The sequence below is a fragment of the Heterodontus francisci genome, chromosome 27 (assembly GCF_036365525.1).
Source record: "Heterodontus francisci isolate sHetFra1 chromosome 27, sHetFra1.hap1, whole genome shotgun sequence".
NCBI lineage: Eukaryota > Metazoa > Chordata > Chondrichthyes > Heterodontiformes > Heterodontidae > Heterodontus > Heterodontus francisci.
The window spans coordinates 57,412,835-57,467,614 of record NC_090397.1 but is presented as its reverse complement, the minus strand read 5'-3'; the positions used below and the strand labels follow the sequence as shown (position 1 = coordinate 57,467,614).

General features: G+C 44.3%; 1 protein-coding gene across 2 annotated transcripts; it reads left to right on the top strand.

Annotated features, from left to right (window-relative positions):
• The first annotated feature begins 21,593 nt into the window (after positions 1–21,593).
• On the top strand, positions 21,594–53,059 carry LOC137384852 (carboxypeptidase A1-like). Of its 2 annotated transcripts, none has more exons than XM_068059438.1 (12): positions 21,594–21,923; positions 29,032–29,102; positions 31,442–31,523; positions 32,945–33,079; positions 33,773–33,871; positions 36,614–36,715; positions 37,545–37,643; positions 38,648–38,758; positions 41,594–41,684; positions 44,657–44,856; positions 46,445–46,529; positions 51,220–53,059. In XM_068059438.1, exons 2-12 carry the CDS (start codon positions 29,035–29,037, stop codon positions 51,405–51,407), a joined length of 1,260 nt encoding a protein of 419 aa, XP_067915539.1. In that variant the 5' UTR covers positions 21,594–21,923; positions 29,032–29,034; the 3' UTR covers positions 51,408–53,059. The 2 variants fall into 2 exon arrangements, with proteins under 2 accessions (XP_067915539.1, XP_067915538.1); XM_068059437.1 differs by lacking the exon at positions 21,594–21,923 and adding an exon at positions 27,012–27,161.
• Positions 53,060–54,780: the final 1,721 nt, after the last annotated feature.

Genomic DNA, 54,780 nt, shown 5'->3' with positions numbered 1-54,780 from the left:
GAAATGTGGCTTAAAAATGGTGAGGACTGGGTGCTTAATATACAATGATACAGTGTTCAGAAAAGACAGAGAATGATAAAGAGGTGGGGTAGCAGTCCTGATTAGGAAAGGGAGGATGTCCTTGAAGGAACAAGAATCGAAACATTTGGTTAGAGTTGAGAAGCAAAAAGGGTATGATCACGCTTCTAGGGGTATTCTATAGGCCTCAAATAGTGAGAGAGAGATAGAGGAGCAAATCTGCAGGGAAATCACAGAGATGTGCAAGAACTGTTGAGTGGTGATATTGGAGGACTTTCATTACCCAAATATCGATTGGGATAATGTTAGAGTAAAAGGAAAGGAGGGGAGGAATTTCTAAAATGTGTTCAGGAGAACTTCCTTGATCAGTATGTTCTCAGCCCAATGAGAAAAGAGGCATTGCCGGAACTGGTGCTGGGAAATGAGGTGGACCAAGTGTCTGTGGGGGAGCACTTGGGTGAGTGACCATTGCCTTATAAGGTTTAGACAAGTAATGCAGAAAAGCAAGGAACAAAATAAGGTAGAATGTCTAGATTGGAAGAGGGCTAATTTGAACGTGATGAGAAGGGATCCAGCTGAGGTAGAATGAAACAAAAACTGACAGGAAAAACTGTAACAGAACCATGGGTTCTATTTAAAGAGATGCTTCAGGTAAAGGCTAGGAACATTCCAACAAGGGTGAAAGGTAGGGGAACCAAGAACAGGGCTCCTTGGTTGATGAGGGAGGTATAGATGAAACAAAAAAGAGGGTGTATGATACATGTCAGGTCAGGTGAACTCATCCATTAAGAACCAGGCCATATACAATAAAGTGCTGGTGTCACTGCATGAGGGATTGTTTGGCCTGTGGGATAAGCAGCTGCAAAAACTTAGTCACATCTTAAATCTGGTCATCCCACAGAATATGCCAAGTTTGGACAAACCAGAGCCTTGCTGAAACTTACTGAAGTCTTCTTAATTTATACTTCATTGATCCAGCAAGAGCCATATTTGCTTTCCCTAAAGTGATTTCACATTCCTTGTGAACACTTAGTAACTGGTTAATAACTGCTTCAAGTCAAAGAAAATTCTCTGACCACCAAAGATAGTCAAACAAAATCACTAAAGGACTATTGTAGCATTCCAATCTACATTAAATATACCAATGCAGGGTTAAAATAACTAGTTTCAGCTTATAATCAAATGCCCTTGAAATATTTCCAGCACGATGAATCTTGTTGATAACAGATTCAACTACGTGCTTTGAGAAGGTCCAACACGTGTTCAATATATTAGTAATGTTGCTTTAAGAATGTTCTCAGATTATTACCCAGTCTGGCCTACATTTGGCTCCAGTCCTACTCTACAGGTCAAATCCTGATACTCACAACTTGTGTGTCTTTAAGTCAGTTAGATGTATTTCCAGGTCACTGCAGCAAGAGTGTGAAGGGACTCCAAAACTGAACTAAGAATTCCAGAGAAATTTGTCGATTCCCTGCTTCCATTTCAAGCACCGCTGGGACCCCAGGGAACCCCAAAGGAAAGATTTAGGGAGCAGGTACAACCTGGGGAAGCAGCAAGATCCCAACAATGACAATGTCAGTTACCACTCCCTCTCTGTAATCCCCTTCCCTCCTCTGTCAGGAGGGCCTGTGGCTCAAAGGACAGAGACAAAAAAATGTATTTCCAGTGCACAGTGGTGCAGTGGTTAGCACAGCAGCCTCACAGCTCCAGCGACCCGGGTTCGGTTCTGGGTACTGCCTGTGTGGAGTTTGCAAGTTCTCCCTGTGACAGTGCGGGTTTCTGCCGAGTACTCCAGTTTCCTCCCACAGCCAAAGACTTGCAGGTTGATAGGTAAATTGGCCATTGTAAATTGCCCCTAGTATAGGTAGGTGGTAGGGGAATTAAGGGAAGGTAGGAACATGAGATTAATGTAGGACTAGTATAAATGGGTGGTTGATGGTTGGCACAGACTTGGTGGGCCAAAGGGCCTGTTTCAGTGCTGTATCTCTAAAATAAAATAAACCAGTTTCCTGCTCCAACTGGGGCTTCCAGATGTCCCCCCACCCCTTACTCATGCTGGTGGATTCCATCTGGACACCATTCCTACATGAGGCAGTGCAGTGGTTAGCACCGCAGCCTCACAGCTCCAGCGACCCGGGTTCAGTTCTAGGTACTGCCTGTTGGAGCACAAGTGTTTGAGTACAATGTTGGAATGCCAGTGCAGGAGTGCCAATGCAAGAATTCCAGTGCAGGAATGCCAGTGTTGAAATGCCAGTGCAGAAGTGCCAATGTTTGAAGGCCAGTGGAGTAGTGCCAGTATTGGCGTACAATGTTACAGTGCCAGTGTTGCAGTGTCACTGCTGGAGTGCCAGTGCAAGAGTGCCTGTGTTGGTGTCAGTGTTGGAGTTTCATAAAGCCTCCACTTCAGTTGCAATTTCTCTATAAGAGTTTTGTTTCTCTCATAAGGTTAACCCAGCCAAATGATTCTGACTATTAACGGCTCCAAGAATGATGTGGAAGTTTTTGGGCTGGTGCTGGCCTTGTTCAGTGGGAAGCTTAAACACTAGTTTCCTGCCTGAGATCCTATCAGTAATAAGACAAATTATTGCCTAAAGATCACTCATTTCTTGGCTGTAGTCTGGCTTCTTGCTGTAAAATTCACACAATGCTGGCACAAAAAAGAATCTGACCAACAGTGCCCAGATCCAACCCTACTCTAACATGTCTGGGGTATCACACACATCTAATTTCACTGACTGTACTTTACTCTGGCTCTTACTAACAAAACAGCAGATGAGGCTAAACCAGTGAGCAAAAGATAGGAATGGGCTTCCCTTATCAGCTCAATCTTCTTTTTACTCCTAGAAAGAGATATTGGGAAAGAAAATTTGGCCCAGAAATCCATGGAGCTGCTTTGCCAAAGACAGTGTGGCTTTTTCTGGCTTTCCAGTCTGCTCTCCCCTCGACAGATGACTGATCCAAACAAGTAGCATCCTTTGATTTCTAGGGATCTTTCAGGTCTCTCCCCTTCACTGCCCGCCACCGACCCCCGACACCTCCCGCCCTGGGCCTACCTGGAGCCTGGCTTGCTTGCCCAATATTGAGGCAGCCTGCAGCCAGTTTCTAACATCGGACCTGATGCCAATGGGGCTGGGCCCTATAAATGGACCAGGGGCCTATTTGAGACACCATGACTCTCTTCACCAATCCGCTGCCTGATAGTTGAAATCTACCCCACTGTCTCTAGAACCGGAAGGCAAAAAGCAACAGCAACTTGCATTTATGTAAGAGTGGGAATAAACAACAACAACTCGTGTTGTACAGCAAATGTATGGGTTTTGAGAAAATTTTAAAAGGTGGGAGGGAAAAATGGGGGTGGAGCTGGGGGGAGGTCAAAATACAAGTTACATCTGAGTTAGATTGAAAAATGGCTTGGTATCACTCAACTGTGACTAAGAACAGAATGGACCTCCCTATAAAATTGTCTCGGTGGGCTTTTTCAGGAGGCAGCAAGACCCAGCAAGTCCCAACTGAACAGAAGATACCCTGATATAATATACCCTAATAGAACATACCCTAAAATCAATATTGAAATTCCACACCATGATTACTTTCGGAGTGCAGTGACTGGCGTTACATGGGCAAATGCAGCAGCAAATTCTGCATCATTGACAACCCGCAGAAGGTAATGAGATCATAGAATCATACAGCACAGGAGGAGGCATTCAGCCCATCTTGCCTGTGCTAGCTCTCTGAAAGAGCTATCAAATAACCCCACTCCCTTGCTCTTTCTCCATAGATGAGTGACCAGTTATCTACCTGGTCATAGATAGATGACCAGGTCCATCTAGTCATCTAGATAGTAGGTTGTGGGAGGAATGTTGGCCAGGACACCAGGTTCTTCTTCAAGTAAAGCCAGAGGATCTTTAACATCCAACTGAACCACTGGAAGCGGCAGACAGACTCTCCGTTCAGTGTTTCATTCACCCAGTAAATCTTTGGGCACTCAGTGAAAAGCAGAAACAGGTTGAGGAAATGCTTTTCTTGGATGTTAGTAGGTTGCACAAGCATTTATCAGGTGTAAGAGTAAGAACAAAATGGGATCAAGTGACACCCATCAACAGGATGGGTCCTTGTGTGCTCCACACCTTTCTTTAGACCAAAAGGGACTGCTGTTGAGAGAATCTGATTGTTCTGCCCCAGCACAGAGAGAGAGGGTGGCTCTGACCCAAGGGGGACCACCTTTAGAACTTCACCTATGCATGCTGGAATGGCCAGTGTAGAGGAGATTTATATTATACATTTAATCTGCACCTTATCATTGCTAGGATTGCTTTTTGGGACAGTATAGCAGGAATTCTATTCTGTACCTTGGGGCATTTTACTAGATTAAAGATGCTATATATATGCGAAGTTCTTGTTGTATCTAGCTCCAGCTACTACATTAGGTTGTTTCACCCTCAAATTAGACAATTCAGAGGCTACACTTTGCGAAACAGTGAGGGAGCTCGGAGAAACACTGATGAATCTTTAAGAAAGAAAGACTTGCATTTATATAGCACCCACCATGACATCAGGACATCCCAAAGCACTTCACAGTCAATGAAGTACTTTTGAAGTGTAGTAACTGTTGTAATGTAGGAAAGACGGCGGCCAATTTGCACACAGCAAGCTCCCAAAAACAGCAATGTGATAGGTACCAGGAAACCTGTTTTTGTGATGTTGATTGAGGGATGAATATTAGCCAGGACACCAGGGATTATTTCCCTGCTCCTCCTCAAATAGTGGTTGTGGATCTTCTACTTTCACCTGAGAGGGCAGACAGGGCCTCGGTTTCACATTTCATCCAAGTGACAGCACCTCTGACAGTGCAGCACTCTCTCAGCACTGCACTGGCGTGTCAACCTAGATTTTTGTGCTCAAGTCTCTGGACTGGGGCTCAGAACGGAACCTAGTGGCTGACAATGGTCCCATTAGTACCATTGAATTGAAGGGTGGATGTTCTGATGGGAGCCAAGAACCTCCAGCTACCCAGTTAGAATCTGTAAGGAAAAGCTGCAAATGCTTGAAGACACAAGCTGAGTGAGGATTAGTGCAATGCTTCAGGTGGCACAGTGACCTTTGGTCAGGATAACCTCAGTACCAACACTCTGGAAAGCAGCAAACCCTTGTTGTAACCGCACTGCACTGAAAGATCACTTCTTGCCACATTCCAATCCAATATGACCGTGAATGCAGCTTTTGTGTAAGTGCTTTGTACCGATAAGCTGAAACCACACCACATTTAATGAATGCCTCGTCAGCTCTTGCTGCTGAGAAAATATCTAAACTTACAGTCAGCAAATTAAAGAAAACCTTGCACCTTGCCACCTCACTAGTGCTGCAGCCCTAGTTTAACACAGGGTTTAAACCATTTCACCTGCTATATGTGCATATATTAAAGCTGAAAACTGTAATTTAAAGGCTTATTATCATGTTAGGAGATGTGCTGCCATATCGCCATGGACGATCTGGGATGGCGCGTTGAAAATTGGGGATGTGCGAAGGGCAAGAATTGGAGGAGCGCAGTGATCATGATGTTTGGATCTGTTGTAGACTATTCTTAGAGATTGATTGCTGTGATTAGTCAAGAGCTCCATTATTGCTGTATCATGTGACCACCAGGACTGTAAAAGGCGAACTCGGTGAACTTTGGTATTTTTTTATCTGTCAATTCATATATTCCTATAATTGCATAACCTTTAAGTTACAGTGGGTTCATAAAGGGTTAAAATTCACTTTGCAACTGGGGGTATAGGTGGGGCAGCTTGGTGGATGGGGAGGGGTGGTGGTGGTGTGTAATGGGGGGGCGGTGAAGTGAGGAGGGGAGTTGTATATTCAACAGAAGCTGAGCGAACAGGTCTGCAGCATGTTGTCGGTACACACATCAGACACTGGGAGTTCATCCAGACCCATTAGGTTGAAATGGCTTTATTCACTTTCAGAAACAACAGAGTAGTTGCATGGGGTCTCTAGCCATTAGGGGAGAGATAGTCAGTTTAATTGGCAGCTATACAATCCATCCCCAGACAGAGAAGGTTAAAGGTCACTGCCTAACCTCTTGTCCAGCGACCAGACAAAAGAGCAGAGGAATTAATATGCGGGTTATCAGGTAGTATCTAATGAAACAGGCAGATTAGCGCTTAGACAAAATATTGCAAATGCTGGAAATCAGAAATAAAAACAGAAAATGCTGGGAAAACTCAGCAGGTCAGGCAGCATCTGTGCCAAGAGAAACAGAGTTGAGGGCTGGATTTTATGCTCTCCCCCATGGCGAGTTTGGAGGTAGAAAGAGCATTTAATTGGGTGGGACAGTGGCAGATGGGGACCCTGCCACCTTCCCGCCTACACCCCAATTAAGTCCATGGCCAGACGTACCGCGGATGGCCTTCCCATCCCGTGGACGGCCTTCACGTCCAGCCACCAATCGAGGTCTTAAGGGACAATTAATGCCCAATTAATGGCCCCTGCCTGCTGCCCTGGTATTAACCCAGCGGCAGGCAGGCCTGTCGCCACATGGGGAGCATGACATGCACACCTGTGCGGAGTTGCTTGGCGGCTCACAGGAAGGGTCGCTCGTTCAAAAGTACAGTGCTGAATCGAGGGACCTACCATCGGAAAGAGGGCCAGTGCCCTGCCCTTGCTGCCGACCCCCTAAAACTGCTCTCCCCGTGACCCCCACCCCGCAAAACCCCTCCTGCCATCACTTATCTGAGTCTGGGATCCAGCGCCAACCCGGGCCTCAGATCAGTGTCTTTCTGACAGCAGCCACCACCTCCTTGGTGGCGCTGCTGAGAAAAAGAGCTCTTATTGGCTGGCAGCTTTTGGTGGGCGGGACTTCCCTTCCACCCCCGGGGGCCTTGATTGCGGAGAAGGCCCACTGCTGTCCACTTAAGTGCCTGATTAGCACTTAATTTGGCGGGCCTTCCTGAAAGGAGGGGCATGGAACTCTCACCGGGGGTCAAGTCCCTCATTGCCTACATTAAATACCGTCCAATGTTGCAGGTTGATGACGTCTCTTCAGAACTCCAGTTTTGAAACATTAAATCTGTTTCTCTCTCCACAGATGCTGCCTGACCTGCTGAGTATTTCCAGCACTTTCTGTTTATATTTTATCTAAGGGCATAGGTCAGACTACCTTGAGAAAAATGCCAACCAGGCTCACAGTAAGCCTTAGTCCGAAACAGCGAAAGGATTGACTTAAGGAGCATGCCACTTAGCCCAGTAATAGGGCCGGCCATGTTTTATTATTTTCTTAGTTTTGACAAGGGACTTTAATTTTTATTTGTTCTCGGGATGTGGGCATTGTTAGCAAGACTGCATTGATTGCCCAGCCCGAGCTGCTGTGAGAAGATGGTGGTGGGCATTATCCTTGAGCCATTGCAGGCTGTGGAGTCATGGTGCTCACATAAAAATGTTAGATAGAGAGTGAAATTAAGTTAAAGGCCAGGTGGAACTTTACTCTGTATTTTCACTTGCTGACTACAAAATAAAGCATCTTAACAATTCATGTCTGGCTCACTTCTGCACTATGTTAATCCACCTTTCGAAAGATTGGAGAAGCACACGTGTGAAATTCAAGATACCTGATTTATATAACATGGGAATCTCATTGCTTAAGACTGGGCAGGATTGACAAACTCCAGATCATAAAGGACACAGGTTCCACTTATGGGAATGACCTTTGACAATGAATCCACAAGAATATCCAGGACTGACCCAAACTTTGTGGCACTTATTCTGAGTTGCATTTATATGGGAACTGGTTCCAAAATGGGAACTGTACTAGGACAGAAAGGCTTTACATCAAACACTCCCTTCTAGCCAGTTAGAAGATGAGCAGAGGGCCGGCTGAGAAGAGCTTTTTTTTCGCTGAGTATTTTAAAAGTATTGTGTTTGTTCTTTCTCCACTATCTGTACAGTTTTTATTGATTGTGAATTAGGTGCCAATAATAACAGGGACAGACAACTACAACTGTTCTGTCCAATTAAACACTCATATTGGTGTGGCAATACCTAACCACTTTTATATCTGGACTTTCTCGAATATTCTGTTGGAGAATAACAAACTAATTCAAGACCTTGGAGTGTAGTTGCTGCAATGTGCTCACTTGCATTAGGGGGCCCTCTTCTTTGGCCTCCTTATCTCGAGAGACAATGGATAAGCGCCTGGAGGTGGTCAGTGGTTTGTGAAGCAGCGCCTGGAGTTTCTATAAAGGCCAATTCTAGAGTGACAGGCTCTTCCACAGGTGCTGCAGAGAAATTTGTTTGTCGGGGCTGTTGCACAGTTGGCTCTCCCCTTGCGCCTCTGTCTTTTTCCTGCCAACTACTAAGTCTCTTCGACTCGCCACACTTTAGCCCCGCCTTTATGGCTGCCCGCCAGCTCTGGCGAACGCTGGCAACTGACTCCCACGACTTGTGATCAATGTCACAGGATTTCATGTCACGTTTGCAGACGTCTTTAAAGCGGAGACATGGACGGCCGGTGGGTCTGATACCAGTGGCGAGCTCGCTGTACAATGTGTCTTTGGGGATCCTGCCATCTTCCATGCGGCTCACATGGCCAAGCCATCTCAAACGCCGCTGACTCAGTAGTGTGTATAAGCTGGGGATGTTGGCCGCCTCGAGGACTTCTGTGTTGGAGATACGGTCCTGCCACCTGATGCCAAGTATTCTCCGGAGGCAGCGAAGATGGAATGAATTGAGACGTCGCTCTTGGCTGACATACGTTGTCCAGGCCTCGCTGCCATAGAGCAAGGTACTGAGGACACAGGCCTGATACACTCGGACTTTTGTGTTCCGTGTCAGTGCGCCATTTTCCCACACTCTCTTGGCCAGTGTTCCAATAACAATATGCAAGTGCCATACATATCAGCAACAAGGACAAATGCCTCTTAGTGGTTAGGAGCACAGGAAGCACTGACCCAAGAGATTAGTGAGAGACGCTGCATGGCTCAAAGCATTGTCCAGAAACTCAAAGGGCAGAGTTCTAGGTGTTCACATTACGGCTGGAGAGCTCCTATTAAAAGAACTTCTGCTGCTGGTTTTGTGACATCACCACAGGTAAAAAGAGAAAAAGGGACATTGAGGTATTTTTGTGCTCATTAATGTGAGGAATGTTAGTCCTAGGAAACCGACTCTATTTTGGGTATTTCAAGCACTCCAACATCAGGAATAGTAAAGATAGACCCAGAGTAAATCCTTACCCTACCCCAACACTAAACCTCAAAATAGTTTCTCTCACTGTACAAGTATTTTTTCCATTTTCCACTTCAACCATCCTTAGTGCAAATAATTAGCAGGAACTGGATAGATGTTGCCCAATTCATTTCATGTAGGACCCTTACAGCCAGCAGATAGAGACTTTCACCCTATTAATCTGGAGAGGACTTGACTCCAGGCCCCGGAGGTGACAGGTCAGTAATGAACCCAGCTCCAGGAATTGGCCTATGCTTTTAGATAGTCTTTGTCTTCCGGTCTCCCAATGCCTCAATTTTAAAGTTCTCATCCTTATGTTTAAATGTCTTCATGGCCTTGCCCCCACTATCTCTGTTACCTCCTCCCGTCCAGACCAAATTCTACATTTCGCTGACTTTGGCCTATTGTGTATCCTCCCCTCACACACGCCTCCCTCTATTACTCCACCATTGGTGGCCAAAGCTTCTTCAGTCTAGGTTTCATGCTCTGAAATTCCCTCCTTAAACTCCACTGCCTCCCCACCTCCATCTCCTCTGTTAGGACACTCTTTAAAACTCAACTTCTTGACAAAAGGTGTGGGCAGGTACATGCCAATGATGTTAAACTAAGGAAAATAAAGGCTTCACTCAGTTTCCCTTTGCTGGCTTTTATTTAATTATTTTTTATTCATTTCATAGGCTGTGGGCATCGCTGGCAAGGCTAGTATTTGTTGCCCATCCTGAATCTCCCTTAATGGTCTCAGGGCTGCCTGTTAGGCCCTAGCATGTAACATTTGAAGGTTGGGGATTTTGGCAGAAAAGCAGCTTGTGTAAGCGATCCTAGAACAAGCCTGTGCACAGACAAAATGAGCAGAAGAAAAACTTAGCCCAAAAAATATGCTTTCTTCCAGGCTTGCCTCTTGTTGCTACTGCGGGGCCCTCTGCAGTAAATCCCGACTCCTCCCCCCCCCCCCCCCAGACTAAAGGGACTCCCCAGTGCAGGCTGCGGAGCCAACCACCTGTCTGGAAACTACCTTAGGCTGGAAATGTTGGTTGCAGGGTTGCCTGTTGGATGAAATGCTGTCTACTTCTCAGATGAAAGCTACAGTTTGACAGATTCTACTTGAAGAAGAGCCGGGGGTTTTCCCAGTGCCCAATGTTCCTCCCTCAACTAACAAAATAGAACAGCAGCCCATTCATCCCATGTGCTGTTTGTGGGATCTTTCTGGGCATAAAATGGTGACTACATTTACACGCATCACAAGAGTCACTATATTCCAATGCACTTCATTGACTGCTTTGAGCCATTTCCGATATGCACAAAGGGGTTATATAAAAAGATTTCCTTTTTTTATTTAACATAAATTGTGATCAAAGAGTTAGAAAGAAATCATGCACAATTCCAAGCCTCGGGGAACTAGGTATTGAATGGGCTTTTTTGTCCAGGTAGTGGATATGTGAAATAGACAGTCATTAGAAACAGTTCATTCTGTTTTACACTGTCAAAAAGTAACAGGCCGAATTTAACAAAGGCCTTTAGGTTAAACCTGGAGAAGAATTATCAAAGTTTCAATTCTGCTATGGAATTACAATTGAATAACAGATTGTTCATAGAGTCTTATAGCACAGAAGGAGGCTATTCAGCCGATCATGACTATGCCGTCTCTTCAAAAGTGCGATCCATTTAGTCCACTCCTTCCCATTCTTTCCCCACAGCTCTGCACATTTTTTCTTTTCAATTTAATATCCAATTCCCTGATTCTGCTAAATGAATATTCTGGATTATCTGTTTAATTCCTTTTGGAGGTTTCTCTGGATTTTTCACCTCTCTCAGGAGATTCCTTACATTGACATGGGTCAATACAGTGTAAATAGTGCCTGTTCTGTCAGAAGTAATGGGCTCAATGAACAAAATGGTTTATCCTTTTACTTTGAGCTCTTGTTGTCTAGTGATTTCTCATGGGATTGGAACAAAAAGCAGGGTCAACACTGACACATGATGGAAGAATTTCTAGGAACAGAAGGAACCCATTAGACCCCAAATAAACCCACCCCTTTTGTGAGGCGTGTCAGGAGTCTCCCACCAGCAGTCTGCACAGAACCAATCATTATGTTATCTCGGCCTTTAATAAACAACTTTAATCTAGTGAAATGAATCAACTTGCCTGTCTGCAAATGTTCCACATCCTCTAAGCTTCTTGACTATATCAATCTGCTCTTCAATACAGACATTGGAACAAAGATCCTGATCATTGAGGCGGAGGGGGGGGGCGGTGGTGGAAGACAGTTGATTGAAATCTTTCAGTTCATTGAGGAATGCTTTCACTCTTTGTAAACAAAATCATAAACATTTAACTAAGAAAATCTTTTCTGATTTTTGCTGCAGATATCAGATTATCGAGTCTCCCACAAAGATTTGGCTGCAATCTTCATCATCAAGGTTGTCACCTTGGAGCTAGCTTGACCCAACCTCAGGAGACCGTGTCTATCTATCCGTTGTGGTGGATAGTCATTAGACTACTGACAAGCACAGATTTGAGTCCTCACTAGGTGCTCGCCGCATACTAGAAGGATATGTTAGATGAAGTAGGGCGGGAGGAGGCTCGTATGGAGCATGGACCAGTGGGACCAAATAGCCTACTTCTGTGCTGTTTATTCTATGTAATCTTATGGACCAAGAGATTCTCAAGACAAGAACTGTTGGCTGACAACTCACCATAAACCATGCAGAGGTTAGGAAGCGAATTTGGAGATTTTGGCAGAATGCAATAATACGACGCACTGAAGAAAATGTCCACGCCAGTTCTTTGCTTTGCTTGTAACTGTGACAAACCCAATGAGGCACAGCAAAATGCACAGGTGCAAGTTGCCAAGAAGTCCTTTTTTTAAAATAAAAAGATGTAAGGGTTATTTTATAGCCAAAACTGGAGTGAATTGTTAATATCCTTGGCACAGATTTTATCTGTTATCTTCAGCAACCTTCAACACAGTTTGAGGTAGAATGTTTTAGAAAAAGAACATTTAGTAAGAGAATTATCAATACCATATGTTAATTATATGAAGAATTCCCATAAAAACATCAAGCCCGTAACTCTTAAAGTGCTGGTGTCACTGCATGAGGGATTGTTTGGCCTGTGGGATAAGCAGCTGCAAAAACTTAGTCACATCTTAAATCTGGTCATCCCACAGAATATGCCAAGTTTGGACAAACCAGAGCCTTGCTGAAACTTACTGAAGTCTTCTTAATTTATACTTCGTTGATCCAACAAGAGCCATATTTGCTTTCCCTAAAGTGATTTCACATTCCTTGTGAACACTTAGTAACTGGTTAATAACTGCTTCCAGTCAAAGAAAATTCTCTGACCACCAAAGATAGTCAAACAAAATCACTAAAGGACTATTGTAGCATTCCAATCTACATTAAATATACCAATGCAGGGTTAAAATAACTAGTTTCAGCTTATAATCAAATGCCCTTGAAATATTTCCAGCACGATGAATCTTGTTGATAACAGATTCAACTACGTGCTTTGAGAAGGTCCAACATGTGTTCAATATATTAGTAATGTTGCTTTAAGAATGTTCTCAGATTATTACCCAGTCTGGCCCACATGTGGCTCCAGTCCTACTCTACAGGTCAAACCCTGATACTCACAACTTGTGTGTCTTTAAGTCAGTTAGATGTATTTCCAGGTCACTGCAGCAAGAGTGTGAAGGGACTCCAAAACTGAACTAAGAATTCCAGAGAAATTGGTCGATTCCCTGTTTCCATTTCAAGCACCGCTGGGACCGCAGGGAACCCCAAAGGAAGGATTTAGGGAGCAGGTACAACCTGGAGAAGCAGCAAGATTATGTAGATAGTCCAACTAGGGATGGGGCCGTACTGGACCTGGTATTGGGGAATGAGCCCAGCCAAGTGGTCGAAGTCTCAGTAGGGGAGCATTTCGGGAACAGTGACCATAATTCTGTAAGTTTTAAGGCACTTGTGGATAAGAATACGAGTAGTCCTCGGGTGAAGGTGCTAAATTAGGGGAAGGCTAATTATAACAATATTAGGCAGGAACTGAAGAATTTAGATTGGGGGCGGCTGTTTGAGGGTAAATCAACATCTGACATGTGGGAGTCTTTCAAACGTCAGCTGATTAGAATCCAGGACCAGCATGTTCCTGTGAGGAAGAAGGATAAGTTTGGCAAGAAGGCTGGGAACAGACGAAGCCCTTGAGGAATATAAAGAAAGTCGGAAGGAACTTAAGCAAGGAGTCAGGAGGGCTAAAAGGGGTCATGAAAAGTCATTGGCAGACAGGATTAAGGAGAATCCCAAGGCTTTTTATACATATATAAAGAGCAAGAGGGTAACTAGGGAAAGGGTTGGCCCACTCAAGGAGTGGAGCCAGAGGAAATGGGCGAGGTACTAAATGAGTACTTTGCATCAGTATTCACCAAAGAGAAGGACTTGGTGGATGATGAATCTAGGGAAGGGAGTGCAGATAGTCTGGGTCATGTCATTATCAAAAAGGAGGAGGTGTTGGGCGTCTTGCAAAGCATTAAGGTAGATAAGTCCCCAGGGCCTGATGGGATCTATCCCAGAATACTGAGGGAGGGAAGGGAAGAAATTGCTGGGGCCTTGACAGAGATCTTTGTGTCCTCATTGGCTACAGGTGAGGTCCCAGAGGACCGGAGAATAGCCAATGTTGTTCCTTTGTTTTAGAAGGGTAGCAAGGATAATCCAGGAAATTATAGGCCAGTGAGCCTTACGTCAGTGGTAGGGAAATTAGTAGAGAGGATTCTTCGGGACAGGATTTACTCCCATTTGGAAACAAACGATCTTATTAGCGAGAGGCAGCATGGTTTTGTGAAGGGGAGGTCGTGTCTCACTAACTTTGATTGAGTTCTTTGAGGAAGTCTCGAAGATGATTGATGAAGGAAGGGCAGTGGATGTTGTCTATATGGACTTCAGTAAAGCCTTTGACAAGATCCCTCATGGCAGACTGGTACAAAAGATGAAGTCACACGGGATCAGAGGTGAGCTGGCAAGATGGATACAGAACTGGCTCGGTCATAGAAGACAGAGGGTATCAGTGGAAGGGTGCTTTTCTGAATGGAGGGATGTGACTAGTGGTGTTCCGCAGGGATCAGTGCTGGGACCTTTGCTCTTTGTAGTATATATAAATGATTTGGAGGAAAATGTAGCTGGTCTGATTAGTAAGTTTGCGGACAACACAAAGGTTGGTGGAGTTGCGGATAGTGATGAGGATTGTCAGAGGATACAGCAGGATATAGATCGGTTGGAGACTTGGGCGGAGAAATGGCAGATGGAGTTTAATCCGGACAAATGTGAGGTAATGCATTTTGGATGATCTAATACAGATGGGAAGTATACAGTAAATGGCAGAACCCTTAGGAGTATTGACAGGCAGAGAGATCTGGGTGTATAGGTCCACAGGTCATTGAAAGTGGCAACGCAGGTGGATAAGGTAGTCAAGAAGGCATACGGCATGCTTGCCTTCATCAGTCGGGGCATAGAGTATAAAAATTGGCAAGTCATGCTGCAGCTGTACAGAACCTTAGTTAGGCCACACTTAGAATATTGCGTGCAATTCTGGTCGCCACACTACCAGAAGGACGTGGAGGCTTTGGAGAGGGTACAGAAGAGGTTTACCAGGATGTTGCTTGGTCTGGAGGGCATTAGCTATGAGGAGAGGTTGGATAAACTTGGATTGTTTTCACTGGAACGACAGAGGTGGAGGGCGACATGATCAAGGTTTACAAAGTTATGAGCAGCATGGACAGATTGGATAGTCAGAAGCTTTTTCCCAGGGTGGAAGAGTCAGTTACTAGGGGACATAGGTTTAAGGTGTGAGGGGCAAAGTTTAGAAGGGATGTGCGAGGCAAGTTCTTTACACAGAGGGTGGTTAGTGCCTGGAACTTGCTGCCGGGGGAGGTGGTGGAAGCAGGTACGATAGCGACGTTTAAGAGGCATCTTGACAAATACATGAATAGGATGGGAATAGAGGGATATGGACCCCGGAAGTGCAGAAGGTTTTAGTTTAGGCAGGCATCAAGATCGGCGCAGGCTTGGAGGGCCGAATGGTCTGTTCCTGTGCTGTACTGTTCTTTGTTCTTTGTTCTTTGTATCCCAACAATGACAATGTTAGGTACCCTCTCCCTCTCTGTATTCTCCTTCCCTCCTCCTTTAGGAGGGCCTGTGGCGCAAAGGACAGAAAAAAAAATATTTCCCCTTTAAACCAGTTTCCTGCTCCAACTGGGGCTTCCAGATGTCCCCCCACCCTTACTCATGCTGGTGGATTCTATCTGGAAAACATTCCTACATGAAGTGGCACAGTGGTTAGCACCACAGCCTCACAGCTCCAACGACCCGGGTTCGGTTCTGGGTACTGCCTGTGCGGAGTTTGCAAGTTCTCCCTGCAACTGTGTGGGTTTCTGCTGGGTGCTCCAGTTTCCTCCCACAGCCAAAGACTTGCAGGTCGATAGGTAAATTGGCCATTGTAAATTGCTCCTAGTGTAGGTAGGTGGTAGGAGAATTGAGGTAGGGAATATGGGATTGATGTAGGATTAGTATAAATGGGTGGTTGATGGTCAGCACAGACTCGGTGGGCCGAAGGGCCTGTTTCAGTGCTGTATCTCTCTATGAGGAATCAGGCCCAACTCAGGAAAATGGCTTGGAGACAGGGTGGCAGGTATAGGTCCTGTCCCACCCATTCTGAGGATGAAGTTGCCCCAGAGGAAAATAGGGCCATTAGAGTGGCCATAGGGTATGGGATCAAAGGGTCACATATTCCAAACAGAGTCAGTGCATCATGGAAAAGGGAGGGAAAATGGGTGCTGAGAGATGAAATGGCTTATAAGAGAAATCAAATGAATGATGTTGGTTCTGTAGTTATTCTTCTGTGAATTTCCCTTATCTTCTTACTATTACAAAACATTGCCATCTCACCCCACAATCCTAAATCTCTTTGTCAATTTTGACTACACATGTTGAAAGTACCGTGGCTGCAACCAACGGAAAAAACATCCAGTGACCAGAAAAGAGGAAATTGGTAGTTGTGCAAAGGGCCTCTTAGTCTTTTCACAATTTTATTCTGTGTTTTTGGACAAAGTGCCATAATATTTGAAGAAATGTTTGACCCTAACAGTGTAATGGATGAGCTAGACTCCTATCAAGAGTAATGGGTGGGTTAGACTCCCATGAATCATGGTACAAAGTAATGCTAGATTCCTATCAATAGTGATTTATAGTGGTACCGAAATCTCCAGACCAGGAGTGGAATTCCTGAACAGCCACATTCACACTCACCCATGCACCTTCCACAAAGTCGCCCTTCCTTCCTCTTCAGACAATCAATTTCTAACACTCATAACTCTCTGCTTTCTCTCCTTGCAGGAGAAGAGAGTGTAGAACTCCAGGGAGAGGCACTGGAGGGCGGCCCTCCAGTGGAAGCTGCAGATGTCACCAATGACCTGCTGTGAAAACCTGAGCCTCCTGAGACACTGGTGCTCACTCATCTTGAGAGAGCTGATCCTCTGCCTGTAGACTGTGTATTTGGGGTCCCGCCTCCTTCAAGCTGAATCTCTGTGTCCATCCCCTCTGCCCTGTGGAACATCATGTGGCTGAGGAGAAGGCAGCTGCTGCTGTTCCTTGTGCTTGTGTTGTTGCTGCTCCACTTGTTCCTCATCAGAGGTGCAAGGTAGAGCTGCATAAGCTGCTGCCTTGCTGTAGCGAAGGCTGACAGCAGGGAAGTGCAGATCAAGGTGAGTGAAGTCCAAGTTTAGTTGAACCAAGAATTTGGATATCACCTATCAAGCAGTAAGAGCACAATCTCAGAAGAAGCACGGTGAACAGCAGCCTCTCACCTGGCCATGGCTGGAGATCTTCAGCTTCATTGTTTGAAGGTTTCCCAGCCTATCAGTTTCACTGTAGTAGCATTCTCTACTGTGCTGATGCCTGGTTGACCCGAGTAAGTTCCACACTGCTTGAGAAACCCATGTGCTGGCTGTTAAAATCAAAATGCTGGGTTAAATCTTTAGTTAATTACCATTTTGAATATTTTAATTATTTACACAACAACTCCACAGGCGTTCCCCACTCGTCTGCAAACTTGCCCGGGGTTAAACCCATAAGTGGGCAGATCATATCAATTTCCCAACCTGCTGCCATTTTTCAACTTTTCAGGGCTTTAACCACTCCTCCCCACCCCACCACCCACCCCCCTCCCCACCCCAGCAACTGGACCCCCTCCCCTTGGCTGTTAAAATTCTGCCCCAGGACAGGATTTTCCACCCATTGACTTTGAATCCATGGTAAATTAGCCTGCAGACACCTGGGATGAGTTTGTAATGTTGTAGTCGCAGAGGTTAAGTTAGGTTACGTCATTTCATTACATTTTTGAGTTGTACTGTGTTAAGATGCATTTGTTAGGAAACATCGCTCGGAAATAGACTCCAAGCAGTAACCAACCTACCAAGACTGCACTCTCAGCATCTTCCAGACCTGGGGAGACCTCTCCAGGTTTTGCACAATTTCCCCCTTTTTAGGGCGCCATGGAGAGGTCACTCCATAGTTGCCTCACAGCGACTGAAACAACACGGAAGGCAGCAGTTACGGGTTATAAGTCCAGATAAATTGGCGTAGAAACTGGGCGCCACGGGTTGCCTTTGTCGGTGGGAGAGGTCATTGCACCTCACTGGACAGCTACCGCCCGTCTCAAACCGGGCAGCCCCCGGTCAATAAGGTTCTGTCCCGCCATAGTCTGCCTGCTTCAATGGGTGCTTGGAGCTCAGGGTCATTGCCCGAAAGGTGGACTGATACACCGCACCAAACAACATGAAAAAAGGAAAGAAGGTACCAGCCCTTCGCTTTGCAAGCTGGAACGTCAGAACTATGTGTCCTGGCCTGTCGGAAGACCTTACACAAATCAACGATTCTCGGAAGACCGCCATCATTAACAACGAGCTCAGTAGACTCAATGTGGACATTGCAGCACTTCAGGAGACTCGCCTCCCCGCGAGTGGCTCTCTAGCAGAGCAAGACTACACCTTCTTCTGGCAGGGCAGGGATCCTGAAGAACCAAGACAGCATGGAGTGGGCTTCGCCATCAGAAACTCCTTGCTCAGCATGATAGAGCCTCCCTCAAATGGCTCGGAACGCATACTGTCCATCCGACTGCTCACCACCTCTGGTCCAGTACACCTACTCAGCATCTATGCTCCAACACTCTGTTCCGCACCTGAAGCTAAAGACCAGTTCTATGAACAACTCCATAACATCATTAGCAGCATCCCCAACACCGAACACCTATTCCTGCTGGGGGACTTTAATGCCAGGGTTGGGGCCGACCATGACTCATGGCCCTCCTGCCTTGGGCGCTATGGCGTTGGAAGGATGAATGAGAACGGGCAGAGACTGCTTGAGTTGTGTACCTATCATAACCTCTGCATCACCAACTCGTTCTTTCACACTAAACCCTGTCACCAGGTTTCATGGAGGCACCCAAGATCACGTCGTTGGCACCAGCTAGACCTCATTGTCACAAGGCGAGCCGCCTTAAACAGTGTTCAAATCACACGCAGCTTCCACAGTGCGGACTGCGACACCGACCACTCCCTGGTGTGCAGCAAGGTTAGACTCAGACCAAAGAAGTTGCATCATTCCAAGCAGAAGGGCCACCCGCGCATCAACACGAGCAGAATTTCTCACCCACAGCTGTTACAAAAATTTCTAAATTCACTTGTAACAGCCCTTCAAAACACTCCCACAGGGGATGCTGAGACCAAGTGGGCCCACATCAGAGACGCCATCTATGAGTCAGCTTTGACCACCTACGGCAAAAGTGCGAAGAGAAATGCAGACTGGTTTCAATCTCATAATGAAGAGCTGGAACCTGTCATAGCCGCTAAGCGCATTGCACTTTTGAACTACAAGAAAGCCCCCAGCGATTTAACATCCGCAGCACTTAAAGCAGCCAGAAGTACTGCACAAAGAACAGCTAGGCGTTGCGCAAACGACTACTGGCAACACCTATGCAGTCATATTCAGCTGGCCTCAGACACCGGAAACATCAGAGGAATGTATGATGGCATGAAGAGAGCTCTTGGGCCAACCATCAAGAAGATCACCCCCCTCAAATCTAAATCGGGGGACATAATCACTGACCAACGCAAACAGATGGACCGCTGGGTTGAGCACTACCTAGAACTGTACTCCAGGGAGAATGCTGTCACTGAGACTGCCCTCAATGTAGCCCAGCCTCTACCAGTCATGGATGAGCTGGACATACAGCCAACCAAATCGGAACTCAGTGATGCCATTGATTCCCTAGCCAGCGGAAAAGCCCCTGGGAAGGACAGCATTACCCCTGAAATAATCAAGAGTGCCAAGCCTGCTATACTCTCAGCACTACATGAACTGCTATGCCTGTGCTGGGACGAGGGAGCAGTACCCCAGGACATGCGCGATGCCAACATCATCACCCTCTATAAAAACAAAGGTGACCGCGGTGACTGCAACAACTACCGTGGAATCTCCCTGCTCAGCATAGTGGGGAAAGTCTTTGCTCGAGTCGCTCTGAACAGGCTCCAGAAGCTGGCCGAGCGCGTCTACCCTGAGGCACAGTGTGGCTTTCGTGCAGAGAGATCGACTATTGACATGCTGTTCTCCCTTCGTCAGATACAGGAGAAATGCCGTGAACAACAGATGCCCCTCTACATTGCTTTCATTGATCTCACCAAAGCCTTTGACCTCGTCAGCAGACATGGTCTCTTCAGACTACTAGAAAAGATCGGATGTCCACCAAAGCTACTAAGTATCATCACCTCATTCCATGACAATATGAAAGGCACAATTCAACATGGTGGCTCCTCATCAGAGCCCTTTCCTATCCTGAGTGGTGTGAAACAGGGCTGTGTTCTCGCACCCACACTTTTTGGGATTTTCTTCTCCCTGCTGCTTTCACATGTGTTCAAATCCTCTGAAGAAGGAATTTTCCTCCACACAAGATCAGGGGGCAGGTTGTTCAACCTTGCCCGTCTAAGAGCGAAGTCCAAAGTACGGAAAGTCCTCATCAGAGAACTCCTCTTTGCTGACGATGCTGCTTTAACATCTCACACTGAAGAATGCCTGCAGAGTCTCATCGACAGGTTTGCGTCTGCCTGCAATGAATTTGGCCTAACCATCAGCCTCAAGAAAACGAACATCATGGGGCAGGATGTCAGAAATGCTCCATCCATCAATATTGGCGACCACGCTCTGGAAGTGGTTCAAGAGTTCACCTACCTAGGCTCAACTATCACCAGTAACCTGTCTCTAGATGCAGAAATCAACAAGCGCATGGGTAAGGCTTCCACTGCTATGTCCAGACTGGCCAAGAGAGTGTGGGAAAATGGCGCACTGACACGGAACACAAAAGTCCGAGTGTATCAGGCCTGTGTCCTCAGTACCTTGCTCTACGGCAGCGAGGCCTGGACAACATATGCCAGCCAAGAGCGACGTCTCAATTCATTCCATCTTCGCTGCCTTCGGAGAATACTTGGCATCAGGTGGCAGGACTATCTCTCCAACACAGAAGTCCTTGAAGCGGCCAACACCCCCAGCTTATACACACTACTGAGTCAGCGGCGCTTGAGATGGCTTGGCCATGTGAGCCGCATGGAAGATGGCAGGATCCCCAAAGACACATTGTACAGCGAGCTCGCCACTGGTATCAGACCCACCGGCCGTCCATGTCTCCGTTATAAAGACGTCTGCAAACGCGACATGAAATCGTGTGACATTGATCACAAGTCGTGGGAGTCAGTTGCCAGCATTCGCCAGAGCTGGCGGGCAGCCATAAAGACAGGGCTAAATTGTGGCGAGTCGAAGAGACTTAGTAGTTGGCAGGAAAAAAGACAGAGGCGCAAGGGGAGAGCCAACTGTGCAACAGCCCCAACAAACAAATTTCTCTGCAGCACCTGTGGAAGAGCCTGTCACTCCAGAATTGGCCTTTATAGCCACTCCAGGCGCTGCTTCACAAACCACTGACCACCTCCAGGCGCGTATCCATTGTCTCTCGAGATAAGGAGGCCCAAAGAAAGAAAGAAGCAAATCAGTGAAATGTTTGAAGTTAAAAGAACAACCTGCAGGATGAAAAAGACAATCACAAAGTTTGCCACAATATGTGAGTCTCTGCCTATCCATTTACAGTGGATTGCAATAGCAGATATGCAATACTGGCACTGGAGTGCTGACTTGGGTTGCATTAGAGTACTACAATGGAAGTTTGGTAACTGAGGATAATTAAAGGTTAATTTTATCTTAAATCTAATCTGTTTTTTATTTAGCAGATTAACTTAACAGTTTTTTTTTATGTTAGGGTTGGAGAAGGTGAGTTTTAGACCAGCTTTAAACAGGGTTCACTCAGGCTCTGCTTGCAGCTGCACTTTGTTAATTTGAGAAGTGGCTTAAAACAGTTTTCAGGGGGCTAGAGTCAGTCAGTATAAAAGTGAGCCATCTTACAGTGCTGACTTTGTTTGCACTGGAGTGATGACTTGGGTTGCAATAGAGTGCAACAGTGGATGTTTGGTAACTGAGGAAGTTCGGTAAGGAGGGAGAGAGGAGCTCCTTTCATTTCCTCCCTGTCCTCATTGAGGGGAGCCGAGAGCTTCCAAAGAGCACAGCTGACTGGGAGAAGACTCGGAGGGCAGAGTTCCGGACCGGTAAGTATAAAACACTTACCTCTGGTAAAAAAAAACTGAAAGTGACGCCACAGAAAGCTGTGACCTGATTGGCTGGTAGGGAATTTTTTTTAACTGAATTTGAAAATAAAACATTGATAAAAATTGATTAAAACCCTAATGAACTAATTAATAAGTAGAGTAACTAAACCAGAGGGAGGAGATTACTGTATTTAGATAGCATTTTATATTTATAGTAGGAATCTAGCACCAGGGACCATATAGTTATTATAACAATTTAGTAAGGATTTAATTATTTATTTATCTTAAATTAATTTATTAATTAGTGCTAGAAATGTCAGTTAGAGGGGTGAAATGCTTCACCTGTGAGATGTGGGAAGTCCGTGATGCTTCCAGCGTTCCGGATGACTACATCTGCAGGAAGTGTACCCAGTTGCAGCTCCTCACAGACCGCATGGATTGGTTGGAGCGGCAACTGGATGCACTTAGGAGCATGCAGGTGGCAGAAAGCGTCATAGACAGGAGTTTTAGAGAAGTGGTTACACCCAAGGTGCAGGCAGATAGATGGGTGACCGCTAGAAGGGGCAGGCAGTCAGTGCAGGAATCCCCTGTGGCTATCCCCCTCTCTAACAAGTATACCGTTTTGGATACTGTTGGGGGGGATGGCCTATCAGGGGAAAACAGCAGCTGCCAGAGCAGTGGCACCACGGCTGGCACTGTTGTTCAGCAGAGAGGGACAAAGCGCAGAAGAGCAATAGTTATAGGGGACTCTATAGTCAGGGGCACAGATAGGCACTTCTGTGGACGTGAAAGAGACTCCAGGATGGTATGTTGCCTCCCTGGTGCCAGGGTCAAGGATGTCTCTGAACGGACAGGGGGCATTCTGAAGGGGGAGGGTGAACAGCCAGAGGTTGTGGTACACATCGGTACCAACGACATAGGCAGGAAGAGTGACGAGGTCCTGCAGGGAGAGTTTAGGGGGTTAGGTAGAAAGTTAAAAGACAGGACCTCTAGGGTTGTAATCTCAGGATTACTCCCTGTGCCACGTGCCAGTGAGGCTAGAAATAGGAAGATAGTGCAGCTAACCACGTGGCTGAACAGCTGGTGTAGAAGGGAGGGTTTCAGATATCTGGACCATTGGGATCTCTTCAGGGACAAATGGGACCTGTACAAGAAGGACGGGTTGCATCTAAACTGGAGGGGCACAAATATCCTGGCTGCGAGGTTTGCTAGTGTCACTCGGGAGGGTTTAAACTAGTGTGGCAGGGGGGTGGGATCCAGAGCAGTAGGACAGCAAGTGAAATAAATGAGGGGGAACTAGTAAATCAGGCCAGTAAGACTAAGAGGAAGAGCAGGCAGGGAGCTGTTGCGGAGCACAGCGGGACTGGTGGTCTGAAGTGCATTTGTTTCAATGCGAGAAGTATAACAGGTAAGGCAGATGAACCAGAGCTTGGATTAGTACTTGGAACTATGATGTTGTTGCTATTACAGAGACTTGGTTGAGGGAAGGGCAGGATTGGCAGCTAAATGTTCCAGGATTTAGAAGCTTCAGGCGGGATAGAGGGGGATGTAAAAGGGGTGGGGGAGTTGCATTACTAGTTAAGGAGAATATCACAGCTGTACTGCGGGAGGACACCTCGGAGGGGTCGTGCAGTGAAGCAATATGGGTGGAGCTCAGGAATAGGAAGGGTGCAGTCACGATGTTGGGGGTTTCCTACAGGCCTCCCAACAGCCAGCGGGAGGTAGAGGAGCAGATATGTGGACAGATTTTGGAAAGATGTAAAGGTAACAGGGTTGTAGTGGTGGGTGATTTTAACTTCCCCTATATTGACTGGGACTCACTTAGTGCTAAGGGCTTGGATGGGGCAGAATTTGTAAGGAGCATCCAGGAGGGCTTCTTGAAACAATATGTAGATAGTCCAATGGGGGGTGGGGCCATACTGGACCTGGTATTGGGGAATGAGCCCGGCCAGGTGGTCGAAGTTTCAGTAGGGGAGCATTTCGGGAACAGTGACCATAATTCCATACGTTTTAAGGTACTTGTGAATAAGGATAAGAGTAGTCCTCAGGTGAAGGTGCTAAATTGGGGGAAGGCTAATTATAACAATATTCGGCAGGAACTGAAGAATTTAGATTGGGGGCGGCTGTTTGAGGGTAAATCAACATCTGACATGTGGGAGTCTTTCAAATGTCAGTTGATTAGAATCCAGGACCAGCATGTTCCTGTGAGGAAGAAGGATAAGTTTGGCAAGTTTCAGGAACCTTGGATAACGAGGGATATTGTGAGCCTAGTCAAAAAGAAAAAGGAGGCATTCGTAAGGGCTGGAAGGCTAGGAACAGACGAATCCCTTGAGGAATATAAAGACAGTAGGAAGGAACTTAAGCAAGGAGTCAGGAGGGCTAAAAGGGGTCATGAAAAGTCATTGGCAAACAGGATTAAGGATAATCCCAATGCTTTTTATACGTATATAAAAAGCAAGAGAGTAACTAGGGAAAGGGTTGGCCCACTCAAGGACAGAAAAGGGAATCTATGTGTGGAGCTAGAGGAAATAGGCGAGGTACTAAATGAGTACTTTGCATCAGTATTCACCAAAGAGAAGGACTTAGTGGATGATGAGCCTAGGGAAGGGAGTGTAGATAGTCTCAGTCATCTCATTATCAAAAAGGAGGAGGTGTTGGGTGTCTTGCAAAGCATTAAGGTAGATAAGTCCCCAGGGCCTGATGGGATCTACCCCAGAATACTAAGGGAGGCAAGGGAAGAAATTGCTGGGGCCTTGACAGAAATCTTTGCATCCTCATTGGCTACAGGTGAGGTCCCAGAGGGTGGAGAATAGTCAATGTTGTTCCTTTGTTTAAGAAGGGTAGCAAGGATAATCCAGGAAATTATAGGCCGGTGAGCCTTACGTCAGTGGTAGGGAAATTATTAGAGAGGATTCTTCGGGACAGGATTTACTCCCATTTGGAAACAAACGATCTTATTAGCGAGAGGCAGCATGGTTTTGTGAAGGGGAGGTCGTGTCTCACTAATTTGATTGAGTTTTTTGAGGAAGTGACAAAGATGATTGATGAAGGAAGGGCAGTGGATGTTATCTATATGGACTTCAGTAAAGCCTTTGACAAGATCCCTCATGGCAGACTGGTACAAAAGGTGAAGTCACACGAGATCAGAGGTGAGCTGGCAAGATGGATACAGAACTGGCTCAGTCATAGAAGACAGAGGGTATCAGTGGAAGGGTGCTTTTCTGAGTGGAGGGATGTGACTAGTGGTGTTCCGCAGGGATCAGTGCTGGGACCTTTGCTCTTTTGTAGTATATATAAATGATTTGGAGGAAAATGTAGCTGGTCTGATTAGTAAGTTTGCGGACAACACAAAGGTTGGTGGAGTTGCGGATAGTGATGAGGATTGTCAGAGGATACAGCAGGATATAGATCGGTTGGAGACTTGGGCGAAGAAATGGCAGATGGAGTTTAATCCGGACAAATGTGAGGTAATGCACTTTGGAAGATCTAATACAGATGGGAAGTATACAGTAAATGGCAGAACCCTTAGGAGTATTGACAGGCAGAGAGATCTGGGCGTACAGGTCCACAGGTCACTGAAAGTGGCAACGCAAGTTGATAAGGTAGTCAAGAAGGCATATGGCATGCTTGCCTTCATTGGTCGGGGCACAGAGTATAAAAATTGGCAAGTCATGCTGCAGCTGTATAGAACTTTAGTTAGGCCACACTTAGAATATTGCGTGCAATTCTGGTCGCCACACTACCAAAAGGACGTGGAGGCTCTGGAGAGGGTACAGAAGAGGTTTACCAGGATGTTGCCTGGTCTGGAGGGCATTAGCTATGAGGAGAGGTTGGATAAACTCGGATTGTTTTCACTGGCGCGATGGAGGTGGAGGGGCAACATGATAGAGGTTTACAAAGTTATGAGCGGCATGGACAGATTGGATAGTCAGAAGCTTTTTCCCAGGGTGGAAGAATCAGTTACTAGGGGACATAGGTTTAAGGTGAGAGGGGCAAAGTTTAGAAGGGATGTGCGAGGCAAGTTCTTTACACAGAGGGTGGTGAGTGCCTGGAACTTGATGTCGGGGCAGGTGGTGGAAGCAGGTACCATAGAGACGTTTAAGAGGCATCTTGACAAATACATGAATAGGATGGGAATAGAGGGATACGGACCCCGGAAGTGCAAAAGGTTTTAGTTTAGGCAGGCATCAAGATCGGCACAGGCTTGGAGGATTGAATGGCCTGTTCCTGTGCTGTACTGTTCTTTGTTCTTTGTTCATACTAAGACACAAGGTCAAGATGCTCTCCTGATGTGTGGGAGCTTGCTGTGCTCAAATTGGCTGTCACATTTCCTACATTACGATAGTCGAATACAAGTTACTCATTGGCTCTTTGGGACATCTTGAGGTTGTAATAGGCAAGACTTTTTTGAACAGTCTTTTTGAATGTCGGGAAGAATTTACAGTTAAGCCCAAGGGACACTGAGGGAATTGAGGGATATGTGGATAGGGCAAGAAAGTGGAGTTAAGGTAGATCAGCCATGATCTTATTGAATGGCAGCGCAGGCTTGAGGGGCCAAATGGCCTCTTGCTGCTCCTATTTCTGGTGTTTTTACATCCCAGTGTAGGTGGTCCAACAATGGTGGAACCATGCAGCTTACAGTGGATTATGTCAAATCCCATAACTTTCCAGGCCAAGTTCTTCTGAAGCTGTGTGCACTCTCAGTAAGCATCGGGATTAGATCTGTGAGACAGCTGGTCAGCATACACTTGTCTCCAACCCCACAATATTCCTAACAATGCACAGTAAATATTTTTTTTGAAAACAAACTGATCAGAGGCTTACTTCATCATCAAAATGTCACCTGTGAGTGAATTTATTGCAGAATTTTCAAAAGCTCTATAAATCAGATTTATTGCCCTTGGGCAAAAACAACCCCCACACAGGATTCGTGAAGGTTCCTGTAACCATCAGGTTCTCGTGTTTCATTTGGAGAACAGTTGCAAATTTTTTAGGAAGCACAAACTACAAGCTTCTCATGACGCTTTGTGTCTGCCTCCCAATATTGTGGCAAGATAGCTGTGGAATTACACAAACGCTCATACCTCAGTCACCAGCAACAGCACTGCAGCTGCCGTCCTCCACTGACGATGAGAATCTCTTGCTGCTTTAACACCTCCCCTTTATAAATTGCCTCGGCTGACAGACTTTTCTTTGCTAAGGAAGATCTTCTGAGACTGAAAGTTTCGTGAGATTGGGGTGAGTAACTCAGCACAGTAGGGTAGGCACTGGAGTGTTTTTCATGGGGGAACTTGCTGATCTCCTGTGGCAATGTGCATGGGTCTGGGGACATGGTTATGATGTTCAGCTACAAAGATGGAGCTAAGTTTCATGACCCATCCCTATGCAAGTACTCTCCATGAGTAGTGATCTAAGAGAGTGGTGGGAATGTTAAGGCAAATAAAATAGATATATTTAAGAAAAGCTAGATAAACACATGCGGGAGAAAGGAATAGAAGGACATGTTGATCGGGTTGGATGAAGAAGAGTGGGAGGAAGATCATGTGGAGCATGCACTTTTGGGCTGAATGGCCTGTTTCTTTGTTGTAAATACTTAGTCAGAAAAAAAACTTTTAGATATTACTGAGATATGGGCATTGTAACGCCAACACTTATTGCCCATTCCTAGTTATCCTTGAGAAGGTGGTGGTGAGCCTTCTTCTTGAACCGTTGCAGTATGTGTCGTAAGGTTCTTCCACAGTGCTGTTAGATAGGAGAACCAGGATTTTGGCCCAGCAACGATGAAGGAATGGCCACTATATGTCCCAAGTCTGGATGGTGTGTGACTTGCAGGGGAACTTGGAGGTAGTGGTGTTCCCGTGCGCCTGCTGCCCTTGTTGTTTCAGGTGGAGATTACGGGTTTGGGAAGTGCTGTCAAATAAGCCTTGACGAATTGCTGCAATGCATCTTGTAGATTGTGCACACTCCTGCCACTGTGTGTCAGTGGTGCATGTTTACAGTGATGGAGGGGTTGCTGATTAAAAAGATTGCTTTGTCCTGGATGATATCACGATTCTTGAGTGCTGTTGCAGGTACACCCATCCAAGCAAGTGGAGAGTATTCATGAGTTCAATTCGAGTCTAATTGATAGGAAAGGTCTTTTATAGATTGACAGCTCCTTGTGACTCCTGTCTTTGGAAGAGACCAGGAAAATGGCTGTTTTACTTTCTCAGCTGAAGTTAAACAGTCACTCAATGATAGGGAAAATTGTGAGCACTAGGGCACATCCTACCATAGTGTGGTACTGAGCATTAGTATAACAGCAAATTGCACTGTCATCTCACTCCTAAACAATAATAGTATTTATCAAAACTGATGTGAATAGTACAGGACCTGGGAGTGGGAGAAATGATCTTAATGGGACATAATAAGTCTCACCCAGCTGTATTGCAGTTGCAGAATAGTACATTCCATGCTGCATGGTTTTGTCTTTATGAAACGACACAAGGAAGAAATTCGTCTGGGCCTGTTTCCAGACCCAGACCTGGTGCTGCGCAGGCTACACCCACCCCAACCGAGAGGCCTTAGGGCCTGCCGCAATTGGGCCTGCTCTACATAATCCATGCCATCGGGAATGTCATGGAGCTGAGAAAAAAAACCCTTCTATCTCTTTTTGGTGCTGGCCATTCACTAGGCTGGATCGACGCCAGCAAAATCTAGGTATTCTACGTCTCATGAACAAGTAGAATACAATAAATTGCAATGGAACGACAAGTCCATTCTTCCCTCATATACTGTTGAATAGCAGTGTTGAGCCTCAAACACTGGTCAGAAGCTGATCTATCTGAAGGAGCCCTGCCCAATCTCTAATGTTGGATCGACATTACAGCCATGAGCTTTAATATTTTCCACTGTACTCTTAAGGAAGGCTGTCAGGACCCAAGAACAGGTTAGAATTATATATTCTGCTCGCTGAAAAACCAATGGAGATCTCTCTGCTTTTGAAGAAACCCAGATATAGGAAAATGGCCCAATGACAAGTAGTGCCGCCAGTGCCCGAGTTACCATCAAAAAATATATTTAAATGAAAATGTGAGTAACACTTGTTTTATGTTCTTTATTTCCACAGAAAATGAGGGCACTTTGGCTATTTTTCAGCATGGTCCTTGTGGCTGCTCGAAGACAGGTAACTTTCATTGGGTGAGTAACTCTCTTGGGTCATCAAGCTTTCCTGAGTTATGACGGTTGGCAGTTAATCTGTTCCTAGTGCTTCCTCCGAGGCTTCTCCTAGGGCTTCCATCGAAGACTTTTTCCAAGTAATGTTTGAGCATACTACCTACTGAGCCACACCTGACACCTAACAGTTGGTGGGAAGGTGGAATGAGAGTTAGAGAGACATAAAATAAAAGAAAGACTTGCATTTATATAGCGCTTTTCAAAACCACCGGTAATCTCAACGTGGTTTGCAGCCAATGAAGTGCTTTTTGAAGAGTAGCCACTGTTGTAATGTAGGAAAAGCATTAACAACAGTGTTTGATTTCTTTCATCTGGGAGAGGTGGGGAATGAGTCTAGTGTCCCTAAATTGGGGGTCGACATTACAATGGTGGGAGAGATGGAACGATCAGACATCGACTCTGGATAAAGCGGCGTTGAATCCCTGAATGATACTTACTGATAAATGTTTCAAAATGGCCTTCAGAACCCAATTCCATATTCCTGTTACTTTCCCAAACTAATAAATAGTGTTAATGGCTTGAAAAGTCACAAACCTCTTTAGTTTTCCCATTTTTTATCTTTACTGATTTTTGCTCCAAGTTTGGGCCATAGATGAGGTAGCAGACATTCTTTTCTGTAAGCGTCTTCTGGAAGGTTCCAAGCTCATGTCAGTTGCCTGTCAGGACCTGTCTGCCAAATTTCCCGCACTGTGGAGACATTTGATCTCCCTCGCAACACCATCCCTCACCCACCCACACTATAATCTGCCAAGGGGACTGTCAAGGCATGACTTAAAATCAGTTTAGAATAATCTGATCCTATCAAAAATGTAACATTTTGTAACATTAGGTAAAAAGAAAAACATAGAGCTGAAATATGAAGAAAAAATGCGGGAAATGTCCGGAACATCAATTCGTGCCATAAAAGAGATGAGTTAATGTTTTATGGTGTAAATTTCATTGGAATTGTTTACTAAGCAGTCATTATGTAAACTGGGCATGTTCTCACTGGAAGAGAGAGAATTGAGCAGGGATATGATTACTGTTTTTTAGAATGTTAAAGGGACTAGGTAATGTTGATCATGGCAAGCTGTCTCACCTTGTCCAGAACAGTGGAAGCAGAGGACATTGTCTGCGCTTGTGGAGTGGGTTAAATTTAAAATTGTGAATGAGTGGTCAATCTATGGAACAGGTTCCCTAGGGAGACAGCGGGAGCAGTTAGAATTCATTCATTAAAGTGCAATTTCGATTGATTCCTTTCGGTGAATACAACAGTGGTTCAAGATGAGACATCACCACCTTCTTAGGGCAGCTAGGTATATGCAATAAATCCTGAATAAGAAGAGCGCAAAGTATTCAGTGAGATGCTTATTATGGCTGCTGGGCTAGTCCACACATCAGCACTTTTAGCATTAAAGAGTAGGGTTGCCAACTCTAGTTGGACATATTCTGCCACCAATCTCCCTGCCCCTGCAATCCCACCATTGCTCGCCCAACATGTCAATTTTCACGAGACACTACCTCCCCAAACCAATTAGAAAGTGGATAGTCTCTTCATTATCCAGTTGAGGGATTCTTGACTGTCAGTCAAACAGCCTGTTTCTCCTTATGTTCAACATTTTTATAAGTAGTGAACAACACTGTTCAAAGAATATTCTTTTAAAACATTTTTACTAATGCCCCTATGAATTTTTTTCCCGGGTTTAACTCACAGCAGATTAGTCTTTAATCCGTGGAAATTAGTATTTAATTCTTGGAAATGTCAGGACAATCCCGAATGATTGGCAATCTTAGTAAAGTGCAACTCTTTTTGTTTAATTTTTTTTCCCCTGGTCTTAATGTAGGCTCTGACACTCACTATATCTCTCAATCTTTCTCCAAATAGTCTTTCGGTAACACCTAAGCCAATTATATCATTTGCTCCCAAGACCTGACATGTTCTGGCAGTTCTTCCTCTCCCAGAAACTAAGACAGTGTCTGGTTAAATCTCTTCAGTGTTTAGAGAAGAGGGCACTTGCAGTTTCAGAGGGTAAGCTGCTAACTGGCTGTGATCATGTGGTGTGGCGGATTACAGACTCTTCTGTTTGCCTTCAGGAGGCAGGGAGGGATTTCCCAACTTTTCCAGAATAAGCCACAGTTTTACCCCTTATGGCTTGTGATTGCGAGATTAGGGGTTGAGTCGATATGCACGTAGCTGTAATGTTGTGTAAATGGAACATATTCGGCCTCGTCATCTCTCCTCGTTCTTTTCATTTGTATGTTCGTGTATGTTGTCATTTGAATTTTAAATAACCTGTAACTCCGTTTTTTTTTTAATCCCCTAGTGACCAGGTGCTGCGGATCCATGTTAGCAATCAGGAGCAGCTGGCTATGGTGAAGTCGCTGGAGGAATTGGAGCATCTGAAGGTAATTGTCCCTATTAAACTGTGGCATTTCTCTGCGTCAAAGGCATTGGGTCATTTGAAGGAACTGGGACCTTAAGCCAGGAATTCATATTTACAGACATGTACAGGTTGTAGAACCCCAAAACTGTAGATCTCCGATCTCACCCAATCTTCCATCCCTCTACAACCTTTGAAAATCCAACCTTGGTGTCAAATTTCCAATGTGTCTTGTTATACTTTATCTTCTCTGCTACCCTTGGCAGTTTCTTGCAGTATGGGCATAGGCCCTTCACTTAGGTTTCTCAAAGAATTATGCTCTCTGTGCTCGAGGACCAGGCTGCACGCTAACAGAAAAAGTGGATATGAGCTTTCAGTGTTTAGTATCGTTGCTGGAACATGTTGCCAGGAAGGGCAGTCAAGGTAACGACAATGGACTACTCAGTGAAATGACCTGTGGTAAAAAAAAACTTGCATTTATTTAGCGCCTTTCACAACCTCAGGACATCCCAAAGCATTTTTACAGCCAATAAATCACTTTTGAAGTGTAGTCACTGCTGTAATGTAGGAAATGTGGAAGTCAATCTGCGGACAGCAAGCTCCATGAACAGAACTGAGGTAATGGCCAGATAATCTGTTTTTAGCGATGTTGGCTGAGGGCTCAATATTGGTCAGGACACGAGGGCTAACTACCCTGCTTTTCTTTAAAGTAGAGCTGTGGGAGCTTTTACTTCCAGCTGAGAGAGCAAATAGGGCCTCAGTTTAATATCTCACATGAAACAGCACCTCCGACAGTGCAACACACCCTCAGTACTGCACTGGATTGTCAGCCTAGGTTATGTGCAGTTCCGACAACACTCAAGAAGCTTGACACCATCCAGGACAAAGCTGTCTGATGGATCAACACCCCATCCACCACCTTAAACATTCACTCCCTCCACCACCAACCCACAGTGGCAGCAGTTTGTACCATCTACAAGATGCGCTGTAGCAACTCACTAAACCTCCTTCGACAGCACCTTCCAAACCCATGACCTCTCGAAGGACAAGGGCAGCAGGCACATGGGAACACCATCACCTGCATGTTCCCCTCCAAGTCACACACCATCCCATCTTGGAAGTATATTTCTGTTACTTCACTGTCGCTGGGTCAAAATCCTGGAACTCCCTCCCCAGCAGCACTTTGGGTGTACCTACATCAGATGGACTGTAACGGTTCAAGAAGGCAGCTCAACACCACCTTCTCAAGGGCAATTAGGGAAATGCTGGCCTAGCCAGAAATGCTCACATCCCATGAATGAATAAAACAATGTTCCCAGGTTTCTGAATTGGGATTTGAATTCACAACTTTCTGACTATAAGACAAGTATGTTACCAACTGAGCCATGGTTGCCACTTCATACGTTAATGACAGCTCTGAAATTTTCCTTTCTCTCTCCTTTGTAGCTTGATTTCTGGAAAGAACCTGTATGGACTTCCCTCCCGATTGACCTACGAGTTCCTGGCAAGCATGTCCACACTGTCAAAGCCTTTCTGGACTCTAACGGCATTACATATTCTGTCATGATCAAGAACCTACAGGTAAATCTCGGAATATTTCAGACTCCTGGCCCATGCTATCCTAGTTGCCAGTTTGCAACTGAGTGGGGAAGTGAGCTGATGCAGTATAGCTGTTTAATGGGTCTCCTCAGCTTGCGGTAAGTAGTGAAACTCCGAGTGAGTGCGGCTGCAAAGATGGGTCACTAAACATCAGCACAATGTTACAGAGCTCTTAAAACATCAAGCAGAATAACACCATGCATGGTACCAAAGAGGCCATTTTAAAACTGTATTTGCCCTTAGTGAGACCACATCTAGTATCGTTTGGTGTCCCTATTTTGGTATGGTTCTCCTTAGAGCAGAGAAGATTAAGGGGAGATTTAATAGAGCTGCTCAAAGTTATATGGAGTTTTGATATGGTAAATAGGAAGAAACTGTTCCCATTGGCAGGAGGGTTGATAACCAGAAGACACAGATTTAATATAATTGACAAAAGAACCAGAGGGGAGGATGAGGAGAATTTTTTTACACAGTGATTCTTTGATATGAAATGCACTGCTTAAAAGGAGGGTGGAAGCAGATTCAATAGTAACTTTCAAAAGAGAATTGGATAACTACTTGGGGGAAAATGGAGCCAAGAGTTCATGTGTGGTCAAAAATTTGAATGTTATTAATCAGATGTTTCTCCAGCTTGCTGCTTCTGAAACTGAATTCCTCTCTAACCTTGTTTTACAGTCTTTGGTGGATGAAGAGCATGTAAGCATGTTGGTTTCTGAGCTGAGACAAAACGGCACCTACAGCTTTAATTATAAATCCTACCACACACTGAAGGAGGTGAGATACTGTATAGCTTGCAGTGTTACCCTCAAGGGTCTCTATCATGTTACTAAGCCTGTCCTGGTTATTGTACCATAGTGTTGCTAACTGGTTCAGTGCCAACAATAACTTGCATTTGTATAGCGCCTTTAAAAAATCCGAAGTCATTTCATAGGAGTGTTATCAAACAAAGTCTGACACCAAGCCAGATGAGATATTAGGACAGGTGGCCAAAAACCTGGGGAAAATAGATGGATTTTTAAGGAGCATCTTTAAGGTGAAGAGTGAGGTGGAGAAGTGGAGAGGTTTAGGGAAGGAATTTCCGAGCTCAGGGAAATTGAAGAAGCACAAGAGGCTAGAATTGGAGGAATGCAGAGATCTCAGAGGGTTGTAGGGCTGGAGGAGGTTATGGAGCTCGTGAGGGGCACGGACAGGTTTGAACACAAGGCTGAGAATTTTAAAATGAAGGTGTTGCTAGACAGGGAGCCAACACAGCTCAGCAAGCATAGGAGTGATGGGTGAACGGGACTTGATGTGAGTTAGGATACAGGTAGGAGAGTTTTGGATGAGCTCAAGTTTATGGAAGGTGGTAGGTGAGAGACCCACCAGAAGACTATTGGAATAATCGAGTCTGAAAGTAACTATGGCATGGAGGAGGGTTTCAGCAGCAGATGAGCTGAGGCAGGGGTGGAGACAGATGTTGTTGCACAGGTGGAAGTAGGTGGTCTTGATGATGGAGAGAATATGGGGTCATAAGCTAGCTCGGGGTCAAGTTGGACACCTTGTTTTTGAACAGTCTGGTTCTGCCTCAGGCAATGACCCGTAAGAGGGATGGAGGTGGTGGCTAGGAAACAGAGTTTGTGGTGCATCATAGGAAACTGATACAAATGTGTACTTCATTTGGATCTATCGGGTTAATTCAGTGATCTCACATTCCCACAAGTGTCTCACTCAATGGAACCACGAATGGGAAAATGGGGGGTGATGATGTCTCTGTCTTTAACTTGTGCTCTCTTCAATCGCAGCTCTCCTGCTGAGAGCACAGGATGATTGAATTTATTCTTTATAGATGCTCTTTTGTTTAGAGGAGTGCAGCTGACTACATGCACACTTTTATCCATCATCAGTTGCACCCCTAAATGTGAACAGCAGGACCTGTAGGTACCTGACTGCAGCCAAGACCCACGAGCGTGTGGGTCTATGAATCTGCGTCAGGTTAAGGCAACATGAATGTAAACCCATGGATTTTGCACTCTGGGTCCCCATATTCCACAATGGAGTCGAGTGTACAGGGAAGTATTGGGGAATTATTCATCTGGGTGCCAGGAAAGATGTACCTACCCTCAATTACGGGGAAATGGCCCAATTGAAGGCCAGGAAAGAGGTCTTTTATGTTGCACCATGGCAAACACTTCACTCATGCAGGAACCCATCCAGGGAATGTGCAAGAATCATCTAATTTTAAGAACAGAAAGTGGTGGAAATCCTCAGCAGGTCAGGCAGCACCTGTGGAGAGAGAAAAACAGAGTTAACATTTCAGCTCTGTGACCTTTCATCAGAACTGGCAAAAGTTAGAAATGTAACAGGTTTTGAGCAAGTGAAAGGGGGGAGGGGGAAGAAGAACAAAAGGGAAGGTCTGTGATAGGTCGGAGGGCAGGAGAGATTAAATGACAAAGATATCATGGAATAAAAGTAGAGGAAGTGGTAATAGTTGTAGTAAAAACCATTGCATTTGTCCAGAGAGTGTTAATGGCAGAATAATGAAAAGCTCTGTCCAAAAGCAAAAACATGAAAAACAAGTTTAAGACTGGCACATGGTAAAAAATAATCAAATTAGAGGTCATGGTCTGAAATTGTTGAACTCAATGTTGAGTCCAGAAGGCTGTAGAGTGCCTAATTGGAAGATGAGGCGCTGTTCCTCCAGCTTCACGGGAACACTGCAGCAGGCTGCGGACAGAAATGAGGCATTCCACAAAGCGGTCACCCAATCTCCTCTACATTAAGGAGACCAAACGCAGATTGGGTGACCGCTTTGTGGGACACCTCCAATCAGACCGCAAGCATGACCCCGAGCTTCTGGTTGCTTGCCATTTTAATTCACCATCTTGCTGTCACGTCCACATTTCTGTCCTCAGTCTGCTGCAGTGTTCCAGTGAAGCTCAAGAAACAGCATCTCATCTTCCGATTAGGCACTCTACAGCCTTCTGGACTCAACATTGAGTTCAACAACTTAAGACACTGAATGCCATTTTGATTTTGTTTTTACCATGTGCTGGTCTTGAACTTGTTTTTCATGTTTTTGCTTTTGATTCGTTATTGCTGTTCATTATTCTGTCATTCACACTTTCTCTGAACAAATGCTTTGTCTTTTACTACAACTATTACCACTCCCTTTGCCTTTGATTCCATGTCATCTTTGTCATATAATCTTTCCTGCCCTCCACCCTATCACAGACCTTCCCTTTTGTTCTTCTTCCCCCTCCCCCTTTCACTTGCTCAAAACCTGTTACATTTCTAACTTTTGCCAGTTCTGATGAAAGGTTATCAACCTGAAATGTTAACTCTGCTTCTCTCTCCACAGATGTTGCCAGACCTACTGAGTATTTCCAGCACTTCCTGTTTTTATTTCAGATTTCCAGCATCTGCAGTACTTTGCTTTTACCTTTAAGAACACCTCTTTTTGCATGGTTCCCATTGACAATATTATACAGGGATGTATTGGTGTGACTCACGCAGTCTCTATTATTGCTTTCACCTCAGATTTATAAATGGGTGAAGAATCTTGCAGCTGAAAACCCGCAAATAGTCAGAAGAATCAGGATCGGTAGAAGTTTCCAAGGGCGGGCAATTCATGTCCTGAAGGTTGGTCAAGAAATGGCAACATTTAATGTCTCATCATCACATAGGTACCTTGTTGTATCTTCTGGTGCTCAATCAATAAATAAATGGTGTTCAATCACATGAAATATCAGCCTCCACCCTATATTTAGTCATGTGAATGCAGACAGAAAACAGCTTGATGAAGCCTACCCAACAGCACTGTGAGGTTCAAGAAAGTGACTCACCACTACTTTCTCAAGGACAATTAGGGATGAGTAATAAATGCTGGCCTTACCAGCAACGCTCACATCCCATGAGCGAATTTTAAAAAACACATGGACAGGATGTAATGGGGTAACTGATGTGGAAACTGGAAAATCCCACCTTGATGGAGAAGGTGGTGGGGATTTATCTTCTGAGCTTGGGAGTTGATGCATATTGGTGGGATAGAGGAAGCTGTGCTTTGCGTCTACTCCATGCTACAGCTGACCTGGGAGCATTCTATGCTGACGGGGAAGGGAAATCTAGCTTCGGGTGAGAACTGCTGCAAGAGGCATTGTCAGTTAATTTTTCCCCCTTCTCTGTTGTTACATGATCCAATTTCAAGCAGGAGAAAGCGGAGGAAGATCTGGCTCTCAAACTCAGCAAAAACTGGCCGGAATGTTCTCACTCAGTCTGTATGTGATGGACAGTTCCTGGTGGTTTGGATAGTCTACTTGTGGATCTACTTGGTACATCTATAAATATACCTAGCATTGTCCACTTCTCTAATAGTACTGGTGTATCATTAAACATGGACTGAACGTACACTCACTCTGTATTGTTCTCTTGAATAGAGTCTTTAATGGGGCTGTTTTTCTCATTTGGACAGTTTAGCACAGGAGGCAAGCGTCCTGCCATATGGATCGACAGTGGTATACACGGCCGTGAATGGATATCGCCTGCCGTCGCAATCTGGATTGCAAAGAAGGTCAGAAGACATTTCATTAGGGCAATTTCAATCCCATCCCAATCGGGAACAATGCTGGATTTACGTCCTGCCCACATTTAGTCTCCATTGAAGTCACTGGAGAGCAATATTGGCTGGGATGTAAAACCATCATTCCACCCAATCCGAAAGCAAAATACTGAAGATGCTGGAAATCTGAAATAAAAACAGAAAATGCTGGAAATACTCAGCAGGTCTGGCAGCATCTGTGGAGAGAGAAGCAGAGTTAACGTTTCAGGTCTGTGACCTTTCATCAGAACTGAGAAAAGTTAGAAATGTAATAGGTTTTGAGCAAGTGAAAGGGAGGAGGGTGGGAAAAGGGAAGATGTGTGATAGAGTGGAGGGCAGGAGAGATCAAATGACAAAAAGTTTCATGGTGCAAGGCCAAAGCAGGTGACAAGAAACAACAGAGATGTCTAAAAGAAGTGTGAATGGTGAAATAGCAACCATCTGAATGCAAAGTAAAAAGGAATTAAGAAAGAAGCAAGAGAAAAAGTTGAACCAGCATGAAACAAAATGGAGGCAGAGATTATGATCTAAACTTGTTGAACTCAATGTTGAGTTCAGAAGGCTGTAAAGTGTCCAGCCGAAATATGAGGCATTGTTCCTCGAGCTTGCATTGAGCTTCATTGAAACACTGCAGCAGGACAAGGACAGAAAGGTCAGAATGGAAATAAAGTGGAAAATTATCCAATTCCTTGGGTTTCCCACCTGGTGAGTTAGGTTAAAATGACCCACAAATCACTAGCAAATTTACCAGATCACTCTGTTGCATTCTTTAAGGATTAACCCACCCCAATTACTCTGATAAATATGGGGACCTGGTGGATATTTTCCCTTGTGACCCACAGTAAGATCTGACCTGTAGACAACAGCAGAAGGGCAGAATAAGCATAATTTTACAAGTGGGGCAAACTGCATAAAGTTGTGAGAAACAATCTGCCAGCTGATTCTGAATTCTATTCTTCCTCTTTTTGCTTTGTTAGATCACTACTGACTATGGGAATGATCCCTCCATTACATCATTGCTGAATAAAATGGACATCTTCATGGGGGTTATGATGAACCCGGATGGTTATGTTTACAGTCGCACCATGGTGTGTATTCAGGGTTTCAGATCTTTTTGGTGCTGTTTCAGTCTGTTTCTACCATAATCTTTGCTTTCTGCTCCCTCCCTCATAACAACAACTTGCATTTATATAGCCCTTTTTAACACATGTAAAATCCCGAGGCATTGCACAGGAGCAATTATCAAACAAAATTTAACACCGAGCCACATAAGGAGGTATTAGGACAGGTGATCAAAAGCTTGGTCAAAGAGGAGATTTAAAGGAGCGTCTTAAAAGAGGAGAAAGTGGTGATAAGGTTTAGATTCTAGAGCTTGGGGCCAAGGCAACTGAAAGCATGGCCGCCAATGGTGAAATGATGAAAATTGGTGATGCATAAGAGACCAGAATTGAAGGAGCACAGGGGTCTCGGAGGGTTATGTGCTGAAAGAGGTTATAAAAATAGAGAGGAGCAAGACCATAGCCTGTTGGTGCTGACGTTTTGCAATCTCAAGAGGGCTACAGATGGGATCGTTTACAGTCAGCAGTCTGGGGGAAGATAGGTGTTTCTTCATTAGCAAAAGGATTAAGAGAGAAAGAGTCAGTTTTGAGGTCTGTCAGCTTAATAGAATGCCTAAGAGGGAGGGAGATATTGAACAAGAAGCAAAAGCATTGGGGAAGGACAGAGGCTGAACTTAAGGTGCAGTCAAACAGCTAAGACTTTTTGTGGAGGCTTGTGAAGTTATTTGGAGTAATTTAGGGTAGGAGCATGAAGCCTAACAGATTGGTCTCTGTGGATGGAGCAGAGGAGCCTGAGGACAAGAGTAATTCAGGGTCAGAAGATCAGAGGGTGGGGGCTCAGGTCTGTAGTTGAAAAAGACTCCCCAAATAGAATGCGACAATGCAATGAAAGACAAGGGGGTGGGGGGGAGGGGACTTTGTCTGGACAGTTTTATCAAACAGGCAATAGCCAATTATCAGCCCATTTTGATGTCATTGACAAGAAAAATAAGACAGAGTGTTACATAGAGTGTCAAATTATCTGGCGATACATTATCACCTTCTTCGTGCAACCACCCAAGACGAATTTCAGAAATCAATTTGTCGTGACACAGGGAGCTGGGCGATGTTGGGGTGATGGGGGTGCTGGGTCTTATGCGAGACCAGAGAAACTGCACAGAGCATTGAATTTACTGGGGTGTTTGGAGAGCAACGAGGAGAGAATTGGAGAAATCAGCCCTCAGATGATGTGATCATGGATCAGTATTGTCAGGCTAGGCAATGTTAGAGATGAGAATGAAAGCAATTTTGGTGATGGATTTAAAAGATCAGCTGATGGTTGAACAGAACAGAGTACTGAACGGCACTAGACAGCAGGTAGTTAGGAAGTTTAAATATTATCTAGAAATAAGACGGTATGACTTTTAAATGGGGGCTGAATTACATCTGTGCATCATGATCCAATTACACTCCTGCCCTCGAACCGCACTTCTCTGGGTCTTTGGCTCCCATGTGCAATCTAACAGGAGATGGACTAGTAAAAACAGAAAATGCTTGAAATACACAGCCGAAGCATCAGCATCTGTAAAATATTGATTCTTCTTAACAAAATAATTATGCACGTTAACTCCTTGGTAAGTGAATATTTTTTCCAGTCCAGTTTGCCAGTTTTTCTCTGTATTGCCGTCCCCTTCGGTGTATGACAGGTTGCATGGGTTCTGTTATTACAAGCATCTGCCTGACTGCAGAGTTACATATAAAGCTACTTAAGTGTTTATGGTTCTTTCATATAATGAGGGCTCCCTGGAAATCTTTACTCACCCACCCAAGATACAGTAACATGATACAGCCTGTAATATTCTGGACAGGAAGTTAAAATGGGAGAGCCCATAATCAAACTTTCTTACTGAGCAAAGGGAAGCATGGAAGTAAGATTGGGGAAGAGAAAGAGAGGGAATCTAATTGATTCAGCACACTGTGTATTGGTGCCTGTGGAGATCAGGTTTCTTATTTCATCAAACTGAAGTGAGTTCATACTTAGTATTACTTAGTAAAAAAAATATACATTTATAAAATAAAGTGACTATGGCATTCATTCTCAGGAAGTGACGGACTGACCTGGATCTTGAGCTCATGTCTCCGCCTGTTTGGGAACTAGCCACAGAATGCAACACCACTTCGGCTAGTATGAGAGGGAGAGACAATGTCCAGGGCAGTCAGCGAGGCTCACAGTGCACTTGTGAGTGTATACATCTTGTAAAGGCTGGGGCTCTTTTCTCCAGCAAAGAGAAGGCTGAGGGGTGAGCTAATAGAGGTCTGTAAAATGATGAAGGGGTTTCATAAGATAAATGTGAAAAAGATGTTACTACTTGTGGGGGAGTCCAAAACTAGGGGTCATAAATGTAAGATAATCATTAATAAATCCAATAAGGAATTCAAGAGAAACTTCTTTACCAAGAGAGTGATTAGAATGTAGAACTTGGTACTACTGGGAGTATTTGAGGCAAATATTATGGATGCATTTAAAGGGAAACTAGATAAACACATGAGGGAGAAAAGAATAGAAGGATATGCTATTAGGGTTAGATGATGTAGGGTGGGAGGAGGCTTGTGTGGAGCATAAACACCGGCATAGACCTGTTGGACTGAATGGCCTGTTTCTGTGCTCTTACTTTGATGTAAAATGACAATTGAATGGTTTCAGTGGAGACTTTTCAACAGAACCAGAGTTCTTTGACCTTTCATCAGAACAGGAGTTCATTGACCCATATTGTTTTTCTTTCCAAATGCCGATGAAACATCTTGTGCATTTCCTGTAATAGTAAATGTAGAATGTCTGTAGTTTCTAATAGTAAATGAACTAATTCTGACACCCTGTAATCCCAGAACCGCATGTGGCGTAAAACCATGTCCAAGATACCTGGATCTCGATGCTTTGGAGTTGATGCAAACAGGAATTTTGATGCCAACTTTGGAGGTGGGATACTGTTTCTGATATTGTTTTGCAATATTGGTCAGCATACTATTACATGATCTTGTGCTGAAAGCGTTGATCAAAATTATCTGCACTTACCATATAATATAGAACTTGTATATTAAAACAGGTTAGTGTGTTATGATCACCAACGATTGAATTGAAAGGAAGAACTGTCTCCATTGGCAGAATGGACTCCTCATGTAACACACAGACTGGATTATGTCATGGGAACACAATGCCAGGAAATCCTGACTGTCTGCTGTCCAGTTGTTTTCTCTCACTGTGGATAAATGTCCTGCCCATTGCCTTAATGAGTTAGTGCCATGCTTGGTGTGAAACTGGGAGAATCCCAGGCTTAGGCCCAATCTGTGCTTAATTAATTAATCTGCATCAGGACAGTGTGGGCAGTCCAATTAGTCTTAGTGTTCCTAGGATCAAGAGGATAAAATAACGAGTTAGAGTTCTGGCCTTTGACTGCTGTTCATGACTGGCCTTTGGTGAATCTACGGAGTGAGTGATGGCAGAGTATTCGACAATGGAAGGCGTCACAGCTCAGGGTTATCTGTGACGTATTTGATGGGGAGCAGTCTCACCCTCACTCACACCTGAAGGATGGCCACGAAGGGAAGGGACTGGAGGCTGGAACAGCAACAGAAACTGATTCCAACAGGAGTCATCTTTTTCAGGAGAGGAAGGGGAGAAACCTGGAGGAACAGTGGTTTGTGTTTGGGTTCGGGTTAGGGTCAAGGTCAGGGTTTGAGTTAAGGTTAGGATTTGTGTTTGGGTGAGGATTTTCAGATCGGATTATGATTCGGGCTAAATTGGGGGGTTGTGTGCATGAGGGTGGGTGTCCCCTCTTGTGTTCATATTCTCATTTATCATTTTTTTTTGTTTCACTGGTGCCTGTGACTTTTGTTTGGCTCACACTTTTCGTCCTGTTTTACTTGTCATTATCCTATTCTTTATAGTTTTCCCTACCCCTGGCTGGGTTTTGGGTTAGGGCTTGGGTTCAGGTTAGGGTTAACATCAAACCATTGTTTGATCCCCTGTAAATGCTGCCCCAGATTTTGGACACCCCTCTAAACATTGGGGAAGTCTATAAATCCTACTTTAAATATTGATCCAGTCTCTGAAACTCAGAATCATAGAATTATTGCAGCACAGAAGGAGGCCATTTGGCCCGTTGGGTCTGCACTGGCTCTCCAAAAGAGCAGTTTACCTAGTGCCACTCCCACACCTTCTACCCGTTGCCCTGCACATTCTTCCTTTTCAGATAACAATCCAATTCCCCCTTGAATGTCTCAATCGAAGCTACCTCCACCACACTCTCTGCCAGTGCATTCCAGATCCCAACCACTCGCTGCGTGAAAAAGTTTTTCCTCATGTCCTTATTGCTTCTGCTGTCAATTACCTTAATTCTGTGCTCTCTTGTTCTCAATCCCTCCACCAATATTTAGAGTTTTTCCCTATCTACCCTGTCCAGACCTCTCATGATTTTGAATACCTCTATCAAATCTCTCAACCTTCTCTTCTCCAAAGAAAACAGTGAAAACCTCTCCAATCTATCCACATAACTGAAGTTCCTCATCCCTGGAACCATTCTCGTGAATCTTTTCTGTACTCTCTCCAATGTCTTCACGTCTTTCCTAAAGTGTGGCACCCAGAACTGGACACAATACTCCAGTTAAGACCAAACCAGTGTTCTATACAAGTTTAACATAACTTCCTTGCTTTTGTACTCTATGCCCCTATTAATAAAGCCCAGGATACTGTATGGTCTATTAACTGCTCTCTATTAACTGCTCTCACAACCTGTCCTGCCACCTTCAATGATTTATGCACATATACACCCAAGTCCCTCTTCTTCTGCAACCCCTTTAAAATTGAACCCTTTATTTTTCCTGCATTCTTCCTGCCAAAATGAATCACTTCACACTTCCCTGCATTGAACTTCGTCTGCCACTTGTCCACCCATTCCACCAAACTGTCTATGTACTTTCGAAGTTCTACACTATCCTCCTCACAGCTCACAATGTTTCCAAGTTTGGTATCATCTGCAAATTTTGACATTGTGCCCTGTACACCAAGGTCTAGGTCATTAAATCAGGAACAGCAAGAGTCCTAACACCACCCCTGGGGAACTCCACCATAAACCTTCCTCCAGTCTGAAAAACATCCATTAACCACTACGCTCTGTTTCCTGTCACTCAGCTAATTTTGTATCCATGTAGCTACTGCCCCTTTTATTCCATCAGCTATAATGTTGCTCACAATCTGTTGTGCGACACTTTATCAAATGCTTTTTGGAAGTCCATGTACACCACGTCAACAGCATTGCCCTGATCAACCTTCTCTGTTACCTCATCGAAAAGCTCCAGCAATTTAGTTAAATATGATTTTCCCTTCACAAATCCATGCTGGCTTTCCCTAATTAACCCACATTTTCCCGAGTGACTATTAATTTTGTCCTGAAATATCATTTCTAGAAGCTTCCCCAGCTTAAACTGACTAGCTTGTAGTTGCTGGGGTATCTTTACACCCATTTTTGAACAAGGGTGTTAGATTTGTAATTCTGCAGTCCTCTGGCATCACCCCTGAATCTAAGGAAGACTGGAAAATTATGGCCAGTGCCTTTGCAATTTCCACTCTCACTTCCCTCAGTATCCTCGGATGCATCTCATCTTTAAGCACAGCTAGCCTATCCAATACCTCCTCATCAATTTTAAACCCTCCTCTTTCACCATGACCTGGGCGGCATCTTCTTCCTTGGTAAAGACAGATGCAAAGTATTCATTTCATACCTTAACTTATGAAAATAATTCCACTACCACTGCCTGAATCTGCAGAGGTTTGTGTGTAACCTGATCAGAGTTTGTATGGGATCGGGTAACTATTGCAGTCTTAGATGTTATGTGAATGGACTGGTAAATGACTTGGTGCAAGGCTAATAAAGGCTGTTTTCGATTTGGCAGGCAATGGCAGTAGCAAAGTTCCTTGCTCGGAAAGTTATTGTGGCCCTCATGTGAATTCAGAACCTGAGGTGCAAGCCATTGTCAATTTCATTAGGAAGCATGGCAGTTTCATGGTTTTCATCACACTCCATAGCTACTTCCAGCGCTTGCTGTATCCTTATGGATATACCCACGTGCCTCCAGAAAATGTCAAAGAATTGGTATGATACATTTTTTACTATATTTAAAGGAAATGTTTTTAACTCCTGTTGTCCTTTATAAGGGTTGGTAAGTGTGTATGGAAAATGGGTTGCTCTACCAAACAATTAGTGGCCATAATTCGCCATAGGTTGGGGGACTTTCCTGGTGGGAGTAGGCGAACAAAGCACCAATCAGAGGCCATGCACATCCCAGACTGCTCTCATATCCCTGGTTACGGAGTGAAAATGGCAGATGACCCTGGTGTTGCATGAAGCAAACTCATCAATGCCATTTTTTTTCCCTTTGGAAATATATTGGGGCAGAGTTTGTCTTTGCCTCTTGGGTGTTAACCATTGTCTGGGCAGAGCGCAGGAAAGGAAGATCTGCGGGGGAAGAAAGATCTGGGAGGGAAATGAAGATCAGGTGGGAAGGAAGTTCCAGACAGGAAGGAAGTTCCAAACAGGAAGGAAGATCTGTGGTTTGGAATGTCCGGCGTTCTTTAGAGCTCTGGAGTTTGGAATTTTCAGGGGAAGGAACTTCTGGGGTGAAGAAAGATCTGGGGGAAAGAAGGATTGAGGAGTAAGAGTACTTCAGGATGAAGGAAGATCGGTGGGGGAAGGAAGATCAGGGAGGGAGGAAGATCGAGGGGAAGAGAGATCGGGCAGGAAATAAGATCTGGGGGGAAGGAAGATCCAGTGGGTTCTGTAAAATAATCCCCCTGAGATTTTCCTCCCAGCCCTCCACCTATGTCATTATGTTCAGCTTAAGCCTGGTGCTTACTGTTGGTTGGTTAGATGGATTAGCGAACTGTCTTTCAACAACCACACCCCGCCCGCACACCGCCCCCCCCCCCCCCCACCCTCATGAACTGGGCTTCAAAGTGAGCCAAGACCAGAGAGATAGAACCCTCCTCTTGCTGCTGACTTTATGGTTCCTTTGCGAATTGAGCTTGGGTAATCTCAACATCACTCCTAGTGGGTATGAGACTGCAGGATAACACTGTCAGTGTTACATAGTCAGTCTCAGCGAAAAGGTACAGGAATCCAGAACAAGGGGGCATAACCTTAAAATTGAGCTGGGCCATTCAGGTGTGTGTACATAAAAAGTACTGAAAATCTGGAACTCTCTCCCTCAAAAATCTGTTGAGACTGGGGGTCAACTGGAAATTTTAAACCTGGGCTTGATAGATTTTTGTTAGGCATGGCACAATAGTGACCAGATAATCTGTTTTAGCAATGTTGTTTGCGGGACAAATATTATGCAGGACACTGGCAGAACTCCCCTACTTTTGTAGAATCTTTTACTTTCACCTAAGAGAATAGATGGGGCCTCAGTTTAACACCTTATCTGATAAGCAGGACCTCCAACAGTGTAGTACTCTCCCAGTACTGCACTAAACCATCAGACCAGATTGTGAGCCAAGTCCCTGGAGTGGAATTTAAGCCCATGAACTTCTGTTTCCAAGGTTAGAGTGTTACCATTGACCCACAGCTGATAATGATAGTTGACTAACTTGGGTAGATGTTGTTCTGAACCCTAGGTTCATTCTGAAACCAAATGTCCATGTTACTGAGTCCTGATGATTTCTGTGACCTCTCTCTGGTACAGGACACACTAGCCAGTGAGGCTACTGAAGCTCTGACCTCCCTGTATGGCACTCGTTATACATATGGAAGCATCATACAAATTATTAGTAAGTAACGTACTTCGAACAGCGGTGGATTGCATTGTAATCAAACATTTGGAAAGTTCTGCTGCAATTTTAATGTGTGCAGCTTTGTGTGTGGGTAATGAAGACACAACCAGCAAGTTACAGATACAAGGGGACATGATCCAGCTCTGTAAAGAGGGAGGGGTATTAAACCAAGTTTTGAAATGGGGAGGTGAACAAGTGGGAAGGGATGAGAATGTTGTAGCTCTTGTTTTCATTATCTCTTTATTCATTATTTATGACCTACTAACAAGTTGCGGGGTACACATGCTTTTCAAATGGGTGATTTGGCACAAAGCTTTGGTTAGTGAAAATGTAGCCGGTCAAGCCGCAGATATAACTTATAATTCTTTAACACTTCCCAAGTGGCCAATGAGTCCATTAGTCGGTACTAAATGGCAGAAAGTTTATTAGTCCAGCTTTCAAGAGACATACTTTGTAAAATGTCGATAATTAAAAATTGAGGAAGTTTCAAATTACCCAGGAGTCACAGCTCAAGTGGAGCCAGAAAAAGAATGTTGACTATTCCTCACTGATGGACAGGTCCTGCATCTTTCAACACACAAGAAAAAATATGCAACATATCGGCATCCAATGAAAGCAGGGGTGGCAGTTGCATTGTGTAGAGGTCACGTGCAAAGGCTCAGTTTGGGGGGAGAGGCCTACATTTTACTCAATAATGATACTAAATACTACCGAATTAAAGCAGTGTCACATCCACTCAGGTGAAGATGTGCGAGCGCAATGGGTAATACAAAAACAAGTTGGCAAAATAATCAGCGGTTGACTGTTGCCACTGTGTAGGTGCGCTATGACTGACCAGCTCGAGCCCCCATGCAATTAGACAGGTTGCAAATATTATCAGAAATGGTGTGACATAAACTGCATTATAAGCCAGCACTTTAATACGGGATCGCCATAGACGTACACGCAGTTTTCACTGTGGTAAAAAGAACTTGCATTTATATAGAGCCTTTAACAACCTCAGGATATCCCAAAGCACCTCACGGCCAATGTAATTCTTTTGAAGTGTAGTCACTGTTGTAATATGGGAAACACGGCAGTCAATTTGCACTCAGCAAGCTCTCTCAAACAGCAGGATGTTGGTGGGTGGGAGGCACTGAGGGTGGGACGATGGACCAGCTGGCCTTTTACTGTCCATCATTTTTGTATTTTTTTTAATGTCCATAAACATTTGCTAAACCCTATTTCAAAAAATGTCAATGAATTAACATCCTCTGTAGTTAACGTGAAGTATTTTTATTCCTGCCCTCACTAACCTCCCAGTGCCCCAACGCTTCAAATTTAAAATTTTCAACCTCATGTTTAAGTATCTCCATGGCCTCACCCCTCCCTATCTCCATAACCATCTTCCAGCCCTCCAACACCCTCCCCCTGCCCAAACTCTGCATTACACTAACTTGGACCTTTTGTGCATCCCCTCTATCTTTGCCCCAACACAGATACCTCTTGCTGTGGGATTCCCTCTCTAAATACTTCCACCTCAGGCCCTTTAAGACTTTTCTTAGAACCACCTTGTTGACCAGGCTTTTGACCATCCATCCAAACATCTTCTTTGGCTCAAATCCATTTTTTTGATTAAATGTATGTGAAGCACCTTGGGACACTTTCCTCTGTTAAAGTGGTCCTATGAATCCAAGTGGGTGACTGAAATGGAGAGAATATATTTAAAACATCGGTGCTGTTATTCACTCAGTGAAGCCAACCTGATTTGCATCTCCTTGTCTCCTTTTTGGTCCTTTCAGCCAGTCATTTTCACCTAGTTTTCCTACTCTAAACACTAAACAGGGGTGGCAGTTGCATTGTGTAGAGGTCACGTGCAAAGGCTCAGTATGGGGGGAGAGTCCTCCATTTTACTCAATAATGATACTAAATACTACCGAATTAAAGCAGTGTCACATCCACTCAAGTAAATGCTCACAAGGTCGGGGCCCCGAAAGCCTCCACATGCATACATGCCCTCTGCTGGTGGGATACTGCATGCACATGCACCATCTGTCACACAACTTTCTGCACTGAATATGGGCATTAGTTAAAGGATAAGTAAAATCCTCTCCTTGCACTTCTCCCATAGTTCTCGTTACCCACTTTCCTGCATCAACTACATTTAATTTAGAGAGTTATCACCTCATCTCACTGCTGTGCTGATGCATTAAAGCTTTCTCTTTAGCCTCACTCCACAGATCTGATCCCAAGTAAAATACTTTCTCTTCAATTTCCTCCCCTCCCATTAATTCTCTATGAGTTGACCCAGGCCTGCCCCTTTAAAAAAAAATGATGACTTTTTTTCAATTCTTACTTTTTATGAATTTTCTTGAACCCATTTGTAGAAAGGGCCAATCTCAAAACAGCACTAAACATGGATAAATGGTCCCTACAATATTGCATCCAACATTATGTCTAATTCTTCATTAAAACATTGGAAATCTGGGCCTGCTCAGTTCACAACATTCCATCCAGAGATCGGAGCACAAGCTCAGAAAATTTGCCCCAGTTTTGCGATCATCTGCAACCCTATAAAATATAAAATGGGGAAATAAAGACACTCATTTGAAGGGTGTGTTTGTTTTTCTCTAACTAGTGGCAGGAAAGTTACAAACATTTTTTAATCTGTATACTCTTCAAATGAAAATTAAGCTCTGAATGACCTCAGGCCATGCTTACTTACAGCAATCAGCCTTAAAGGGCCAGGTCATCTTGAATGCAGCTCTAACCTGTCAACATTACATTATTGTATAATGCCGCTTGCCTTTCAGCATCGCTGTGGACAGTACACTCCAAGCAGTGATGGAGCTGATTACTGCACATAGGGTGTTGAATCAGAGCAGGTGTGAACGTCATTGGCCAATGTTCTTATGTTATTTCAGCTCATTGAGCCCACCTCCATTTGTGTGTCTGGTGACAACATGTAATATAAAATCTCCCCATTCCCTAGATTATCCAATGGGTAAAGACACTGACTATAGAGGTCAGGTTCAATTCCTAATTGGGCTAAATTAGCTGATTTCAGCAATGGGGGCAGTTTGGTTGCTACAATTGGTCTCAGTGGACTTGTTCCTGATCCTATGATTATCCCTCCAAGTCCCTGTAATGGGTCATGCTGCCTTAAGAATCACCAACACATCTGGAATATTTCAAACCCACCCAGCTCAGGATTGCCAGAGAGGATCAACTCAATTCCAAACTCCCATCACAGACATATCACCTTGGCGCTAACCCAATGAGATCCCACTGACCTTTCTCTCAATGAATATAAATTTATGTTAAATACAGAAAGTGCTTCAGGGATAGAATGAGAGGGCAGATATTTGGGGCTGAGTCAATCAAAATAGAATGGTATTGTTGTGCTTAATGGACCTTTCTCTCATTCACTGTTTCTCCATTGACCAAGTGCAGTGTATTTCTTTCTGTAAGATAATTAAGTTGCAGAATCATCCTAGTCAATCAGCTATCAGCCCTTTCAGACTGGAGGGAAGTTTGCAGTGGTGTCCCCCAGGAGCTGATGGTGGGACCACTCCTCATTTTGAAATATATTAATGACACGAACTTGGGTATACAGGGCATAATTTTAAAGTCGGCACTTTATATGACACAAAACTCAGCAATGTATTAAACAGTGAGGAGGATAGTAACAGACTTCAGGAGAACATGGACAGACTGATGAAATGTGCAACCACATTGCAGATGAAATTTAACGCGACAAAGTGCGAAGTGATTCATTTTGGTAGGAAGAATCAGGACAGGCAATATAAACCTAGATGGTACAATTTTAAAGGGGTCAGGAACAGAGAGACCTGAGGTTGTATGTAAACAAGTCTCTGAAGGTGGCAGGCCAAGCTGAGAAGGCTTTTAAAAAAGTATATGGTATCCATGGCTTTTTAAGTAAAAGCATAGAGTATAAAAGAAAGGAAGTTATGCTAAACCTTTTCAAAACATTGGTTAGACCCATCTGGAATATTATAGCCAATTCTGGGTACCACATTTTAGGAAGGATTCAACAGGTTAAACAGGGTGCAGAGGGGCCTGACTAGAATGGTACCGGGTTAAATACTTCAGCTCAGTGGAGAGACTAGAGAACATGGGGGGGTTGTTTTCCTTAGAGCAGAGAAGGTTAAGGCGAGATTTGATAGGACTGTTCAAAATCATGAAGGGTTTGGATTAAATAAGGAGAAACAGAAGGGTTGGTAACCAAGGGTCACAGATTTAAGGTAATTGGCAAAGAACCAGGGGTGACATGAGAAAAAAATATTTATGCTGAGTTATAATCTGGAATACACTAGCTGAAAGGGGTGGTGGAAGCAGATACAATAGTAACTTTCAAAAGGGAAATGGATAAATATTTAAAGTGGAAAATTTTGCTGGGCTATAGGGAAAGAACAGGGGAGTGGGACTAATTGAATAGCTCTTTCAAAGAGGTAGCATCCAAATGTCCCCTTCTATGCTGTATCTTTCTATGATTCCATGATTATGAAACTATATGATCCATACAAGCAATGCCACAGGATACCTCCCAGTATTCAGTAAAAGTGCATGTCACAGAAAGATTTTAGCAGTTAGTTGAATAGTTCAATATTTTTATGTACCCATTCACTGATTGAATGTTTCAACTCTGCTTGGTTACCACATGTGCAACCTTTCTTCATATCTTTAGATGCGAGCAGTGGGAACAGCATCGATTGGAGCTATAACCAAGGTATTAAATACTCATATGCCTTTGAGTTGCGCGATGAAGGTCAATATGGCTTCATGCTTCCACGGAGTCAGATTGTTCCCACGGCTGAGGAGACCTGGTTGGCCATAAAGAAAATAATGGAGCACGCTTCTAATTACTTACGTTGATATGGTAGCTGAACATAAGGAGGGTGCTCAGTGCTGAACAGCTATGTAATTGCATTATTATTGTACATGCTTTCTTCTGTATGGCTGTATACATATAGAATGCCATACTGCTACATTCCTTAACACAACATGTAGTATATAGTATAAAAGAAGATTAACGTTCATTTTTGCATCTCTGCTTTTGAGGTTTTACCCTAATTCCATCTTATAAGGGCAAAGAATGTATTTAAAAGTGGATTTAAATTAGTAACAATATCAGCTTAAGGATCTACCTCAGTTGCAAGATGAAACGATTTAATCCAATTTAAGGGTTCATGGTAGCATAGAAATACATGTGCTCAGAGTTTAAGGGTTTGCTCCAAGACCAGTTGAAAGCTTTATTCCTGTTATGACCAGGTGAGTAAGGTGTCTAGGGGTCTTTTACTGTCTTCACCTGGTCTTATTGTAACAGGGTTTAATTTTAAACACACTGTGTTTGAGCTTTCCCTTGGTGAATCCTTGTTCACCGCTTTCCAATTATAAGGCAAAGAAATGATCACAACCAGGTTTTCTCAGGTTTAAAGAAGAAAAGTGAAATGTATTAAAACTTAAACTTAAACTCTAATTCAGTTCATGCCTACAGATACATGCCATGCCCATGCTAGCATGCACACGCGATACACACATGCAAATAGGGACAGAAAAGAGCAGAAGAAAAATAAAGTAGAGAGGTTTGAGGCAATATCAGAAGAGTTTCTTGTTTACCGTGCTTCGAGTTCACTGTAGTCCTTTTGTAAGTCGTCTTGCTTTTCATTGGGGCCCAGTATTCCTCTTAACCTTGTTCACTGTAGGAGACTTTTCCCTCTTGGAGTTCATGTGTCTTCAATGGGTCTTTAGTTCCGTGAGAAAGAGATGAGAGCAGACAAGAGAGAGGTCTTTTCAGTCCAGGAGCTTTCTCTTTCAAACACTCTGTGGCAAGTTCAAATTCAAACAGCCAGTTAGTCATATGACTAAACTGGTCTGACCAGGTCTTCTGTGTATTGGAGAAGCAGGGACTGGGTCCTTTATTCCAACACTGTCTGCCAGTATGCAAAAAAGATCTTTCCGGCGAGGGGTCTGGCAATTCCCTGTGATAGGCCCTCTCTTCTTCCCAACAACATCTTTATGTTTTTAATGATCATGTGGTGAAATAATGTGTGCCTCATTCTTGGCAGGTGGGGGCCTGCATGACAATTCCAAACTCATCATATGAGGGTCTACCTCAACCTCAGTTAAAGATTTAACCTCCAAATCCATTGTTTCTGAGTTTACTTCAATGTCTGTACAAGGGTTTATCCTAATATTAGGTTAACAGTCTCAGTTGAAGAGACAGATTCTAATCTCATGGCGTTTACCCCATATCAGTTTAAGGTTTTACCGCAAACTCATCATTTAATTGTTCATCCCAACCTGAGGGTATACACATTTATCCAAATCTCATTGTTTAATTCTTGACCCCACACTCATCACTTCTCACTTTTAGGATCTGATAACAATCTCATGGGTTCAAGGGTTCACATCAAACTCAATTTGAGAATGTATTACAATCGGACTTATTGTGCTTGAAACTTAATATACTGTATTCATCATAATGTTTAATAAAACTATTGCTAGTTGTTCATGAATAAGAGTATGACTTTGAATTAATACCTATCTGGTACGTGATTGTACAATCCATCCTCTTGTCAGGCTATTTGTGAGCTTTACCAGTTTACAGAAATTTACAGCACAGAATAAGACCATTTGGCCCATCATGCCTGTACTGACTCTTTAAAAGAGCAGTTGTGCTTAGTCCTACACCCTTTCTTTTTGTCCATAATCCTGTAAGTTCCTCCTCTTCAAGCACTTGTAATAAAAATCTATGTAATACTTGTCCAACTAAAATTGTTCAGGGAATCAGCTTCCACCACCTTTTCAGAAATAGAAAATGATGGAAATACTCAGTGGCTCAGGCAACTTCTGTTAAAACAGAAACAAGAGTTAAAATTTCAGGTCTATGACTTTTCAATAGAATTGGAAGATGATAGAGATGAGCATCTTTTTAAACAAGTACAGAGCCAGTGAAAAGGGAGCAAGAGAAGAACAAAAAGGAGAGATTTGTTATAGAGTGGAGGGCAGAAATGATTAAATGACAGAAGTAATGATGGTGCAAGACAAAAGGCAGTGATAATGAGTGAAGTATAGAAACAAATGATGGGTCCAGAGGAAGTGTAAATACTTACAGCAGAAAAGCAGGGAGTGAGAGAGAAGCATAGGAAATCTGTTAAGATCAATGGAAGAACTTCCTGATCTCCAAACAACCTTAACGTTCACCAGGAGGCAACAACGGTGTTGTTGTTGGAGGCAAACAGGGCTTTGGTTTAACATTCCACTCAAAGCTTGGAATGGAGCTTCAGTCCACAGCCTACAAATATGTGCGATATACAAAGCATTCTTTTGCAGACTCCAGGTCATATTACAGATTTCTATGGTCTATCAACATCTGATCTGCATTTATTCTACAGCAAACTAGAAAAATCTCCAAAGAACTTAATTGTTGATTCAATTTATCTAATTTAGCTGCCACAGCACAACAGCAGTTTGACTGGCCAAAACTCCACAAAGATGTGGTGGAGTACTGTAGGCGTTGCCACATGTGCCAGGTTGAGGGGAAGCCCCAACCTGCAGTGAGATCTGCACCCCTAACTCCTGTATCAGTGTTTGGAGGACCCTCCAGCAGAGGGCTGGTGAATTGTAAGGGAACCCTGCCGAGGACAAAAGGGGACAGACAGGGACAGGGCTGGCAAAAGGTTAGAGAGGAAAGGGGGAAAAAGGGACAAAGGGGACTTGTTATAGGAGGTCCAGGAGGATTCCCAAATGAAAACCCCTGCTGTCTGGTCAGCCAACCCCGAAATGTTTGAAAAATTAGACCCCACATCCTCCTATGTAAATGCAGACACCAGAAGCAACCCCCCCCCCCCCACCCCCACCCACCCCCACCACCGGGGTTGCGAACAGCATTTGCAGAAATCTGCAGAGACAAAGAAATTTACAGCACAGAAGGAGGCCATTCAGCCCATTGTGTCCACGCCGGCAGACAAGTAGCCAAACTTCCCAGTTTATGGTGACATGATAGTCACGAGTGCTTGTGAGTGCAAGGAGAATGCACTTTTATGCCATCTTACATGCCTCTTGAGGAGCATAGCAGCAAGAAAGGGGCAATTCGCTATATGTGCTGTCCCTGTGTGCTCATGTTTTAGAACAGGGTCTTCAATTGTTCTGCAGCATTGGCCAGGAGTTGCTGATTTCAAAAAGAAAGAAAGAATTGCATTTATATAGTGCTTTTCATAACCACTGGATGTCTCAATGTGCTTTA

What these genes read in the sequence shown, in the direction of transcription:
- LOC137384852 (XM_068059438.1), top strand. Translation starts at nt 29,035, where the DNA reads ATGAGGGCACTTTGGCTATTTTTCAGCATGGTCCTTGTGGCTGCTCGA. An exon ending in CAATCTGGATTGCAAAGAAG is followed by an intron (nt 37,644 to 38,647) that starts GTCAGAAGACAT and finishes TTGCTTTGTTAG; the next exon opens with ATCACTACTGACTATGGGAA. An exon ending in TTTTGATGCCAACTTTGGAG is followed by an intron (nt 41,685 to 44,656) that starts GTGGGATACTGT and finishes TCGATTTGGCAG; the next exon opens with GCAATGGCAGTAGCAAAGTT.